The following is a 72089-nucleotide window of genomic DNA, read 5'->3' on the forward strand; positions in this document are numbered from 1 at the left end:
TGGGTGTCTTCATCCTCCAGTGAGCACACTAGCTGGGGGCTACTTTCTGTCCCCCCGCCCCCCGGCCCACACAGCTGAGCCTTGATCCCCTGCATCCGCCGCATGCATGTCAGCGAGAGGGCGCTCCCTCGCTCGCACGGCTGAAGGTTTTCCTGCACCGTTCAGCCACAGCTCCTCATGGCTGAATCTACCAGGAGCTCTGGAAAATAACAACAGAAAAAATGAAGCCATTAACGGCATCCTTGCCCCTCCACCACGTCTGTGCGTGAGGAGCTGCTGGTGACCTGTGGAGGGCAGCGATGAGCCTCGTCTGCATCCAACGTGTCGCAAATGAAAGATTCTGACTTCTCAAATGTCAGCATCTGTTTGAACTGAGCCACCCAAACCGCTCGGCGTAGCCGCAAGTGATACATGTCATTAGTTTTGATTTGGTAATTATAAAGTATGTAATTCATTTGTTTATTTTTTAATCTATAAGAAGCCCTAATTTGATGAGAATAGTCAGGTTTTTAATGTCAACAAATATCAGTTTGATCAAATATCCAGAATTGTTATTTTCTCCGCCCACCGTGCTGCTCCTAGTGGAAGGAGTTCTACTGGTTTGTATTCAATATTCATATTCAAGCCTTCGACGGTCAGCTGGAATCAATAAACTGTAAGATGAAGACAAAACATCTTTTCATGATGTGTCATGATTTATTTCACAAATTCTCAGCTTTACAATTTATTAAGATTGCCCAGGTGACTGTTGTTACTACCGATATATTACCAAGATGATGACACTTGTTAGTGGTCAAGTTCTTCCAGGATTTAGTTTTTTTGACTTCCTGCCCTCAGGCTTTTATTATAATCAAAACACAAAATCCAGACCAAAGTATTTAAATTAAAAACACAAGCAACTTGCAAAACAAAGTCCAAAATCCCGATCCAGCAGAACCTGGGTGGAGGAACCCACGCGGCCGTAACACCGGTGTCATGTGCGATCCTGCTGCTGAGGGTTTTACAGAAGTGTGAATGTGGCACTGAGTGGCTGATAGGAGAGAGTGACTGAGAGAACGCAGGTTCTGGAACCAGGACGGCTTCGTCAGTCCAGCAGCAAAACTGGTTCCTGCTCCAATCTGATGATCCCAAAAGAAACAAGACAATAAATTCAACAATTTCAGTATAAAATGTCCTTTTTTAACAGCTTGAAAGTCAAGACGGAGCCGAAGGACAGAGCCCTCCGCCACGACTGAGGGAGCGTCACGCTGTCCCGGGTGGAACGCTAGAATGTGACAGAGGTCCCCAGGCTGGGGGGACCATGTTGGCTGGTTCTGTAGAATCAAGCAGAGACTGGTACAGACAGGCCCATTCGAACAGAACCACTGCTGGTTAAAGGCCCTCCAACACTGAGCACAGCCTCCCTGTTGGTTGCAGGGATTTAGCAGGAGCTCATGTTCATCTGCGGTGGTGTGCTGGGCTGATCCACTCAGATTCAATACACTGGCACAGACACACAAAACAACACAATCACACAACAGGCGAAGGCTAACCTGGTGAAGGTGATGCAGTGGTTTATGGTACCTGCCCACCGCCGTGAGTAGGCGTGGCCACACAGGAGGAAGTGCTACTGCGTGTCAGTCACCATGTGCAGTAACATGAGGGTTTCTCCATGCTTGTCACAGCTTTAGAAAGATGTCATAATGCAGCTTTAATATTCATGTATTCATCGCCCTGTCGGTCTAACCTGTCTGGACCCGACCCCCGGCGACGCCCTGCTGCCCTCCCCCAGCCTTCCACTCAATATTTGGCCGGGATTACTGGAATTTACATTAAACTTTGAATGATTAATATCTCATTAAATTCAGAGGTGGGGGGCTGCGCGGGCCTGTGTGAGCGCTGTTTGAACACGGCCGAGTGTGACCGCGGAATCGCCATGGCGTCTTAAATGGATTCAGTGCCGGAGCCCCCGGGTTTCCCCCGAGAGAGCCCCGAGTCATACATCATATTGCTCTTAAAATAGCTATTAACCACAGCGAGGAGCGGCAGAGGAGGGAGGGCAAATTAAACAAAGCTCATGGAGTCATTCTCGTACAATAACTCACCATTAACCTGAGCACTGAGAGCTTTGCTGTCTCTCTGCCATGGGAGCCTTTAATTGATTCTCCGGTTCCCCGCGCGGAGCACCAGAACAGAGCTGGGGGGGAGCCTGGAACCGGCCGGGTGGCAGAGACCCGTCCCTCTCAAGATGGCAGGCACGCTTCACGTCCCGCCGGTAAAAAGAGCTGGAGAACTATGAAAGGATCCGGTACACGGTGCCGACGTGAGGCTGGAGAAGGCTGAGGGTGAAGTGCAAAGATCCGAGCAGGACCGGATCCAGCCAGCCTTCCTGCTGCTGCTGAGAGGTGAAACCATGACACGGAATACAAACAAGTCCTGATGAGATCCGCCTCAGACGCGTGATTGAAATCCCATCCCTCAAATTTACATACACATATGCAAATGAGTTCTTAATTAATTGCAAAATGTACTTTTGATTAAATACTCCAAACGTCATGTTTCTAATCTTGACCAGGGAAAGAAAAAAGTTTTTAATTAATTTCACATCATCAAGACTTTGAATGGGGTGTAATTAGGACGCCACCCTCTCGTCTTATTTCTCAGTGTCCAAATCAAAAATCAGCCATTGTTATCACATTTGTAAGATGAAGCCCCGATAAATGAGCAGGGTCCTGATTTTCAAACGCAAACTAAGATAATGTAGCTAATTGGCATATATTCTAATATTGATTAAATTAGATGGAAAACACTCCTTTCATTAGAGCGCCACGATAACAGATAATTCTGATCATCTTCTCTGTGTCTTCGGGATTACAATTAAAGAGGCTTTGGGGAAGTTTTTCAAATTGATGGGCGAGAGAGGCCCAGATAAAACTCTGCCTATAGTTGGAGAGCGTGGGAGCGCGCCGGCGTCTCCCTCCACGCTGTTTACCCAGGACTGTTTGTGTAGGAAATCACAGTTAATGATGTATTCAGCTGCTCTCGCTGTGGAACGGCGAGAGCAGCTCGATGTGTATTGTGCTCAATTAGGTGAAGAGGGAGAGCTGATAATGAAAACTAACATAGAGCCCTGGAGTGGATCAAGATGTGTGCGTGTGTGTGTGTGTGTGTGCGTGCGTGTGCGTGTGCGTGCGTGTGTGTGTTGTAGCTGCAATAGCTGTATCCTTTCTCTTTCATCATGCCTTCAAGCCACAACTCTTTGCACTTCTCAAATGAACCTATCAAAGCCTCCAAAACTTTTGGCCTCCCTCTCTATGCAGCTCCACCAAAGCAGCCGTCCACTTAAGAGTATCAGGAGGCTTAGGAGGGGATAAGGCCCGCGAGGTGCTGGAGGTGAGATAACCAATTACCCATGATCACTTTTGACTCTTCTAATCTCCCTGCTGTATCAGCAGGATTTAGCCGCCGCAGCACCTGAGAAAGCCTGGCCATCTCCAATCTGCCGCCGTCTGCCTTTGTTATTCTAATGTCAGCCACTTGACTCATGCACTTAAGTCAAAGGGGATAAGCACCTGCTGGGAGTGAAGGGTGGGGGTGCAGGGGGGCGACCCCATGTCCTTTCAGCAGACAGACAGCACCGGGGGACACGGAGTTTCATCAGGTTGTTCTCTCAGAAGATCCGGCGATGAAGCTCCTCGGTCTCTGGAGCGACACCCGTGGGCGGTTCTAGCGTCGCTGCAGCAGAAGTTGTTTTCAACGTGCAAGGAGATGATCCCCGTCTCTGATTGGTCCAAGTGACTCTCCATCTTCAGCGTTCGGTAGTGCAGGAACCACAACTACAGCCCCAACCTGCCGTTCCAAACACGTCCTGCTTCCTCTGACAGAAGTCAGCTTCATCCCAAACAAACATGTTCATCCCATCCAGAGTGTCCTCAAAGCGAAGTCACTCATCCCTCAGTTCATCTTTGCTGTTCCCTCCAGCTGTCAATCATGAAGCCTCAGGTCAATGACCTTGAGTTTGTGAGTGGGTGAACATGCTGAGTGACTGTGACACCCTCAGACAAAACGAGTGAGTAGTAATCTTCTTCCTTCCTGTAAGATTTAGCATTCAATATTTTATTGATACCAGCTCTTTACTCACAGTTGCAATGTTAGAAGTTTGTAACCCCAGAACAATCAGGACGAACAACCTCGAGACAAGTTTCTCTCCAGGCAGAAACATCATGACAGTCAATTACGAGTTTGTTTAAGGAGGAAATAAAATCTCCCTCAGCACAAACGAAGCACTGAGGCCGCGAGCAGCGTCTTTCCACATCCCGCCTTCTCAAAATAGTTCCCCAAGTCATTTTTGACCATTTTTTTGGCCTAAAACAACTCCTTCTGATGTTTTGTCTGTTTTCTGAAAAACTTGGAAACAAATATGACTTAGGCAACTATTTAAGATATAAAAATATGTTTATGCTGCATAGTTGCCACTCTGCATGGTATAAAGAAGCTGGCGTGCTGCTCCTCCGACACTGGCGCTGCTTGTCATTTCCTGAGGCTTGATGAGTCGCTTGTGGCCGCACACATGAAGCATGAATAGTTTGGTTGTCTGGGGGACAAAAGCAGGAGTGTTTCTCTGGAATGAAGACCACATTTCCCATCAGCCCCAGCGCTTAGAGTCATAAAGATCCTGACTACAGCAGCATTTGTTTAGAAAGCACTGACGCCTCCGTTAAGGCACCACTGTAGCGACGAGGTGAGCGGTGCGTTTGTGGGAATGTAGCATCTGTAAGCAGTGAATAAGCAGTTATGAGCACCACTGCTACGCAGGCTAACAAAGGTCGTGACACGTGCGCAGCGTCATCACGACCTTCGTCACATGGATGCCTAGACCATCTGCTGAGGCGCCATGCTACTCCTCCAGTACTTCCTCTGGTTGTTGTACTTCACAGGTATTTTTCACACTGTACTTCTGTACTACACTGATCTCTGAACTACAGGAACAGGTTTGAAGTACAAGAAAGAATCGACTCACAGTGTTTCTCTGCTGCATCAGATCATATATTCATGATAGTAACACTTTCAAAGACTCGGTGGTTGTTTTACACTGAGGAGGAACAAACATCAGTGACAGACGAGTGAACGATCAGAAAGCAAGCAAAGGTGTGAGTGTTCAGCAGAAAGCCAGAGTGAGCGGTGGTGGTCAGCCATGGCTGCAGGCTGGCGAGGGTGTGAGCGCTGGTGTCCTGCACACGCTGCCTCTGTGAGGCACCACAGCCGAGCCGCTCCTGCTGATGCAGCTCGTTGCTGGTAGTTGTAGGAAAGAGAAAATGTTATTGCTGCTTTTAAATATGCAAAAGCGTGAGTGAGTTTGAAGAGTTTGGAGCAAGCAGATTCCCCTGAGAGTTCCCAGATCGTGACCCTGGTGCAGAGTCACATGATGGAGGGGCTCTGCGAGAATCACAGCATCTTCCGCAGACCAGTTTGTCTTGCCAGTCGGCTTCTTCACCAACCTTTAGGAAATGTCAAGCAGCTCGTGCAAATGAGGGATACCTCCACATCTGAAAGTCTCTGCTGCACTTCAGGGCATTGAAGAGCTCCACGAGAATACCAGAGGTTCCTGAGAGGCCAGCCGGTGCGAGTGAAGGCTTCATCTACCAGTGACAGCCAGCATTTCCAAGACCTGCCGCTGGATTTATGGAGCCAGCTGTCAGACTTGCTGCTGGAAAGGCCGGCGATGTGACAGACATGATTCTTGAGCTAATGGTCAGTTGTCAAGAGGAAAGGAAGTTAGCAGCTATGAGATGTTGGAGAAATCAGGACGCTCGTACTCACAGGGAAATACTGGATCTAATTAGAAAAGAAAATAGGATGATTCATGGTGCTGGGTGGAAACAGTCGTCAAACTACAACCTCTGGGTTTGTTGGACCCCTGACAGGTACACCCACCCCTCTGAGGCCTGAATGTTGGAGGTTTGTTGAATAACAATAATTAAAGGAAATATTAAGAATCCATCCATCATCCATTTATCATCCATCATCCCTCCCTCCATCCATCCATCCCTCCATCATCCCTCCATGTTCTCCCTCTTCCCCTGTTGAGGGTGGTGGGGGTGGAGCCTATCCCAGCAGCCTTCCCCCTGGACAGGTCACCAGTCCATGGCAGGGCCAACACATAGAGACAGACAACCATTGGCTCTCCCAGTCACGCCTACGGTCAATTTAGAGTCTGGATTAACCTGGTCCCTCTTGATGTCTTTGGACTGTGGAGGAAGCTGGAGTACCAGAGAGAACCCAGCAGGAACAGGGAGAACATGGAGACTCACCCAGAAAGACCCCGTGCTGCAGCCGGGGCTCCACCCACAACCTTCTTGCTGGGGGCCACAGGGAGGACCACTGCTCAACCAGGCTGGCCTGATATTACCAATCATATGACATATTACTGAGGTAACTAGCCCTGTTCTCATGTACAAATACAACAGTACTGCTTTAGACTCATACATAAATGCATTCGTCTAGTTGTCAAGTGCAGATAGACTTTGAATCACACACTCAACTAACTACAAGCCAAGTAAAATTATATTGTGGTGAAATGAAGGGAAAACAAAGAGGATTAGTTTGTTTGCTTCCCTCATGGTGATTCGTCAAACCCCAGAAACGATCACATGACCTTGTCTGCTGACCCCAGGTGGACAACCATCGACCTAATTATAAAAAAGTTCACACAGAAGTTTTCAAACCAGGTGCCTTCAGCTCTCGGAAGATTAAAGTTCTTCAAAGTGTAAGAAGATAGAGTCCCTGTGTACTGGATGTACTTCTACCACGAAGTTTTCACTATGTTTTTCCATGGTGAAATGGAAGGCCACAGGATCAATTTGATCTTGAGTGCGTCTGTGTTGAGTCTCTACTCGACGGCCAAGGCCACAGGGACAATCGTGTGTAATTGAATAAATGGCATTGATTATGTGATTGTCTCTCAGCTTCATTTGCTTCCTCAGAAGGACGCCGCGCCTGTTGAACGCTGATGGATGGTGCCTTTGTCTGGCCAGATGATGTACACACACACAAAGCCAGGTGTGTGTGTGTGTGTGTGTGTGTACATATATATACATATATACATATATGTATACGCATTCAATCAACCAGGAGTGAACATTCTCATCTGGCTTTTTGCATTTTGCCTCACTTTTTAACGATCTTCTGTCAGACAAAGGAAACAGAAAACAGTAAACACAGAGGAGTTGTAACAACTCACTGAGCTGTTCGGACCGAAGCAAACCAACTCTCCTGTCGCCTAAAAAGAGATTGGAAAGGTGTGGCTGTCTGACGGTGTCTTCGTTGTAATGATGGGTGAATCCACAAACATCCAGCCTTTTGTCATCTGCAAATCACTGTGGTTGTTCAGTCCAGAAACACGCTCTCTTACCTTCACAGCAAACTCCCTGTATCTTAGCTCTGACTTTGCCCTGCAGTGACAACAAAATCACTCTCATCTTCTCTTTAAAGCACAGTGTGGATTCAGAGGTCCCTCAGAGATGCTCCCTGCCCGTTTTCCCACCACATACCTTCCACCAAGGAAAATCTGACCTATCTCAGGTTTTCTGAGCCAGACAGGATAATCTGACATGCTCTAAGATGACACTGCTACTCTGCGTCCCCCCCGTCTCCAGGCAGGATGCAGAGTTAACCCAAATGAGAGACATTTTGAAAAATAAGCTGCTCATTTGGGGATGAGTGGATTCAGATGGCTGGCTGGAGCTCAAAGGTACCGCGAAACGGGGGCGGTTTGGTCAGCTTATTATTTCAGTGGATTCAAGACACTAACGCTCTCCTTCATGTCATTTTCCTGAAAAAAAAGCACTGGAATGTAGGCCAGGATCCATGATCTTCACAGCCAACTCTTCATTTGCCCTGGAAAGGGCCCTCTTGTTTTAAGAAACTGTGGTCAAATGGAATTGTTTCTTTGACTGGAGAGGAATCAAAAATTTAACTGAGTTTCATAAGGGAACGGGTCACCGCCGCCAAATATCCCACCAGCGCGTTCACGTCTCAGAGGTGATGGCTGAGAGAAGGAGCTTATCACGTGACAGCTTCAACAGAAAGGATGTCAGCAAACCCGTCTCAGTTTCACTGATGAGTTTTGCAACTCCGGTGAAATGATGTTTCACGGTAAGATGACCAATATGGTCCAACAACATCTGGAAAGTCAGGAGGAGCCGTTTCCTCTGTAGCGCCACTTCCTGGAGAGTGACTCACCTGACCAGCACAGGTTGATCCTGACTACGTTTGAAACACAGGAGCCATAAGATGACGAGGATTGTTCTCATTGGTAGCAGTGCAGAGCAGGAGCAGCCAGCTGGGCGGTTGTGTGTGTGCATGGGGGGCGAACCAGACACCAGTATGAGGAAACAACTCTCATCCCTCAGATGGGTCACTGATGAACATCCTGATCCTGAATTATCGGTTCGCAGGTAAATGACAAGCAGCGCCTGCAGCCTGATGCACCGCACACGCTGTTATCTAACAAAAGTAGCCACAGCGCTAGAACCTGACCCCCAGGCTGCAGGTTCCACCGACCGCGTGCTGATTTTCTGATCATCAAACAGAAGGCTGAAATATCAACGATGGTTATTAAAAATGTAAAAATAGTCATGCAGAAACCTGAATTCTTATTTACCATGGTGACAGCGCATCAGATGTGGAGATGTCAGATAACAGCTGAAGCCTGATGTCCATCTGTGGTCTCTGTCGCACTCGGAACAGCACACAGGGACAGGAAGTACGCAAAGATCCATCGCCATACAGAGCAAGTGAGTATCTACACAGGGAAGAATAAGAACAAGCAGCCAAAACCAAACCCTCCATCAGACGGATCCAAAACTACATGTTGCTCAAGACAAAGCAGAACCAGGGAGACGCTAGGACTTCACGCACAAATCGCTGAACTTCTCTCTTATTTCTTTATATGCTGAAGTGCAAGAATGTGTGTGTGTGCATGGATTATGGCACAAATGAGTAGAGATGCATCAATTTAGGTCCACACACACACAGGGTTTGCACATACAGACGTGTGAGGGTATGTGTGTGTAGCAGCATGTTCAGTTTGGCCTTGTCAGCACCTGGAGGTGTCAGCACGTCCCAGCCTCTGCTGGTCGAGCTCCTGCAGCTCAGTTCCACCAGGATCTGTCCCAGGACAACTGACACAAAGTCTCTCTAAACAAGGTCATGTGAAGCCACAGAAAGAACAAAATCTGACTTCAATGCTCTTTAGCAGAACATCTGTCATTTCATCATTTATCATTCCTTGAGTCACATGTCTTCCTCTCTCTGAAGAGCAACTGGTCCCACCGCAAAAGTGAAGAGAACACAAATGTTTAAACGTTGCAGGCAGACCAGGGGAATAGCTGTGGTTGGTGGCTTGGACAAAGGATCCAGACCAGAGGACCCACTCTTACTTCTAATGACACAGGATTGGATGCCACACGGCAACAACTTTGTTTTTCCACACAGTCCAAACCGTGATTCTCCTCCACTTTTCAAGGAAAGAAACGGGGAGAGAAAAAACCAGCAGAAACCCTCCTCTACCCTCTGAACCAGGTTAGACTGGGACTACGCCGATGATCGTCTCCAGGCCCGGAGGGGCAGCACCCCACTGACCCGCCACTAACTTATTATGGCACATTTCATTTCCAGTAACGATTCACTGGCCTAATGTCCAGAGGCACTTGTTGATGTAGCATCCTGCTAGCAACAGGTAGCACTGTAGCATTTAAATACAGCTTTTGATGATCAAACTAGAGTCAAAGTGAGTGACATGGGTCTGTCAGAACAAAATTAATACACTCTGAAAGGGGGGTGGGTGGTTGGGGGTGTTCTGAGCGTTGTTCCACACAACATCAACATTATTAAAATGACTAAACAGGAACATTTAAGCCTCCAACCGCAGAATGGCAGATCTCCAGAGTTGACGCCTCTGCTGCAGAGGACCCATCAACACAATTACCAACATGGATTACAGATCCAAAGCTCACATTAACCCCACAGCAGAGCAACACGTTAGCTTACGGCAGCAAACTGCCCAGTCTGCCCCCCCCCCCACACACACACACCAGAGGACTACAGAGCCCACCACAGCAGCAGCACCACCAGCAGGTGCCAGCTGATCAGCGCCTGACCGCTGCACGACAGAGCAATTTAGAGTTGGTGGTTATAATTTTCTGCATGTTATCTTGTAAGTTTGTCTTTTCTGCCTCTTGCATCACAGTGCTGGCTGCTGACAGCTGTCAGACACAGAAGCCACGAACTTACGACTTAAAATCAAACGCACACTTGTGTGATGCCTTCCGTCAAATTTCCACGTTATCGACAAAATCCTTCAGGATCAATGGCTGCTGAAACACAGCCATCACTACTGTCTACTGTATATCTACATATCTATTACTGCAGTACCACTACCGCCTCTGAAGCAGAGCCTCGGAGAGCGGCTGCTCTCAGTTATGCCGCCGCAAACAGTCGGACCAATTGTTTTCATATTGCCTCTCTTGTTTTCTTACTGGGAAACCACATCACACGCAGCGTCTTGCCAAATACCAAAGCAGGAGTTACAGGTCTTATAATGCTTTAATTTCTCGCCGGCATCACTGTTCAGGCCGTCCAAATCAGGATCTGATTTAAATGGCTAAACATAGCCAGCACTCTCCGTGTCTGGGAGGCTGTTCAAAGCCTGACTACCTCCCTACTCAGCTCTAAACTACAGTTCAGAGTCACCGATGTTTTACTCTCATCTGGAAACTGGAAAAAACCAACCGGTCCTCTTATCAAATGTGATTTATTTCCAGCCATTTATGGAGAGAATGTGACTCAAGGTTTCACGAGGGAAATAACAGTTTTGCACAGTTATGTTGGCCTTCTCCACAGTTTTGTACGGATGAAATTATGAGATGAGTGTGATGAATTAAAGGCAGATGGGTTATTTAGAGAGAGACGGCTCAGTGGGAGGTGAGTGTGTGACACAGCCATTTGATCACAGCCATATCAAATGTATTTTGAAGTTGGATCATTCATGTTCAATCATCTCTCCACTTATTTGTTTCTTGAAAGTGACACACACGATGCGCACACTTCAACACACACATTCACTTGCTGCAGGTTGACTTCCCGTTTTGGCTCATCTGGCACCGAGCCCCAACTCTGGCTCAGCCATATCTCTTTCCTGGCACTGCCGTCCTCGGTGCTGGCTGCCAGGCCAAGACTGGCAAAACCCTAAAAAGCCCAACGCATCTTTTACAGTTTATAGGAATGTGTCAGCAGTAATCCCTTGGCGGCCATCTTTGAAAATTCAGACTGACACAGTAATGAAAGCATTGTGGCAGAAAGAGCCTGTTCTAATTGCATCCATTTAAAGCAGCTGTTTTCATGGCTCTCTGACTCGGCTGTGGACCGAATTCATCTCTGCTGACTCCATCAGCAGCGCTGGGTGTTGATTTATTTGAAAGTTGCCTTTGTTTTTTTTCAAGTGAACACACTCAGGCCAAGACTGAGCTTTAATCACTGTCTGCGAGCTGCCCAGGGAGGTCGTTTGGTTTCAGTTAGGTCAGCCTAACTTGGCTTTCTCCACTGTCGGATAATCGCTCCCTCATCCCAGAGTCCTTTACAGCCGCTGCCAGCAAGCTTTGCCAGGGCAGAGCATGAAATCAAATTTGAATGCTGACCCTCTGGAAAATTGGAACTGGTGAAAAGGGGACTTAATGGGAGTTCTAAAGGGTGGGTGTCATGTTTTCACCATCAGCGTGCCCCAAAGAGTGGATTTAGAGTGGCGTGCCGGCAGCAGTGTAAACCATGCTGTAGGGAAGGCGTGCATGGCACAGCGAGCTCTGAGCTTACTGCTTGGATCGCTGTAATCCACCTCTATATGGGAGCCAGAGTCTGACTGGCTGTTTATACAAGAGAACATGAGAAGGTCCCTGCTCTCATGAGGCTTCTGCTCGTGTGTGTGAGAAAGTATCGCACAGGAAATTCAGAGTTTTTCCAGTGAAAGTCTCAGCTACAGGCCTGAACTCAGAGGTCCTGTGATTGCGATGATGAAATTATCCTGACGGTCTCTTCTTGCACGTCCTGGTGTAGATGACACCTGACAGGAGCTTCATCAGACTCTTGGCTATGATGTGTGTCCGCCACGATGACCTTCCTCAGGCCTCACATTGGGGTCTCCATCCCTGTTGTTTCCGGGCCACGGGCTTCAGATGGAACCAAGGGCGCATCGATCCTTTTCACTCATGTCAGCTTCACAGATCATAGGAGGCCTGTGGCATTACACAAGGTTCTGGCTGAAATTCATCCCCCGGACCTTTTGTATGTGTGTTTTCTGGGCTGATGCACTTTATCGATACCAAACCTCCCCCAGCCACGACAGTGCTGGCTGGTGCGAGTGTGTCAGTCTCATACTGTTACCACTAACACTGTTTATGTTGCAGAGTGTGAATCAGCATCCCTCCGAGATGTTTAGCTTTGTGCGTAACTGTCCAAAACACTCACTGGTCAGAGACGCAAGCTTGGGAATGGAGGGTTCAATTCCCAGGACTAGCAGGATCAATCTGGCCCGTTGTTCCACTGAGAAGCCTCCAGATATGAATGTGACACTCCTGCAAAAGAGAGCAGCACTCTGGTCCTGCAGGCGCCATCCCCATGTGACCCGGCCACGTGCGTCTCCTGTGATCAGATCTCTCTTCCTCACGCTGAGGTCAAACAAACATACAGTGCAATACTTCTGTTTACCACATTTTTAATCTGTGAATTCACCTGTGAGAGTTTGTGTCTGTTATAAGCAGCACACACGAGTTTGTCACTCTGACCTGCAGAGATGAAACACTTTTATTTGTTGTTGTAGATTATGTTGATCGGCTCATCCACTCAGACGTATTAATATTCAAGCAATTTACACCATCCTGAATTAATATAAGCCTGTTTTGGATGATGTCTGGTGTTTGAACAGAGAGACAGAGGGAGAGATCAGCTGATGGGTGAGAGACAAGTGGCGCAGGTGGCGAAATTTCCACGTCTTTATCAGTTGGAAACTAAAAGCAGAAGAGAGAGAAATCCCACGGATCCCAACCAGGTCCGTTCCTCTGTGTGTTCCTGACAAACCAAACCACCAAAGAAGTCTGACGCAGCACCAGTATTCTCTCGATGAATACAATCTGGATGAAGATACAACGTTACAGAGTCCAATCTTCCGCCTGCACATGTGAAACACGCCACTGGATGATGAGGACACGCCTGAGATCCCTGCAAGTCACAGAAACGTTGTCACGTCTGTCCTGCTGCCTTGGTTGTGTCGTTGTTGTCATTGTTGTTTGTGCTGTTATTTTGGAATGTGTTTATCTTCTTTGTGCTGCTGAACAGGAATCTGCTGTAATGTAGAGTTATATAACTCTTCATCTTCGCTTTAATAACAGTAACTGTAAAAAGGGAAAACATTTGGAATTGTTCTCATGCATACGTACTGCACATCAATTTAAAGGAACTTAGCACATTTTTGGGAAGTGGTCTTATTGTCCATCATCTCCAGAGGCAGAGCCGTCGAGAGAAACTCTTCTCCTCTCTGTGGTGCGTCAGCCAGCTGAGACCCACAGACACCGGCTGTTAGCGTAGCTGCCAGAGACGAGAGCAGCGAGGCTCAGGAGCAACATACCCACAGCCATCAAATACCCTTTTACAGTATATGTGATAATTAGCAGAGCCAGAGTAACAAGTGACAAAAATGTTGGTAATGAGGAGTTATTTTAGCATCACATTCGTTCTCAATGCAGAGATCACGGCAGAGATGAAAAGACCCAGAAGGATTCATGAGACACAAATATCAGACAAATCTCAAGACACAGCCGTTATGGATCAGGTGCTTCACAGTATTTTGTCCAGTAATAAGCAGAAATGTCACAGTCGACCCATTAAAACTTGTTCGGACATGTTTCTGCTTCTCTGATCATGAGCATGAGCACAACGTGGAAATGAACGAATCAAGGTTTAAATTCAAAGCTTGTCCCTGACCGGGGACGCTACTAGAGTCCAGCTTCTTCCTCTCTGACATGCTGGCTGTGCTGCTGCTTCTTAAATAAAGAAGTCTGGATTAGTCGCTCAGTGCAGTAGCAGACCTGCAGGCTAGGAGTCCTGCAGCATCTGCAGAGTTTGAGAGCAGCGCTGCTCCATTCTGACACTGAACGGCGAAGGATCCGTCAGCGATGATGTTGTCATGAATCGATAGCTTGACCCTACTCATGACTCAAACCTGCGTCCTGTCTTTGCTGGCTGTTGCCCGAAGTGAAGATGTGCCACCCTGAAGTTAGCAACAGCTTTGGGCCGGGCTCACTGAGGCTGGCCGGACCCCAGAGATACATCAGCTGTTATGAGCTTAGCGATGGCATCTTCATCTGGCGAGTACATGAGGGTCCCACGTTTACTGAATTTACAGTCACCCAGAATAAATGGGCCTCAGATGTGGGAACATTGTCATACAATAGCCATAAGTTGTTGTACTTTTTGTGTGAGGTGGAGCTATGGTGTGATGGAGTGAGAATCCCCCCAAAACTCTCATAGCTGGGAAACAATCATAAATTAGCATAACTGACACCCAAACATACGAAACAAGGCCAGGCGTCCACTAGAGGCAACGGTCCTGGAAGCAGAATCAAAGAGGAAGAAAAAGATGCACCAGAGCTTTAAAATTGAAGCGTTCAAAGACAGAGGAATGAAATCATGTGTCCTCGCATTTAGTGTAAGTGGTGCAATTGCAGGTCCTGAGAAAGCAAAGAAATGTGTGGAATTTCAAAGCTATGAATGCTGTCACATCCCAGCTTGTCCTGCTGCGTGAGCACTGTCAGAGGAACAAAGCCATGGAAACGGATGCCTCCAACAAGTCTTGTACCTTTGAGACTAAAAGGAGAAATTCAAAACTCCTCTGGTGTGTAAGAACAGGAACATTTCATGGACGAGCTCTTTATCTGAATCCGAATTTATAATAATGTTGAGGTTCAACCTCCTATAGTTAGACTCAAAGTTACTCCAAGCAGTTGTACAGTGCTGACTAAAGCCTGAGACGCAGCAGGTCTGCTGGTCATGGCCAAAACAACCGTTTCTGTCCTTCTTTCTTGGGGCTAACCTGACCCTAACCTGACCCTAACCTGACCCTAACCTGACCCTGACCCTAGAACAAGCACACTAAAAAGACAGTAATCACATTCATTCTTTTAAACTAAAACAGGAGGAAGTAGTGTCTTGCAGTGTTGCCAGTCCCTGGCTGACTGGACCTGAGAGGTCAATAAGGTCACAAGTCAACTGGCCGCTGGACCCCCAGGGCACCATCCACCCGCTGAAGAATATTTAGTATCATCTGCATGTACTATTTTTCCTTTTTTATTAGATTGAGATTTTTGACACTTCTGTCGACTTAAAATGATTCCTTGTTAAATAAAATGAATTTTGTTTCATTGATATCTCGCCATGGTTCCGTATTTGTGGTGGTTTGTGCGAGCTGGCCGGAACCTCCTCACCTGGGTTCTATCAGCATGTTCCATATAACAACCCAAGACTTAAAAACTCTCCTTACAACCTCTCCAGCAACCCTTCAAGAGCAGGGATTGAAGCCCCACGGCCTAAACAATAGCTCCCACTGTGTCATTAGAGGCATGTGGAGAGGACCCCATGAAACCGCTGCCAAAAATTCTCCTTGAAGATTGAGGGAAAGAAAGGCAAGAGGTATTGATCCGTCTGTCCATGGATATGATACTTAAGCCTTGGTACTGAGAGCCAGAGAGCCCCTGGATCCATATCTCAAAGACTTTAATCCTGGCCCCTCTTACAGCTGGATTGGCCTTCACCTTAACCTCTCGACAACTGCTCCTGCAGATCAGCCATGGAAATTTTATTCTCCTCACAATCTGCCCCCCTCCTCCTCTTTCTCTCCTGAGTTTCTCTTTCTCTGGTTTGCGTTTATTAATGGGGCTGCAATACGTTCCCATCCGAATTAAGAGAGAGAGGTGAATTAATACCTGATCCAGGTTTTCATCATTTTCTTAAAAAAGAAGAGTTCTTATCCTTCTTATCTTATGGTAGAAGTCAAAGGGGAAACCTGAATGACAGGTGCTTACATTACAGGTGAGCTGGTGGCTGTAGAGGCCTGCGGCTCCAGCTAGTTAAGGAGCTGTTGCCATGGAAACATTCTGACCCACACAAGAACCATGTGTAGAGGGATGCACTGTACCAAATTGATACCCCTTTTCATGGAATGTATTCACCAACGTCTTCAAGTGGAATGAAAAATAAAACTTACTTTAATTAATTTCAATGAGAAAAAGTATCAATACATTGGAAAAGAAGGTAAATACCGCAAATGTCTGTTTGCAGCAGTGTTGTTTCTAATATAATTAACTAACTGACTAAAGCTTGCGTTCTCCCTGTTCCTGCTGGGTTCTCTCTGGTACTCCAGCTTCCTCCACAGTCCAAAGACATCAAGAGGGACCAGGTTAATCCAGACTCTAAATTGACCGTAGGCGTGGCTGGGAGAGCCAATGGTTGTCTGTCTCTATGTGTTGGCCCTGCCATGGACTGGTGACCTGTCCAGGGGGAAGGCTGCTGGGATAGGCTCCACCCTCACCACCCTCAACAGGAGAAGAGGGAGAACATGGAGGGAGGGATGGATGGAGGGATGGATGGATGGATGATGGAGGGATGGATGGACGGATGATGGATGGATGGAGTAAAGCTTTCGAAGTCAATTATAAGATCTGACTAAGATGCTAACTCAGACTGGCTGTGTAGCTTCACCCCTGCTGACCCGATGTTTATTTATTGATGATAATTAACACTTCAAACCTGGTGTGTTGTGACGTTGACCAGAAGAACTTGAGGAGTCAGTGTCCAAGCGCTTCCGTCAGCTTCTATGGAGGGGGACTCGCCAGTGTCTCTGGAGCTGTGACTGTGTGTATCAGTCCATCACGATCCCTGACACCCCTGACGCTTGAGTCGAGTGTCTGGTTTGTGTGGCTGGAAAATCCTGAGGGTCATTTGAGGTGCTGCAGCTCCAGACTCACAGATCCTGCCTCTCTCAAAAGCCTGAATCATGTCATGAGAAGGCACTTGACAGCTCAATTGTCAAATCAATCTATCAATCAATCACTCAATCAATCAATCAATCACCAGTGAGTCCACCATTTATGCTTAATTGAAGGTGCCTGCAGAAATCAAGGCTTTATTTGTTATTTGCAGATTTACACCAAAATAGATCCAAATTTACATGAAAAGAAACAGGAAGCAGTTGGGTTAGAAATACTCAGTTCCACTAAATGTCAACATAATTAGCAGCGAGTACCTTTGACATGAGCAGGTTACTGCATGTGATCTGGTTTCTACTCTTTTCTGCTGGTCCATGCAGCACATAGAGGTCAGTGGCCTTGATCGGTGCTGACCCAGCTGCTGTCTGTGTGGACCAACAATCCACGAAATGTCACGGGCATGGGAAGCCTTCACTTGTGACGCTAAACAGCCAATCGATTAAAATTGGTGAACAAACATGGCGAGGAATGATGTAAGGAATTCTTACATGTTGACATCTGCGCAGAGAAGAAGAGAAGAGTGGATGGAAAACAGCTTCCCATCATGAGCGTCTTCACACAGGCGGTGAACAACCAGAGCTCTCATGCCGTCAGAGGCAGAGCGATTATGACAAAAAGTAGAAGAGATTTTCCTTTTTTTTCTTAATTGCAGCTTCCAGAATTATGAACCTTAGTGTGTTGTGTATTTCTATTTGGATTCAAGCTTCACAAATAATACACACAAACAGAACAAGTCAAATTTTGGATAATTATGTAAAGTGAATGCTCCACCACAGACAGACATTCTGCAGGGATGAGGCAGCTCTCTCTCTCTCGCTCTCTTTTTCTCTCTATCTCCCTCTAACTCTCTTGCACACACACACACACACACACACACGCATACACACACACACACACTCTCTCTCGCTCTTCTTCCTGCACTGTGCTGTGCACTGGGCCGTCTCAGACAGATGCTGGACTGTGGGCCGCAGCATCGGGAGACATGCCAGGGTCAATGGACTGATGTGGCCAAATAGTGTGTTCACATATGGACAGAATTAATCTCCTCTGTAATGACTGAGAGCGCTTCGGTCCACGCCAGCCTCCCGAACATCCACCAGGAATCATGATACTGGGCTTCATCATCGGAACTATTAAGATTATGAATGAATGAAAGTTAGAATATTTATTTTCTCTCCAGTTGCAAGCAGCAAATTCTCACTTTAACCAACTGAAACAGACATGAGATTAGCAGAGATGGAGTTATACACAACTAGAAACTGATGATATTCATGACGGTGACCCAGGAGGATAAATAATATTGTGACTGGATGTGAATGTGTGTTTCCCTGCGGTGTGCACCTTATCTCCAGTCATTGTAGTGCTCAGACAGGGTGATCAGTCATCCCTTACACAGGGCCAGCGTTGAAATATTCATATGAAAGCACACTGACATGTCTATTGTTGCTTGATAAATACTGCAGCCATGTGAGGTCATCATTAGTGGACTGAGGGTCGTAACCCCGAGCTTTCCTTGTTAGCGCCTCATCTCCATAACAACCGATGCATTCTTCTTGAAACTTGAACATGACCCTGAAGCATTGATGTGAGAGGTTAGAGGTCAAGTAAGCAGCCATTAGAGCCACTTCCTGGTTATCTGTCAGCACGCTTGCTTGGACTGACCTCTTTTTGTCCTGGATTTCCTAATTAAGACAAGCTGCAGATGGTGGAGCAAGCGCAGCTATCTCCTATCACGCCAGGATGTCCGTGGTCATTAAATCAAGACTGCTATTTCAAAGGAAAACCTGACCCATGAATTATGCTAAAAGCCAATAATTAACGTCTTTGTTTGCACATATGTGCCAGCTCCTTGTAATCTGCGCTCTTAATGGAAAATACCGACACGATCAACCTGCCGTCCATCTTTAAGGCGAGCTCTGTGTTCACCTCTGCAATGCTCTGTATTGTTGTGGGACTTTCCTACCTGAATGTGACTGAGCTATTAGCATCAGGTGCTTGTAGAGAGTAACAGTGTAACACTTTCTATAGACTCCCAACATCAGGACGGCAATAACAAGGAGCCTCATTCATGAAATGTTCTTACAAATTTGTTTGTCCACACAACAGGAATTTCTTAACCTTGGATGTAGTCTCAGGAAGCAAAGCCTGAAGGTTGTTTCACATCTTTTGTGCACCTCTTGTATGAGTGAAGTCTTTGCGAGCCCAGGTGATTGACAGTTATAAGAAGAACACAATAGCGTCTCTGAAGCTGCAGAGAAAGACCCTAAACAGAGAAGCCCACATGAATAAAGACCTGTGTGTTCTGGCTGCAGCTAGTGAACAATAATCAGATGATCATGTGATCAGCAGGTGAGACCACATGCAGAAAACAGCAGGGGAAGACAGGAAAAGAAGAAGCTGTCATCCATGAACACGTTTATACCTCCATTCAACATTTAGAATTTTTTACAAATCAAAACATTTCAGTGGCATTTCTTCCTCATCACACGAATGAAGTCATTGGGCACAAATAGTTTGAACCAACTGTGCAGAACTGGAACACAAGAGCGGCATACAAAAGTGCAAGAGCAGGACAACATCCAGACAGAACGAGTAGGCTCAACAGCAGAACTCAGGAGAACCGAGGGCTGCAGAACACAAGCTCTAACCAGGACTAAATGAACAGCAGAACCAGTGACACAACAGGAAAACTCCTCAGTGTGTTTGAACAGGCTGGTGGCTCCGTGTGTGTTCTGGAATGAACCTACAGCGTCACCCATCAAAATGCTAGCATGCTGATTGCTATCGTTTGGTTATGTGGTTGGCTGTAAGTCCAAAACGTTTGTCCACTGCAGGGATTTCCAACCGCAGCCCACCAGGTATTGCAAGTAGCCCACCAAATCATTCCCAAAATAGTATTATTTTTGTGGGGGGAGGAAATGTACTTATATTAAAAACAAAAATATACAGAATAATGCTGTGTTGCACTTGACTTATTTACATTTGATGCTGATGGCTGAAACTGGAGTGTGAGGATGGAGAGCTGGTGAGCAACAGGGAGAAAAGAAATAGAGACAAGACACTGATGGTGGATCGGCAAAGGCTACGTGGTTATGTGGAGGTGCAGCCTTCTGAAGGTGCTGCTAATTTGAACAATGCTGTGTGAGTGACTGGAGCATCCAACATGTTTCTCCTGTGTTCAGTTCAGTCCAGTCCTTTATGTTCAGTCTTCAATAAAACAGTGCTCTGAGAACACTTTAGGTCTCCGTATTTATGGGGTCGGTGGTGGGCCCTGGGTTAGGAAAGGTTGGGAACCACTGGTCTAATATTTACTGTTAGGCTGAACTAAGACATTCTCCAAATAGTTAATTTGATAGGAAAAAAGTGCTACTTGCACTGCCAAAGATGAGCCAAAGGAGTGAATACGACATGGTATTCACATACAGAGCTGCACATCTGGAGGGTCTTCATCTTCAATTTATATGTTTATTTTGACCAAATAAAAAAAGAAATAAACCTAAAGCGTTTTTGGGAAGACTTTGATGTGTTGCGGACGTGGCCCACTGGCTGCATCTGGAGGTCGTGCTACTTCTCCTGGGCTGCCTCCCTCTCCTCCACGAGCAGGTTTTATGGGTTTTGGTCAGAAATCTCCTTCATTATTATGAGGAAATCCCACAGGTGCCTCTACAAAGCACAGACTGGACCCAAACACCTTAACCTGGGACTCTTGTAGTCTGCCGTGGGTCAGGGCTTCCTCTGCTGACAGCACACGGGATTAACAGTATAAATATTGAGTTCTGGGAAGCCCAAAGGGTTTAACAGAGGATCTATTTGAGCTGGTTGGGCGTGAAGGAAATGAAGGCTGGTTGACACTGTGAAATGGCAGCCTGTAGGCAATTGGAGACCTGGACCCTTTGCTCAGGGAGCTCCTCAACGTCCTTGTTGACCGTGTCCAATGAAGTGATCCAGTGGTGTCAGAAATCATGCTGCTTTTGTCCGTGATGTGGACTCCTAGCTTGTTTACAATTATTCCCCTCGCAACTGGGACGTTCCCCTGGTAGTCATCAAGTACCATGTCCAACAGTGGGGGCACAAGGCTCCCTGTCACCATAGGGTCTTTGGAACAGCTGACCCCGATGGAAATAACCCTAGAGTCACAACACATGTAATCGGAGGGTGCTTGGACTCCCTGTTTGTTTGGGTGACGTAGGAGATGTTTTCACTTCCGCACTTGCACATGCTGAGCATATCTGAGAAAAGTTGTGCCACTTTGCAGGCACCAACATTAATTCCTGAAGATGTTGCCCAGCTGATTCACCATCTGCTCCTCCCACTGAATGTCCACGTCCTTGGTGGCCTGCTGGATCATCCTGTCCAGCGCTTGATCAGGCAGCAGTGTTGAGCAATGAAGGGCGTGAACTTCTTTGTGACCTTGATAAAGGCGTCGCAAGCTGTGTCCTGCACACCACTGTGGGTGAAACGCTGAACTCAGACATCTTGAAGATGACAATCTTTAGGAAATTCCAGTTGGCTCTTAGGCTGTGAAGGTGCAGGCCCACAGTGAACATCAGACTGGATGCTATCACTAACTGCTGCTCAGACAAGTCTGGAAGACCCTTCAAAACAATGTCAAGGAACCTCAGCTAATCTTTTTTCGTTGATGGCCCAGCAGAGTGTTCAGATCTCTCTGAGACCACTCAGTCCCGTTCACCTGGCTGTGGGGCTTCTCAACCATGATGTGAGACAGCTTCAGGTTACTGGAAATGGAGAAACTTGTCTGTCTGTTGATCAGAGGAGCTGCTAGGTGGTTCCAGTATTTCAGGCAGATCTGGAGGACCTCCGACTCCTCCGCTGCCTATAAAAGCAGCGGGCCTTCACAAGTGTCTCTGGCCTCTTCTCAATGAGCTGACCACGTACTTTTTTGGAAAGTACAGAGGAACAAGCTGAAGTTCTGAATGAATTTAAGAGTTTCCTCATCCTTTGCTTTGGCCCAGGCCGCTCACGTGATGATCAGAGGTAAGATCCTTGTGTGCTGGCACACTGTGAGGGTAAACAGTTCTTTGCAGGAATTTCTGTGAAACACTTTAGTGCCACTGTAGCCAAACAGGTTCAAGAACCTGACCACATCACGGACGAGCTTGGACTCAAAGATGTCTTGATGTCTGCTTCTGAGTGCTCAGATTCCAGTTGAGGCAGTGGAGGACAGTCTCCAGTGTGTCAGCGTCAACACGAGCAAGCAGAGCTGGAATATTTGGGGGAACTCAGCTTCACTGGCCTGACTCACACCCACAGCGGTGGGCCAGCGCTCCGGCCACGCCTGCTTCAGGAACTCTACCAGGATAAGGTTTAGTTTTGAAAGGTAAACTCTGCCTTTCTCCGTCATTGCTGGTTCAGAGGTCAGATTTACAATCAAACAGACAACTCGGCTCTTGATTTCATCACTGATGTCGTTCAAGACTTCTCCAGTGGGTTTTGATGAATTTTTCAAGAACCTCTTGTGCTTAAAATATCATTTTAAACCCTCCAGAACAACGCCACCCTGGTCCAGGCTTGTGGATGCTGCTCAGGTTAGCCGGCCTTCCTGGGCTGCTTGCTGTTGGAGTCCAACAGTGCTGGGCACTCATGGGCTAACAAGACCATAAAAAAATTCCATAAAAGTGGTGTCCATGACATGGCGTTAGCATTTCAAAACAACAGTGCAGATGATAAAACAGGTTTAATCATAAAATGGAACAGAGCAGAGCAGCCGTGTAGCTGACACCACAGAAACACTTTATTCCTTCCTCGGCCATTTTGATTCGACAGTCTCACCGTCGGATCATTTCACGTTTTGGTTGCAGACACCCTGGAACCCCCATATCTCCCCAAACTGCTTGAATTGCAGCAAATCTATTAACCCACAAAACGTGTGACATCACTTGATTCTAAGTCTACAGTTTTCATTTCTGATGCTGCAAAAATTTGAATACACTGTCCTGCTGAAGAAGTCCAGCGCTGCGAGAGGAGAAGGTTGTGACAGAGTTTGGAAATGGGCCTGATGCTGATGGTGGAGACGACCCAACGCTGGGGACCAGTGTCATGGTGACATCCTCCAACGTGGTGTTATGGCCAGAATGGCGCTCGCCATTTAGCAGCAGTGATGTCATCAATCCTAGATCACGGAGTGTAACAGTGTGGGGAGAGGCTGAGAGGCGGCTTAAACTCACCTCTATGAGGCTGATGATGTAATGGTGCCTTTATTATTGTATTTATTGTGGGCCGGTTGGATTGAACATCAGGACTGAAAGCAGGAAATCACAACACAGGAGAGAAAAACCTATCAGAGTGAAACAGGAAGTAACTACAACAGGGTTCAACAACATAATACACATTAATGCGTCTTGCTGGCAGGCTGGCTCGCCAAAGCGCTGCAACACAACATGACAAACAAACAAAACTTCAACAAAAAAGAGAGACAGTTGTGGTTCAGACTGAGATGTGATCAGGCCAGTCGTTGGAGGGGCGGAGTCAGTCCAGCCCCTTTGACACGGTCATCACGGTCAGCTCAGGGCCGGCTGAGGAACTGCGCGCACTAGCTGCTGTAGCTACATGCTACTAAGTGACTTACAATACTCACCTGCTCACACACACATTCACTGAAGGCGGCTGCACATGTCAGCCTGCTCACCTGTGCCTTGCTCAAGGACACTTCAACAGCTCTGAGCAACGGTGCCAAACTGACCCCCAATAACACTGGACTGATCACAGAGGCAAAGGGATTAGTGGCCGCTTGACGGGACCCGTGGGGGTAAAGTCATGTTCAAAGACACCTTGATCAATGCGTGTTAATAAATCCAGGTTGATGCGGCCTGAGGCCTCCTCCTCCTCCTCCTCCTCCTCCTCCTCCTCATTCTCCTCCTCCTCCTCCTCCTCCTCCTCCTCCTCCTCCTCCTCCTCCTCCTCATTCTCCTCCTCCTCCTCCTCCTCCTCCTCCTCCTCCACACTAATATCACTGATGTCCGCCCACCTCTCTCCTGCACCGGCTCCATTACGCTGTCTCAGGGATGTCCTTGCCTGCCGTCTCTTTCTCACTGCTACACCAATTTGGAGGCTTTGATTGTTCTCATAGGACATTAGGCTTCTGACAAATTAGGGAGATATCAGATCAATACTTGGTGATATGAGGCTGAACGCGTTGTGTCTGTTCCAAGGTGAACAGAGTTTGTAGATTTTCTTAAGCAGTGCAACATGCAACATTTTGCTGTTGAAGTATGCAAACACACACACACACACACACTGCTGTGCACTGTTCTGCGTTTAGCCCTCAGTGTGTTGAAAAGTTCATGTAATGCATGACGGCGAATGTTTGCAGGCTGTCGACGTTTTGTCAGGCGGTGTTAAATAAATTTGAAATTCTCTACTAAATTCTCGCGTCCTCTGCGATCCTGGATCGTCACTCGTTGCCGTTCCTCATTACTCTCACATCACAGTCCCACGCCGTCCTGATGCTGCCAGACAGTGTCAACTGAGCTGATCTGAAAGTTGCATTCAAATCAATGATTTTTAATTTGTCTGTTGAGCCTGCTGCCTCGTGCATGTACCTGCACTCTCACCTCGTACATCATGACGTTACATTTGAGTTCAACTTGCATGCTTGGAATGAAGCAGCTTCTCGAGATCTGATCCTCCGAACACCATTTAGCCTTCATGTGACAAAAAGCTGGTCTAAAAATGATTTTCAAAAATTGTGCAGGTGTGAAGCAGCTCTGAAAATGTTCTGAGAACAAAGTGGGCCGCCGACTTTGTAAGCCTCCCTCCCCAAACCCAGAACGTCAGTGCAGTCACAGCTGGCCATGTGGCTTAGTTATCACGTAGAATCGTATCAGTTACTCGGGTGTGTGGAACCCCTGCCTCAAGCTTTGATAGAGGAGAGTCTCTGCTGCACCATCCTCAGACCGAAGCTCCTGGGAATTCTCACCCCACCTCCCACCTAGGATGACACACTCGTACACACTCCCCACCATATAGGAGACGCAAGTGTGATGTGAGTAGCGTGAGCATTTGTGGAGGGGAAGAGACTGAAGAAGTATATGGAAATGTGTGAAGAAAAGGCGTGAGACTGAGCTGTGGCCCCCCATTGTTTTCTCATTAGTGAGCTGATATGTGACTCTGGATTCAAGCTGTTTCTGTGCAGAGCGGACTGTGCATGCACCATCAGTATGCAAGGCCTATAGAGGAAAGGAGCTTAGTGCTTATTATTTCAATAACACCTAGCAGGTGAGTTTTGAATATGCATGAAATGAATATCACACATTTCCTGTTTTATTATTATCATTTAAAGTACAGTTCAATAGGCAATAGCAATCTGCGAATTTGTGAAATCAAACATAAAGCCCAGCATCCACTGATTTACAAAACCCTGGGAATGAAGGTCAAAGCACAGCAAATGTCTGTCTGCACATATTAGCACCAGGCTAAAGGGAATCTAATGGGTTTTTTAGCTCTGTTCCCCGATGATGTCATGAGTCTGCATGTTTATAGTCATCCTGTCAGTTTTGTGCTGCTTAAGGGAACGGCAGTTTGTTTAAAAAGGCAAAATAGACAAAAAAGTCTTAAACTTGAAGGTTGCATGAGTGAAAGACGGTTGTGTTTGGTGTCAGTCGAGTGTTGTTGAGCCTTTCTGTCACCGTTGGGATGGACAGTAAAGTCTATCCATCCTTCCCAACATCTCAGTGGAGGAGAGGCCAAACCCTCTGAATGTAACTACGATCAGAATCCTGACTACAAGAAAATGCCACGATAAAGCAGCACAATGCTGTCATCCGTCAGAATCTTGACGAGGAGACAAACCCCGTGAAACGAGGACCCTCTGCAGACCTCTCAGGATCCATGTCATCACTGTGAGCTGCTATTGTTGCTATTGTCTGTTGTTGTCTATGTGAGTCTCTGTCCCTTCCTCTCCCTCTCGTTGTTTATTTGCCTCTGTCTGTCAGTTGCCTCTCTTTCACCCCAACCGGTCAAGGCAGACCCCCGCCCCAGAGCCTGGAGCCTGGAGCCTGGAGCCTGGAGCCTGGAGCCTGGAGCCTGGAGCCTGGAGCCTGGAGCCTGGCTCTGCTCTGCCTGTTAAAAAGCCTTTCATTGCTGACTCGCTGGGTTGAAGAGTGACACTAGTCCTGCTTGACTTGGCATACCGATAACTTTTGTTGTGATTTGTCACTACACAAATAAAACTGTCTCTCTCTCTCTCTCTCTCTCTCTCTCTCTCTCTCTCTCGCTCGCTCTCTCTCTCTCTCTCTCTCTCACACACACACATACACACAGACCATCTGAATGTAATGGTGCTTCTCACAGACTGTAGATCATTATTAATGACTAGTGAATTATTAATATGTTGTAGCAAAGTCATATAATGATTAAAAAAAAACATGATAATGTTAACACATCAGTGTGTTTAAAACCGTGATGATGAGGACCCGGATCCTGGTGACCCAGATTTGCCTTTGGCCGCCTGTCAACTGGGTCCGAACATGATTTTTAGAAGTGTGTTTGATTGTCAACATCAGCAGGCGACTAAATAATGCAGGTGAAGTCACAAGAAAGATCCAATAGTTTATCCCTTCCTTCCAAATACTGACACTTTAACCTTAACAGCTACTAACCACCCGCTGAAGGAGACAATTGGACAACCCCCCAACACACGCACACACACGCACGCACACACACACACACACACACACACACACACACACACACACACACACACGCGCACACACACACACACACACACACACACACAACAATGGAAGTTTGGCAATAAAACCCTGCTGCGGAGGCCAGGCAGAGGCCTGCACTGTGTCAGCACTGAGGTGGTAACACGCTAGCATGCTAACATACATGGCTGCAGGCAGGCAGGAGGTGCTAAATGGCCTCAGATGGACTCAGTCAGCGGCTAATAACACTAGCACATGTTTCACACCACCCCAGATCAGAGAGAAGCATGACCAGCGGCTGCGTCCACAATGACCTCTAATGGAGCAAAGGTGTTTGCTGCTCTGAGGCATCGTGGCACAATGAGGGGAAGATTAACACCTGTCTGAGGACAAAGAACTGACTGCAGATCAGCCAGTGTGACTGCCCTGGAGGGGACACCAGGCTGGTGGAGCAGCAACAGGCACACGTTAGACTAGAGTAGCATAAGAGCCAGAAACCGCAGCACAACTTTACAACTGGACCTTTTCTTCTCCCCCGCTTCCCAAGAGCAGGGGAGTGAATTCTCCAATCTTCAAAATCAATCAAGGGTCTGAAAAGACTCTTACAAAGAGTGTTTGTCTTGGTTGGAATTCCAGTGAGCCAATCAGCAGCCTTTGATGCAATGAGTGGAGTAAGAGGGTCCAAACATGCATGGCGGCGCTACAGCGGAGAGGTTAGCACTTGGCTCCTCTACTGTGGAACCAGCATCTCTCCATGGGTCAGAGAGGCAGACACTCTGACTACTTTTAAGTCCAGGCTTAAGACCTTCCTTTATGACAGAGCCTTCAGTCAGGACTGGTTCAGGGAGCTCTGAACCATTGATAGCTATGCTGCTATAGGCTTAGACTGCTGGGGGACACATCAGGTTACATGGAGCCCTCTCCTCCCCTCCCCCCCTCTCCTCCCCTCTCCTCTCCTCTCTCCTCTCCTCTCTCCTCTCCCCCTCTCTCCTCCTCTCCTCTCCTCTCCTCTCCTCTCCTCTCTCCTCTCCTCTCCCCCTTTCTCCTCCTCTCCTCCCTGCACATTTTTGAAACTGTCAGTACCACTACTTGTTGCACTTTGTAGTTTGGCCTTGGTGTCTCGCAGTCTCTCTGTGTTTCCACAGATCCACCAGAGCCCCAACCGCCGCCTGCATCGCCCCCCCCCCTCTTATTCCCTACTGTTACACCGGCCTGCGCTCCCCTTCCATGAACCAGTCTGCCATCCAGTCCCCCATCAAGCTGGCTTGCTCTCCCTGCCTCCCCTTCCATGAACCAGTCTACCATCCAGCCCCCCATCAAGCTGGCTTGCTCTCCCTGCCTCCCCTTCCATGAACCAGTCTACCATCCAGCCCCCCATCAAGCTGGCTTGCTCTCCCTGCCTCCCCTCCCATGAACCAGTCTGCCATCCAGTCCCCCATCAAGCTGGCTTGCTCTCCCTGCCTCCCCTTCCATGAACCACTCTACCATCCAGTCCCCCATCAAGCTGGCTTGCTCTCCCTGCCTCCCCTCCCATGAACCAGTCTACCATCCAGTCCCCCATCAAGCTGGCTTGCTCTCCCTGCCTCCCCTCCCATGAACCAATCTACCATCCAGTCCCCCATCAAGCTGGCTTGCTCTCCCTGCCTCCCCTCCCATGAACCAATCTACCATCCAGTCCCCCATCAAGCTGGCTTGCTCTCCCTGCCTCCCCTTCCATGAACCAGTCTACCATCCAGTCCCCCATCAAGCTGGCTTGCTCTCCCTGCCTCCCCTTCCATGAACCAGTCTACCATCCAGCCCCCCATCAAGCTGGCTTGCTCTCCCTGCCTCCCCTTCCATGAACCAGTCTACCATCCAGTCCCCCATCAAGCTGGCTTGCTCTCCCTGCCTCCCCTCCCATGAACCAGTCTACCATCCAGTCCCCCATCAAGCTGGCTTGCTCTCTCTGCCTCCCCTCCCATGAACCAGTCTACCATCCAGTCCCCCATCAAGCTGGCTTGCTCTCCCTGCCTCCCCTTCCATGAACCAGTCTACCATCCAGCCCCCCATCAAGCTGGCTTGCTCTCCCTGCCTCCCCTTCCATGAACCAGTCTACCATCCAGTCCCCCATCAAGCTGGCTTGCTCTCCCTGCCTCCCCTCCCATGAACCAGTCTACCATCCAGTCCCCCATCAAGCTGGCCTGCTCTCCCTGCCTCCCCTCCCATGAACCAGTCTACCATCCAGTCCCCTATCAAGCTGGCTTGCTCTCCCTGCCTCCCCTTCCTTGAACCAGTCTACCATCCAGCCCCCCATCAAGCTGGCTTGCTCTCCCTGCCTCCCCTTCCATGAACCAGTCTACCATCCAGTCCCCCATCAAGCTGGCTTGCTCTCCCTGCCTCCCCTCCCATGAACCAGTCTACCATCCAGTCCCCCATCAAGCTGGCTTGCTCTCCCTGCCTCCCCTCCCATGAACCAGTCTACCATCCAGTCCCCTATCAAGCTGGCTTGCTCTCCCTGCCTCCCCTTCCATGAACCAGTCTACCATCCAGTCCCCCATCAAGCTGGCTTGCTCTCCCTGCCTCCCCTTCCATGAACCAGTCTACCATCCAGTCCCCCATCAAGCTGGCTTGCTCTCCCTGCCTCCCCTTCCATGAACCAGTCTACCATCCAGTCCCCCATCAAGCTGGCTTGCTCTCCCTGCCTCCCCTTCCATGAACCAGTCTACCATCCAGTCCCCCATCAAGCTGGCTTGCTCTCCCTGCCTCCCCTCCCATGAACCAGTCTACCATCCAGTCCCCCATCAAGCTGGCTTGCTCTCCCTGCCTCCCCTTCCATGAACCAGTCTACCATCCAGTCCCCCATCAAGCTGGCTTGCTCTCCCTGCCTCCCCTTCCAGAAGCTTCCTTCTTCTACTGTTATTAACATTTCCATGTTTCCTCCATTCTGTGTTATAAACTGTTTTCTTGTCTGTACCAACATCTCCTGCACGTCTGTCCCTCCTGGTGAGGGATCCTCCTCCCCTCCTCACCCTGAGGTTTCTCCCATTTTTCCCTGTTAAAGGTTTTCTATGGAGTTTCTCCTCAGTCGATGTGAGGCTCTGAGGGCAGAGGATGTTGTTATGATGCCATGAAGCCTGGAGACAAACTGGTGGGGAAAACAGGCTACAAAGAAAACTGCCTTGCCTTGCCTGGACTTGATGTTGGGACTGGAATGGCTTTGAAAAGACTCCCGCATGACATAACTGCTCTGGAACCACAGTGACCGTTCTCCGCTCTGCATGGTTCTTAAACGCCACTGAACCAACTTTTGCTGCTGAACATTCGTTGACACCCACACACAGAATCCTTGCTAAATCACTGGTACACACGATTGAACAGAATTTGCTGGATCATCAATATTTTAGTATTTGGGTTTTTCTCTTAGGTATGAAGACCCGTCTTACCAGATACACACCACCCAGCCGCCGAGTCCTAAGACGCAAACACAAAGATGTTCTTGCGTGATTGTAGTAGAACCTCCACATTTAATTACATTCCATCTTTCCTGGACTGCAGATGCAGCTGAAGGCGGCACGCTGCCATTTCCAGTGTTTCAGTTTTTCTGGGAAATAAACTGTGTGTGATGGTTACCAAAGGAAATCGTTTGTGTCCACGTGTTAAAAATGTACAGTCGGCGCTCTTTAGCTGAGTGACAGCCGGCCATCTATCATGTCCTCGGGTATCAGGCCATTATTCACTGCTCGGTGTCTCTGCTTCTTGCATCCTTCTAATCCCTCCTCCTTCATCTCCGGCCATCCCGTGAGAGGGCCTGTTGTTTACCATGTAAGAGAGAAATCATATTTGGGTGGCTTATTGCCAAAGCCGAGCACTCCCAGAGGAAGAGCCTATTACAACAGTAAGAGTGGATTAATTAGAGAGCGCCTCAGCAGAGCCAGACTGAGAGCCTGGCTCGGTCAAAGGGGAGGCATTAATCTCCTCTTTTTGCACAGGTAACAGGCTCGGCCCCGGGGCCCCAGTGGCCTCGCCAATTAATAGGGCTGGAGGTACAAGCCCACCTCGCTGCTTTATGGCTGTTTGCCCTCAAGACAGAGTGTGAAGAGAGCGAGTGGAGGGCCGTTTTTATTTCATGTTTACTAAGCTGAGCTGAGCTCAAAGAGCTTTTCAGTATTTTAAATTCAGACTCTGGTGTCTGTGTCCTCCCTGACACGTCTCTGGGCGCTGGACTGGGACTACGCAATACCATAGCTAGGAAACAGAGAAAGGTTTCAGTTCTGGTCCGTCAGCTGACGGCTGGTTCACGGCACACAAGTTGACCTTCTAAGGTTAAACACTGATATAAAGCTGTTATGGGTTTGCTGCTTCACTTTGGTTCTTTAGTTTTTCAGCTGGTGTCTGCAGACCCAGTTGCTTCTGCCCCTCCTGGGATCTGCAGTAGGTCAGGGAGGTGCAGGTGTGTGTGTGTGTGTGTGTGTGTGTGTGTGTGTGTGTGTGTGTGTTGGGGGGGGTAACTGGGCAGCAATTATCAGTGGTTTCCTCTGCTGCAGTACAGCTCTTCTCCATGCAGCCTATAATGGTTTTCCATGCCATCCCAGACTCTGACGAGACCAGACCAGACCGGACTGGAGTGGACCGGACCGGACCGGACCAGATCACACCAGATCAGACCAGACCAGGCAGGACCACACCAGACGAAACCAGGCCAGATCAGACCAGAGCAGGCCAGATCAGACCAGACCAGACCAGACCAGGCCAGGCCAGATCAGACCAGACCAGGCCAGGCCAGATCAGACCAGACCAGACCAGACCAGACCAGGCCAGGCCAGGCCAGATCAGACCAGATCAGACCAGACCAGACCAGACCAGACCAGACATATAGACAGAAAAAGGAAGTTAAACCCAATCAAGACACAGTGAGGTGGGATTTCAAAATGAAATTTTAAAAAAGCAAATAACAAAGCCAGCTGCCTACAGAGAGACAGAACTGAAAGAGTTCCAGTGGAACCGTCCAAAGGACACGAAGTAGAGAATTAATAGAGAGGAAAGAAAGAGCTTCATAATGTGTCCAGAGAAAAGAGAGCAGGAACACCTCCACAAGCTCGTCAGAGCGAGTGGCAGCATAACGGGAGGCCGAGTGACAGCATTTAATTTCTCTTGAAAATAGGAAGCAAATCTTGTCCTTTTTCCTCCGTATTGATCCCCAGGTACGCGCCTGAGACGGGGAAAGAAGAAAATCCATAATGGGAGTGAAATGAACACAAAAAACACGGTCACGCAACAATGAGCGAGAAAAAGCTGAAGTCATCAAGCAGGCTCGACCACCGCAAACCAAAGACAGAGACAGAGGGGTTTCTGGGTAGTGAAGTCCTCCCTCTCCACAGGTCAAACCCTGACGCCTCCGACCGACCACAGCGTTGTATTCACCCGTAACGGATCCCAACCCTCCATCCACAGCATGTTTGTGTAGCGGCGGTGTTTTGCAGCGAAGAGTAACTGCACCCCTCCGACTCCTCTGTCTCTCTTCCTGCGCTCCCCCATGACGTGCAGGCAGGCCTAACAGAGCCGTCACAGGCTACCTACACAGATCTGTCACCACCTCCACCCTCCGTGCCAGTGACCTTGTCGGGGGTGAGGAGGGGGTGTGTGTGTGTGTGTGGGGGGGGCTGCTGGAGTAATAAGGGCATCGTGGGACGGAGCGAATGAAGAAGAGTGTTTCCATATGGCGGTGAAAAGTACAAATACCTGGATGAGCACCAGCAGCCTTGGCTGAGAGGTGCAGCCTTTTCAAACGCAGTAACGGTGACATGAGAGAATAAGAGGCGGACCTGTCACCCCCCCCCCACAGGATGGCTGCTCATGCTGTTAGCTCATACGTCACCTGCAGATGCACCTGGTTTCTGACACCTGCACAGGTGCTGTAGTCCTGCAGGCACCTCGCACCGCGAGACATCGGCCTCACCTGCAGGACTCGTTAGCCTGGAGTATCAGCAGGTTTGAGTCTGTGAGTCCGAGCCAAGGCAGCATGCTTGTTTTAGTAAAGCCAGTTACGCCTCAGTGACGGAGTCCCTGCACAGGTGAGACTCTGTGATGTCATCATCCCACGACCCTTTACGGATAAGCAGGGGAGAAAATGGAGTGATGGAGGGATGAGTTGTTTGACCCCAGCAGGAATGACGACTGTACCTTCCGATGGAAAACAACCACAACGAATCAGATTTGAGTGAGTTTGTCCGGAGCGACGAGTGTTTCTGACACGATGAGGGAGGAGACGACGAGGTAGCCGGTGGAGGAAGAAGTGAAGCCGGCACACCTCCAGCCCTGTGGACCACTTCTGCCCTCCAGCACCACAAATGTCAGCAGGATCCTTCAGCTTGCTGCTCCTCTCTGGGGTCCCAGGGCCCTCCCTCCCCCAGCCTGCCTCCCTCCTTCCCTCCCCCAGCCTGCCTCCCTCCCTTAGCCCACCTCCGTCTCCAGCCCGAGGTCCTGCTGGACTCTGCTGAGCCACCAAATGCCACCATACAGCAGCTCTGCCCTGGAGCCCTGCTGTCATCATCATCATCATCATCATCATCATCATCATCATCATCATCATCATCATCAGAAAATCTTCTTTCAGCTTTCATGTACTTTGTTTATATTTTACATCGTCATTCAGATTCTCTTCTAACGTCTGAACAGAGAATCCAAGTCAAAATCTACCAACACGTCTTCAGTGACAAAGATTGAAACCTTGCTGTCTCTTTGATGAACCACACATCAAAAGATCACATTCAAGTTTCAGGAATATTTAGTTTTCAAAAAAAATTGACCTGGAAATCGCTAATTTTCAATTCCATGAATTTTCCAGGTCCTTCTTGACGCTACAGTCCAAGCCATGAGAATTATGATTTATGCTTCCTCATTACTCTAAAACTGCTAATTAATTAAAGTAATTTCTTTATTTTTTGGAAAGTTTAAGTATCAAATGTCACCATACTGTTAGTGTCCTGTATCTTTTTAAAATTCTTGAATATATGTTCTGAATAAAATATCTAATCTATTTCCAACATTTTTAATTCATAACTACTATATTTAATTACACAGAGTGCCATATTCAAATGCAAGGCATTCTTGTCTTGTTTGTGGTAAAAGGTTGCATTTTGTCAGGATGTTGAATCTATGAACTCCTCCTGATCCTCCTGCGATGAGACGGTGGCCTGGACGCCGGCAGCTGCCAGGCCTGTCAGGGAGCCTCGCCGGCTAATGAACGAGCAGAACGCCGCTCCAATCGATCAGGCGGGATTCCTGCGTGCCCCCCGGCATAGGTGAGGTCTGGTGTGGGGTGACCAGCGCTGTCAGCCCCCCTCGCTGGCCAAGAAACTGTCGCAGCATTTCAATGAGCCAGCTATTAATAGGACAGAGTGGGAGTGTGTGTGTGTGTGTGTGGCTTTTACCAGACCCTCACTAAGAAGGAGAAATGGTGAATTCAGAAACTAAGCGGAAAAAGAGCAACAGAATATTCATCCTGAAACTGCATTTCATTAAAGTGTAAAACACAACATCCCACATTCCTCACTGAGGAGCCACGACCCACTTCTCTCTCTTGAGTTTAATGGACATGTGCACAATCAAGTAGACTTCGTGTGTGTGTGTTTAAAGCTGTGCTCTGTCTCTGGCGAAGCGTTCCATAAATCAGGTCATTGCAAACAGACAGCCAGGAAGTGACATATTTCTTCACGTCCTGCTGGTTGTTTCTGGGGCGGTCCTACCGACCCCTCACCTTCCTCTTGGGGACTCTGAAGCTTCAACGGTAAACTTGACACAGTGGCCCCACGGAGCAGGAATGACCCCCAAGTCTTCTCCTCTACAACTGACCAGCACTACCACCAGCGGGGGTCAAACCAGCGATCCCCGGGATACCACACAGCCACTTGACCTTCTCAGCGTCACCTGTTACTGAGGCGCGGCGGCTGCGGACCAGCCCAACCTTCAAAGTTCAGATCAGGTCGGTCAGGATGTGACAACATTTACTGGCAGAAAGAAAGCTGCTTCTTATTGAACTCCATCCATGAGCAATGTGCTTCCCTCCAACACGTTACTGTCATTCAAGCACCCGAGTGACGGGAGGCGTGTTTGATGACTAACGTTCTTCTGTCCTTTGAAACGGTTCAAAGAACACTTGGAGTTACACTGAAAGATTTTCTTGTGTCTTTTCAAGCTTGACATTTTATAAATGCAGATCTAAGATCCCTCATCTCGGTCCATTTGACAAATCTCTTATTCACGACACATGAAATAAAGGCATTATTTCATATTTTTATGATGCTTTCTTGAGCTGTAGTCAGCAAAATATAGATAAAATGATAGAGAGATGAAAAGAGGATCTTCAATACGAAAAGGACGTATGGAAAAATGTATCCAAGCCTCTCGCTCCCTTCATCTTTGCAGTACTTGTAAGGAGGTACCAGATATATCAGATACTACCCAGACAACACAGCGGAGCGTAAACACAGCATGTGTGCGAGTGTGTGCGAGAGTGTGTGTGTGTGTGTGTGTGTGTGTGTGTGTGTGTGTGTGTGTGTGTGTGTGTTTTTCAGATCTGGCCTGGCCTGTTGGGGGTGAGAGAACTGCGTCGGCTGCAGATGAAGGTCTGCGGTCTTAAGCGGGTCAGTTTGGCATCAAAGGCTGTGAGGCGTGTTGGTCTGGACCCAAACTGGCCCGTCACATCCCACATTAACACATCAACCCCACGGTTGGCCGGCCGCAGCGGTTCTGTCTCCAGGAGTTTCTGTTCTGAGCCAAATGATGCGTTCTAACAGAATTCTTCCCCTTGATCAGCCCGGTCCCGCTGGCCGGACACGTTCTCTCATAGACCGACCCGAGCACGGATTAGGAACACGCTCCTCCTCCAGGTCCTCCTCAGGGGGCTGAATGATGAGAGGGAGCGAGGTCTCGCTATGATCTCAGCAGAGTTGTTAATGGCCAGGAAGATGTGAGTGCTGCACTACAGGGTCACAATAATGTTCTTTTTAAATGTCACAGGCAACACGGGAACATCCAAATCTCTCTTCAGTCAGAACTCTAATCCTTCGTTTGCATTTTGGTGTGTTTAAGGCTCACATGAAAACCTGTTTCATCTCTGGTTTATTCTGATAAAGACGAAGCACTCTGCGGTTCCTCTTGGCTCTCGCTAAGTTCTCCTGTAGTGAAGCCAAACTGCTCTCTTATGCAGTCAGCTCGTCAGGAAACCAGGCCACAATCAATCGGACTCAACTGACGACTTTAGCCCCGAGTTAGCCTGACGTGTCCCCAGACAGAGGGGGCAGCTGTCAGTTTGGCTCCTGGTAACTAGTGACCAGAGCAAAGTCAATCAGCAGGCCGATGGATGGATGGATGGAGGAATAAATGGCTGAAGGAGAGGCTATCTGTTTGGGCGGTGTGGACTCCCCCACGTGTGTAGCTGTTGTTGTTGTTGTCGTTGTTGTGTATCAGGTGGTGCTGCTGCGGCATGGCTGCCAGGACCTGACCGCTGAGCAAAGACGTCAGTCAGTGGACACAGACAGCCGCGAAGAAGAGCTCAGAGGGACAGAACTGCAGATGAGAAGATGGACTTTGACCTTCCCACTCTCCGTTTCACCCCCTCTGCTTTCCCTCACACGCTCCCCCAAAACAAGGCGGCGTGTTGCAATGTGGGTCTGTGCCCAGAGTGCTTTACAGCGAGGAGACAACGGCCTGATGAGGGAGCAAGCTGAGGTCTTTGTCCTTCAGAGAACAAATAGAGTAGCAAGGCAAAGCCACGCATGGAGGCTTAGACAGCAAAACAGAGCGACGCAGAGATGAGGGAGCTGCTGGGTTCCTCCGCAGCGATACTGACGCTGCTGTTGCAGAAGAGAGGAAACCTGGACGTGGCATCAGTCACGCTTTCCTGCCTAAATGCAGTAGATATGCAGTGTTGCAGAGGAGCGAAGCAGGCGTCAGACTGCTGGCTGCAGCAGACAAAACCGTCTTCAAATTGACAATGGGGCGAAGCAAGTGTAAATTCTGCTGCTCAGGAGGGACATCACCGCTAACAGACACGGTCGAAGGTGCCTTTAGTTCCCGTGATGTGTTTACAGAGGGGAACTGAAGGCGCTGTAGCTCAATGGGTCACGATCACTTAGAGCTGGTAACAGGAACACGGTAAATGTCCTTGCCAGCCAGTACTGCTGCAGACCAGTGTCACCTGCTACAGGTAGAACTTCCCACTGACAGGGAAGTGTGCCTGCTCACAAACCTTGTCTTGAAGGGGTCTGTGTGTTCTCACCCACAAGTCAGTGGCTCCAAACCCCAACACGCGTGAGAGGCGGATGATTACCGGTTTGATCCCCAGCTTCTCCAGACACCGCGTGGAAGTGCTCTCGAGCAAAACACGGGACTCCTGAGGACCATCCAGCCATTGTGATCCATTAATTCATGAAAATGAACACGGTGGTCGACAGTGAGCAGCTTCGACTGTCCAATCAGGCTCAGAGAGTCAAGATCAATGAGCAGTCCAAAGCCCTTGAATTCAACAACATTCATGTCTGTGTCACAGAGGGAAAGTGTCAGCACTGCTCAGCCACGTGCGGCGAGTCGAAGCTCTGAACAATTCACTGAACGGATCTTTTATGATGAACCATTTCAAGTGATCCGGGTCCAAGAAAAGAACACATTTCCCATCACTTCTGAGCTTTTTTCATAATGTCCAAATACCTCCTCCATCAATCAAGTTAATTGTGTCGACTGTAACAAGCGCTGCTCTTGTTTCTTGTAGGAAAACGACTGGAATCTGACCAACTCTGACATGGCATCAGATTACTTTTTTAGGATACACTTAGCTAATTACATTCCTTCCATCTTTGAAAGGGAAGATAAGTTGTCTCACAAGCTTGATGATGCTGCAGCGACTAAATTATAGAGAGCTGATTTGATGTCTTCCAGGATTTTTGGCAGTCGTGCAACTGTAATTGTGTTGCACCTGTCAGGAGGTAACAGACGCGGCGGGGACACGTACAAGCAGAGAACATGGCACCCATCTTTGTCTGGGGTGTACAGAAGAGCCCAGCTTGAGAGTGTGTCACCACACAGGAAGGGAACCAGGAGGACTTCCAGTCCTTCACTTGAGAGTACTGGGAGTCTTTGTCAGCCTCCCGTCCCCAAGCAGGGGGAAACACCTGGGGGGGTGGAAGAGCAGTCCGACAGTGAATTGACTACATACATGTCGGCAAAAAATACAGAAAAAAACTGCGTGGTCTAATTTCTTATCCGTAAAATCCCCACAGGATTGGATGGAATCCCTTACAGTGATATTCCAGTGTTCATCAATGACAAAAAAACAAGAATGCAGCAAAAAGATGAATGCAGTTCAGTTGCCTCTTGACCCTGAATCTGAATTTAGCTCATAAATGAAGAGCTGTGAGTAACGAATGGAGGGCAGAAATACAACCTGTCAGGGTTCGGCAAACGATGAGAGCCGCTCTGATGGTAAAGTCATGACATTATTACACATCATACTTGGATTTTAAAGGGACTCTTGCCTATGGACAGTGAAAAATGTTTCAAATTGATAGAAAAAAAAGGTTTTGGCCTCTGAAGTTTATTTATTCACTCATTTATTAAAGTATTTTACGTGTTTGTTACAGCGTGATTATCTTTTAATCTCTTGACAGCGAAAGAAGGAATTTAAACAAAAGGACGTTTACTGTCTGTGAATAACTGTCTGTGTCACCAAGGTCACAGTTTGACAAGTCACAAAATCACCAAATATTGATCAGTAAAGCTCTAAATTAGTTTGTGGTTGCTGCTACTGCATGCTACTACTACCACCACTAATGATATGACTATTATTATTATCATTATTATTATTATTAAGCGTATGTGGGGTCCTGGATATTTTCAAAGTCACGCACTTTGGTTGCAAAAAGTCAGCGCTTTCACTAAAATCCACATGCAGTTGAGCAGCCGTTTTCTAGATGTGAGGTCGTCTCCTTGACCTGCAGTCACGTGACAACAAAGAAGACAGCAAACTAATGTCAGTTACCAGTAAAACAGCTGCAAGTGTTAGCATTAACCAGCTTCCTGATGCCTGCCATGCTGGCCGTGGCTCATCAACACTTTCACTACATAATAACTGTAGTTTTTATGTTTTATGCTCGAAAAGGAAAGAATGTCTTTTACATTTTTGAATATAAAACGAAAATATTCTCCGCTCTATCATCACGGGACACAATAAGTTATCAATCTTTGGGGAGGCTAGTAGTGAGGATGGGGGGTCAATGTATTTTGCTGAAACTTTTAAGAAGTTGTACTGCAAAAAAAAAAGAATTTTTGACCACAACAACCACAAAGACCAGTCCAAACAGCCAGTGACACAAGACGTTAAAGTTCCTGTCATGAGGAGACATAAATCCTGCCGTTGCCGTTTGCGTGACGCGCCTCTCGCCGGTGCAGCTGGTTTGCTGCTCCAGTCACACGGTGGTGCAGCTTCTCCCTCATCCTCCATCCATCTCCTTAATAGTGGAAGCTCCTCGTATTTATGCAGGATTAAGGCATTTAATATGCTAATAGTTAAGAAGACTGATTACAATGAGGTGTGATGATGTATTCATGTAGCACGAGAGCGGGAAAATCCAGGAAACTTCATCGATGACACAGACGCCAGTGTTTGTGTTTACTCATAAACACTGAGACCTGAGGGGAAACACAGTGTACTTTATCCTTTGTAGTGTTTCAAATACTTTCTTTGTCCTGCACTGTTTCATGAATAAAAGACGCATAAATGATTGTGTGTGTGTGTGTGTGTGTGTGTGTGTGTGTGTGCGCGCGCGCTCTGCCAAAGCACCACCTCTCCTACTCACTCCAGAGCCTCTTAATAAAGCATCAGTTTAAAAGTGAATGGATCAATTAAGCAATTTATCCAGCTAATCTTTGGCAGGGCCCACCTTTTTGATGCTGCCAGCAAAGTGACTGAAAACATTGTTAATGCATCCAAAAAATAAAAGGGGTGGCTTCTGCTTCTTGCTCCCAACTGATTTGGAATAATTTGCTTCTCATTCAGGAGATGGAAGGCAGCCGGGGCTCTTGGTTGCTGGCAGTCGGCATGAAAGCACTTCACCACCAACTTTCCCCCAATATCTCCTCTTTGGAATCAGCTAAATGGCTATTAGGCCATTGGCTCCTGCCAACTTGCTCTCCATAATCACAAGGAAGAAGAGGTGCTAGCTTGGATGGGGTCTTTGTGTGACAGCTGTGTGTATTTGGCTTGGCAAGAATGTTGTGTGTGTGTGTGTGTGTGTGTGTGCGTACAAGCAATTAGGATGTAATATGAAGAGTCTTTGGGGAGGAATGCCATGTACGCTTCGACATGTAAAATGAGAAGAAATGTGAGTTATTAGTAAGGTTTTCGCTTCTATTTATGAACGCATCCGCAGTGATTTGGCCGCAGCAGCGTCTTAAAGAGGCGACAGCCTGGATGGGATTAAGGTCACAAATGCATAAACACATTTATGCTTTCTATAAATATTAGCATTACATAAAGAATCCTGGCAAAGGTGGATGTCGGAGCCAAGGCTCCACCGTATATGTCAACATCATGTGTGCTCGTTACAGAGTTGCTGCTCATGCATGTTGAGGTGCTTGTGGTGGCAGAGATACACACAAAGCTGCAGCAACTGGGACATCGCTACTAAACGTAGCACCACACGTTTCTAGAAGGTGCTGCTCAACACGCGTGATCTGGCGATGCTGCATCGGCTGAACATCGCACACTCTCACGCCACCTCCTGTCACAAATGTTGAAAAGAATGAGAAACTCATTTCTGTTTAAATGACAGGGCAACTTCATGCAAAGCAACAACCAGATCAAGGTATTCTTACACTGAAATCCCTTTCTCCCTTCCTGCAGAAACAGTCCAAATGTTTGACGGCTCGCGCGCTGGCACACTGGCGTGGAATCATCACGTGGCCTCCATCTCCTGACATACGCACAATACATGGAACAGAGCAACGGAACGTGGAAGATGGGCGGCGAGGACCGAGGTTCCTTCGCTCTGATCGCGCCTACAGCTGAGTAACGACAGTAAAGCAGCAATGCAGGTTCTTTTCAATGCTAATGGAAGATGTAAGTTAAAGAAATGTTTCTCCCCCCAGTTTGAATATCCCTCCGATAGTTGAGCTGAAGACACGGGATCAGGAGATTTTAACTTGAAACACCTTTCCAGGGATAAATCTACAGTTTGACATGGACTCAATTATCAGTAGAGAACTAATCCCAGGGACCCTTTTGACCTGGAACGTACGGCGGGGCCAGAAATAACCACGTTCTCAGTTGAACAATCACAGACAGGTAATTAAAATCATAATGGTCCTGGTTAAGATGATTATCACCAGGGCTCCTGATAAAAAACCTGCAGCAGATTTTGAAATATTAATGGAATATGATTACTCTGAGGGCCAGACCCCCGTTAAAAGGTTTAAGAATGACTTAAAGATCAAGAGACGGAAAGCAAGCAAGGAAATGAGGGTGTAAATGGTGGAGAGAGAGAGAGAGAGAGAGAGAGAGGGAGAGAGAGAGAGAGAGAGATTCTTGGACTCCTACTCTACACTGGTGTACTACTGTACAAAGTGTACTGCACCTTGACCTTAACAACTGTGACCACAGGAACCACATCAGTGAAGGATCTGGGAATTAGGAAGAGGAATCGGCAACTTGAACGTGTGCGTGCGTGCGTGTGTTCTGTTTTGTATAGCAACATGAAGATGACCAACCCTGTAGCTGTTCTAAGCAGGGCTGCTTTATTCTTTAATCATGTGATCAGGCAGTAAAGTGAAACCCTGGCAGGCCGTGCGTTCGGAGCAGAGACGGCGATACACGACACAAAAACATGTTTGCTGTCGTCCACCGTTCAGTTTGAATCATAAAGGCTCCTGATGCTCCTGATGCTTCAGAAACCCCTGGGTGACATCATGCAGCCTCTGGTCATCTGTGTGTGTGTGTGTGTGTGTGTGTGTGTGCTTACCTTCGCCTGCATCCGCCATGACACATAAGACAACATCTCAGTGTTCTGCCTGCTGGGTGAGTGACTTTTCCATCTCAATCAATGCAAATATGTTTGACTGCGAGCTGCTGACTGACTTCTCTCCTGATCGGTGAATTATTGATGACGTTGTTGAATAGAACGAGCTAAGAAGCTGGAGGCGCCGCCTCCTCGACAGCTCAGCTGCACAAGTTGTTCTTCTTCTTGAAACAACTTGTATGTGATGTGTTTTTTTCTCCAAGAAAAGGAAAAAAGAAATAAAAACCACCCTGGAGGAAATATGATGCTCATCCTTTCACCCGTGGTTGCGTCCCTCCCATCTGTGCTGGACCGCGAGGTGAGCTCACTGACGAGCTGTTGCTAATGTTAGCATCTGATCATATCTGGGCTGCTTTGAGCTGCTGGAGATTCACCCCAACTCAGCAGCAGTGGACGTTTATGCATCTGTAGTTCGTTTGCTCTGGTCTGAATCAGGTGATGAGGAGGTGGAATCGGTGCGTGCCCTTCGGGACTGGCGGTTTCACACTGGCAAAATATCAGGCACATCTAAATATATCAACAAAAGTCACATGACAGCTGTCTCACCTGTTCATGGGTCAGAAGTCACGAGGGATAAACTGCGGCTTGTCTTCGTCCTGGATTTGGCGCCTGTTGTCCAGCAAACTGCTAGCCGACAGCAGTCAGAACTGTTTACGCTCACATGTGGCGCCATCAGCACACATGTGAGCGTGACTCCGAACAGTGCAGCTGGTGACGCTGCTCCTGAGGCCTCCTGATGATTAACAGACACCAAAAATATCAATAATATAAATTTATGAGACCTGAATTGATAAAATAAAAACAGAGGAATTTTTGTTTTATTTTTAAACCTTGAAAATGAGGAGTCTTCATATCCGTTTAATGGTGTAGAGCAGTTTAGAGTTCCAATGTCCCTGCGTGTGTGTGTGTGTGTGTGTGTGTGTGTGTGTGTGTGTGTGTCACTGTTGTCTTCCATTACTGAATCTCACAGCTGCAGCAGACGCCTCTAAAATGTGCTGGTTGTGAGGAGACGGGCAATATGTTGTTGTTGATGGGTTTTTTCCAAAAGAGGTGACACACAAGAGTGAGTAGGAGTGCGTGCCCTGAGAGGAGGGGCCTGTTTTTGGGGTGACGTGTTGGTAACCACCAGGCTGAGGAGCCGCTGGCCATCAGTCATAGAGAAGCAGACTGCAAACTGACGGGTTGGTGTTTGGGACGTGATCGCCACCAAATGAGCCAGGGTGAGTATTTTAACACCTGCCTCTGGCCTGTCTGGGCTCAGCCTCCTTCACCCCCCACATCCGCCCCTCCCTCCACAGAGCTCCTCCGGTCGTTCCTCTCTCCATCTGGGCCTGTTGCCAAAGGCATCCCAGGCTTGCTGAAGTTGGGCCACGGCAGCCCTGCAACCAGTCCGTCCTTATCTGCAGGGAGGTGTGGCTGGAAATAGCAGGAGGAGGGGGAGGCACTAAACCCTAAATGCACACAGAAGACCCTCCGAGGGACAGTTGTCATTGACATAACAGACCACCTTGGCGTTGCATCGGGATGTGTCAATCAAACTCGTGCTCGTTGCACTGGGTCTGGATCAAAGAGAGCTGCAGATCCCTGCGAGGGGGATGATACAGTTTGACTGTGTCACTCCGACTCAGTTTAAAGATCGACACTGTGGCTCGTCCTCCCTGACTCTCCCTGGAACGTGTTCATATTCATTGAGAATGACGCACACCTAAAGGTGGGTTTGCCATGTTGTGTGTCTGTGTAGAACTCTTCACTATTTGTACACTGACTGTGAACCAGATGACGACGAGCTTGAGTCCAACAATCCTGTTTGATGTAGGACAGGTCAGACCTGATGGGCCAGCAGGATCAAAGGGGGTTTACGGGGAACTGTTGGCGTTTTTTTCTTTATGTTTTGTGGGGTTCAGTCACGACTCAGGACATGTGGGTGTAATTATACACAAATTACTTCAATAATAATAATGATTCCATGAAATGTTTCCATCCTCTGAATCTTGAGGCTGTGACATTTGTCCCACACCAGCATCTGCACATCAGAAGGGCAGGAAAGTGAGGACAGCCACGCCTGGCAACACAACCGGAGAACAGAGGAGAGTCAACATGACTGTCAGGATCTCATCCCCAAAAACTTACACCACTGAATAAATCCTGTAATTGTCACTTTTCTAATATTTTTAAAAAACACCCCATAATAAGACAATGTTACCTGGATGGATGGAAGAACAGGTAACGGCTGCGCTGCAGGACTCCTACGAGTAGCGACAGTCATACATCCGTGACAGCGACGCCATTAAAAGATGGTGTGATGACTGATGAGGCCCAGAGACTGAAGGATTGAACCAGGAGGCCGGGCATGTCAACACAGGTGGGTGGAGTCTGTGAGCCCAGGGTCTCTGACGTCTCCTGTACACCATGTGAACTCAGAATATGCATGACAGAGAACACTGCTACAGGGAACAGCCAATCACAGCCTTCGTTAAATAGATGCCTGTTGACCAGAATGAGTGTATGTGAGGAAGGTGGAGGAAGGCATGACAGCCTCACCTCATGCCTCACCTGCTGAGAGGTTTGTTCTCTGACGTGTTGCTGCTTCTCAGGCTCAGAGGCAGTGATGAGCCGGAGGGGGAATGTCAGGAGGCAACTGCTGAACCAAGCTCTGATAACAGCCTCCACAACAGAAAAGACACAATTCCTCAACTCACACACTCTCCCAAAAAACACACTCTCCTAAACAAACACACTCTCCTCAACTCACACACTCTCCTAAACAAACACACTCTCCTCAACTCACACACTCTCCTAAAAAACACACTCTCCTAAAAAAACACACTCTCCTAAAAAACACACTCTCCTAAAAAACACACTCCCAAAAAACACACTCTCCTAAAAAACACACTCTCCTCAACTCACACACTCTCCAAACAAACACACTCTCCTAAAAAACACACTCTCCCAAAAAACACACTCTCCTAAACAAACACACTCTCCTCAACTCACACACTCTCCTAAAAAACACACTCTCCCAAAAAACACTCTCCTAAAAAAACACACTCTCCCAAAAAACACACTCTCCTAAACAAACACACTCTCCTCAACTCACACACTCTCCCAAAAAACACACTCTCCTAAAAAAACACACTCTCCTAAAAAACACACCCTCCTAAACAAACACACTTTCCTCAAGTCACACACTCTCCAAAGAACACACTCGCAAAAAACACACTCTCCTGAACTCACACACTCTCCTAAAAAACATACTCTCCTGAACTCACACACTCTCCTCAACTCACACACACTCTCCTCAACTCACACACTCTCCTAAAAAACACACTCTCCTAAAAAACACACACTCTCCTAAACAAACACACTCTCCTCAACTCACGCACTCTCCTCAACTCACACACTCTCCTAAAGAACACACTCTCCTAAAAAACACACACTCTCCTAAACAAACACACTCTCCTCAACTCACACACTCTCCTCAACTCACGCACTCTCCTCAACTCACACACTCTCCTAAAAACACACACTCCTAAAAAACACACTCTCCTAAACAAACACACTCTCCTCAACTCACACACTCTCCTCAACTCACACACTCTCCTAAACAAACAGACTGTCCTCAACTCACGCACTCTCCTCAACTCACACACTCTCCTAAACAAACAGACTCTCCTCAACCCACACACTCTCCTTAAGAAACACACTCTCCTAAACGAACACACTCTCCTCAACTAACACACTCTCCTCAACTCACATACTCTCCTAAACGAACACACTTTCCTAAACAAACACACTCTCCTAAAAAACACACTCTCCTAAAAAAACACTCTCCGAAAAAAACACACCCTCCTCAACTCACTCAATCTCCTCAACTCACGCAGTCTCCTAAACAGACTCTCCTCAACTCACGCACTCTCCTCAACTCACACTCTCTCCTAAACGAACACACTCTCCTAAAAAACACACTTTCCTAAACAAGCACACTCTCCTAAACAAACACATTCTCCTAAACAAACACACTCTCCTCAACTCACGCACTCTCCTCAACTCACACACTCTCATCAAATAATGTATTCACCTCAACTCACACACTCTCATCAAATAATGCATTCACCTCAACTCACACACTCTCCTCAACTCACGCACTCTCCTCAACTCACACACTCTCCTAAACAAACACACTTTCCTCAACTCACACACTCTCCTAAACAAACACACTCTCCTAAACAAACACACTCTCCTAAACAAACACACTCTCCTCAACTCATGCACTCTCCTCAACTCACGCACTCTCCTAAACGAAGACACTCTCCTCAACTCGTGCACTCTCCTCAACTCACACACTCTCCTAAACAAACACACTTTCCTCAACTCACACACTCTCCTCAACTCACACACTCTCCTAAACAAACACACTTTCCTCAACTCACACACTCTCCTAAACAAACACACTCTCCTAAACAAACACACTCTCCTAAACAAACACACTCTCCTCAACTCATGCACTCTCCTCAACTCACGCACTCTCCTAAACAAACACACTCTCCTCAACTCGTGCACTCTCCTCAACACTCACACGCTCCTCAACTCACACACTCTCCTAAACGAAGACACTCTCCTAAACGAAGACACTCTCCTAAACGAAGACACTCTCCTAAACAAACACACGCTCCTCAACTCACACACTCTCCCAAACGAACACACTCTCCTCAACCCACACACTCTCCTTAACAAACATTCTCCTTAACAAACACACTTCCTAAAAGAACACACTCTCCTCAACACTCACATGCTCCTCAACTCACACAGTCTCCTTAACAAACATTCTCCTTAACAAACACACTCTCCTTAAAGAACACACTCTCCTCAACACTCACACGCTCCTCAACTCACACACTCTCCTAAACGAACACACTCTCCTCAACCCACACACTCTTCTTAACAAACATTCTCCTTAACAAACACACTCTCCTAAAAGAACACACTCTCCTCAACTCACACTCTCGTGAAGACACCTATCGGTGTCCCAGCAGACAAAGACACACTGGAGGAATGACTCCTCAGCTCACAGATTTCTCACACACACCATTGTTCTGAATGACCTCTGTTGATGCATCATCACACAAACATTGATGTGCCAATTTAAAGTTGAAAAATTGTCGCACAAACTTTTTCTGCTACCTGTCGTTGCCTGACTGGACGATGGGTTCATTTGAATCTTGCATCATTTGTATGTCCATCCCAGTCTTGGTAGCTCAGCAGCATCTGGAGGAACTTGCTTCAAATGCAGCTCAGTGTCCACTTTGTTCCCAGGATGCACTGAAACCATTGCTGTCAAATATCAAGACCACAGGTACAGCTGTCCCATTCTTGCTCCGGGATGGAGGGATTTATTCATATTTGGCTCAAACTTCTACTGGGACTCTACTACTGGAATAAAATGTGGTGGTCGGTCACCGTGGCAGACACACGCTCAGTGTGATTTGGTATTTTTGGTTCATGGCATCTTGCAGTACGATGACAAATGTTTTCTTACTCAAACATCTGAAGACTGAGACAAACCTTAACTAGCACTGGTAACTAGCACTGGTACCTAATCATCATCTGGGTTTCAGGACAAATGCTCCTGTGGGTCGTTGCATCAGACTGACTCAGTGCTGGAGGACTTAGTTGCAACTTCTCCTCCTGTTTAGAACAAAAACCAGTCTGCATATCTCCAGTATGAGCTGGTGGAGGTGGAGGTTGCAGATCAGTGCTCTTGTCTTTCTTGGCCGGACTATTTTGACCCAAGAGTTTCTTTGTCTTTGTAGCTGGCCAGAGGTTATCTGAGTCCAGGCTTGGTCTGTCTCCCTGGAGTCCAGATGTGGCCCCCGCTGAATGTGACCATTTATCAGCCCTCGCTGCCTTCATGTGACACTTGCTGCATTGGCACGCCAAGACCCTTGGCTCTCTCATAACACACACACACACACACACACACACACACACACACACACACACACACACACACACACACACACACACACGAGAGTTAGCCTCCTTCCTATGAAAGTCAGGGTGGAGATGGTTGATATTTCCTCTCTCCCCACCGGAGTGGCAACATCTGCCCTATTGATGTTTACAGCATTTTTGCATCAGCACATTAAACCAGATTTATCTGTTTATTCATCTCACAACATCAATGACATCATATTAATTTATTTCTGTGGATTGGGACTCGTCTATTCTTGTCTCACTGACGTCATACATTCTCAAGATTGTTTGGATGGTCTAGAGAGAGCAAGAGCGATCAGCTGACGGGTGAGCTGGCACAGCTGGTGAAACTACATCTGTGTTTATCAGGCAAAACCTTTGGACACACTTGAGCCCAGCATCTTGAGGAGTTGGGCTGCTGGGGAGAGAAAAAGCATCATCGCCTGTTTTCCCACTGCTCAGTGCCCAGGTCAGTTGGTCCTGCAGGTTCAGTCTTGAAACATCTGCTTACAAATGACCTGCTGAGGAACCTTCCTGTTCTGGACCATGTCGCCACCAGTCAGGATGTGAATGACGACATTAACGGCAGCATCAGGTGCAACCAATCCAGGATGATGCGATGCTGCCAGCACTCGATAAATACAAGTCCAAAAATCATCCAATCTTGTGAGTCTTCACCCTCCAGACACCAGCCAGGAGGAGACCGGGACCTCTGGTCCACACTGTACCCATCTAGATCCACTCCAGCTGGTCAGGCCTGCAGAGATCAGCTGAAGGTCTGCTGCACTCAGGTTCTCTCTGATGATGGCTTCATCTCCACAGCACAGGGAAGTTCCAGAAGTATGTACCCTAACAAAGGAGACAAGAAATGCAATTTAAAAAAAGACGAAAAGAAAACAAATCTCACGTTGGCCCAAACCTGCAGCTGTGCCTCTGAACTTGTAAGTCCATGGTTGACTTGCTAAATCTTTGGATCCTCGGCTGGAGGATAAATGCTGGCTGGAGATGAGATGAAAATATTTAATACTTTGTCCAAATGGTTGTTGAACAAGTGAACCAGCGCAGGGCTGGAAGGAAGGGTGGCAAGCCAGTTCTGAAAAATCCTTAGGGGACAATGAAGAAGACAGTTCACAGCCATAGATGTGCCTACTAATGCATCTACTAATGATGCACTAATCAGTGCACTGATAATGAGGACAGAGTGCAGAACTCACCTGTTTCATGTGTGACTAGCGCATCTATTCCACATATTGTCCTTTTCATCAGCCCTCTATTTCTGCAAACACATTATACTCTGCCATTTCTCCACTGTGTGTCCAGATGGCGAGGCGTCTTGCAGTCATAATGCTGTGGTAATCCCTCCTGCACATGGTGCCCTCGCTTCAGTAAACACTCTTTCTATTGTTCCTGGGCTTCCTTGAAACCCCCAGCCCATGTGCTTCCCTTGCCCACCACAGCACTGGGTGTGACGTCCACGCTACAGGTCAGGGGCAGTCGTAGGTTGTCACGATGTGATGATGAACTATGCACTGGCACTTCTTTGGGAATGGCGAGAGGGCATTTTTGAAGGCTGTGGTAAAAAGTAGTAAAATCTGGCCAAAAAGAGTGCAGCCAACTTTCTTTACCATAGAGAGAGAGAGAGAGAAACCAGAGAGGCGATGGTGGGAGGAGCCTGAGAGTTTCATTTTAGTCAAAGTCTTTTTAAATTAACACAATCTGAAAAAAACTGGCCTCCTTTGGCCACTGTCCCTCCTCTGATTACCTCACTGGCTGATATAAAAAAAGGCTGCAGAAAGTATTTAGTAAGCAAATACTTCTGAACAAATGATGCTCGGCATGTCATCAGGATATTTACGATAGCTCAAAGACATGGCTGTGTGGGTCTAATTAAAAATGTGAAAGGGTTAGCAGCCTGCCGCTCCTTGCCAGCTCTTGGCAGCTCTCCTGTCAGGCAGCCAGCTGTTTAGTCCTGCCCTGAATTATTGCCAGACCCACCGCCAGGCATTGTGGGATTGGCAGGGCTGGGTGGAGAGCTATTGTGTAGAGCCACTGAAGGAGAGAGGAAAATAAAAGAGAGGAAGATGAAGCATTTCCCTCCTTCATGCTCCCCGAGTGTCAAGACTTAGGAAATGCTGCTAACGTGGAGAGAACAAATTCACACAAACAGGATGTAAAAATCACCGAATTAGGCCTGTAAGTTGTGGAAAGATTCACAGAGGCATCTGTACGACTGTATTTAAAGGGGAAGACATGCTGCCTCGTGTCAGACAGCCCGCATCCGTAAAAAATCAAACCTAGATTAATTCGTCACTTTCTGATCAATAGATCTTAGTCTGACATGCAGACGCCTTAATTCTGGCATCAATGAACTGCATTTGGTTTCTACTCACTTCTTTGGTTGGTAGAAGGTCAAGATTTGACATCTCACCTAAAAAGGAGAGAGAGAATTACAGTAAGTCAAGGTTTCATTAAAAGAAATAAAAGATGGAGGATGTTGCTGCAAAAAAAAGCAGTGCAATATGGCGTCGTCACCTAAACCACAACTCGAGCTACCGTGGAGTCACAACACCGGCGACGCCCAGATTTACAGGTGATTATAGGGAACGTTTAACTAACAGTGTCGAAGTTCCAGATTCTTCCTCGCAGAATCCCGTGAGAGGACCTGTGGGGTTCCTCATTAACACCACTGAGCCCTCTCTCTCTCTGCTGGATTCATCACAGCTATCAGGGTTATTCTTCCATCTAAAAGTAGAAACTGCATGAATGCTAAATTAACAGCCTGGAGTAATTAATACTTTGTGATATATTTTTTAGGAGAGTGTAACCCTTCATTTACAGGCTCTGTCACGTTCCAGCTGTGATCATGTCCGTCCTCCAAAAAACCGCAGCTTCCACTGGCAGCATTTCGACCATGTAACATTTTGTCTGCTGGTTTGTTGACTTACTGAGATTCTGCTGATTTGGTGAACGTCTCTTGGTTAATGTCGTCATATCGTTGACTTCTCTGTCTGTTTTTGTGATCAGGAGTTTGCATGTTTTCAGGGGAAAAATTGAGGGCATTCACTGCCATTCATGTGGTGACTTCCTGTCTGGCTCAGTCTGGTCTGCTTCTGGGACACTCCTGACACCTGTTGTCGCACGTCTGGTGTGAACCTTATCATTGACTAAAACGACCGTGATTAGTTCTGCAGTGCAGCCCGAATGCAGCAGACATGCATCCTGTTTTCAATAAATTAGCAGTAAGGAACTCTGGACTGGTGGTGAGGACCCAGGCAGGTGGTGAGGGTGGTGGAGAGGTGGAGCAATGTGTCATCAGCATAACACTGGAATCTGAAGCTATGATGGAGGAGGATCCGTCCAAAGGTGAGCATGTAGGCATGAAGAGGAGGGGACCGAGCACGGAACCCTGAGGGACTCCATGGATGACACCGTGTTTCCTGACATATCAGAGAGGTCCGACCAAATGCCAGTGATGCCACTGAGTGGCAAATCATTCATGGAGTCAAAGGCCTAAACTCAATGTAAAATGTGGGATAATATTCCAGGAAATCTGTGTAAAATGAAAGCCACCCATATTTTATTTTGGAGGGAAGGGTTGAACCAGAGCACAAACTCTGCCAATGACACTTTTGTACACTTGATTTGCATGTGAATCCTTTGCCATTGTTAGTAGCAGTAATTTGATATTCATAACATCTTTAGATACTGTAAAACTTGACACTATTTTTAATACCATGCTTATATATACACAAGGATTCAACTTACAAACTGCCTTCAAAATAAGTCAGACAAGTGTACTGAAGGAGAGGAGAAACAAAGGTCTTCAAAAAGCCTAAAATAAGAGCTGCATTTGAATGGATTAAACTCCGAGAGATTAAGTAGATAGTGTTTATGTGTGATGCTGTGAAACTCAGTAATAGTATTGACTGTGACTCGGCTGTCGCCTGAAGTTGAGATCAGCTGGAACATCACTCCACTGTAATCTGCTTTGTTTATCTCAGACACACTCTTGGTTTCAGCCTCCTTCTCTTCACTCTCTGATAGCGACGTCTGGCTCATCCTGTTTGTGTATAATTCATTATTTTTGCTCGGTGTATTGACTACGCAGGCGTCTCGCAGAGCTGAGGACTTCAGATGTTCCCCTCGTCACCACCTTCTGCTGAGCTCAGCCTGCTGTTCAGCTCCGTGTTTAACCCCCAATTTCAAATGGCGTTTGAATCTCAAATTTTGTTTCGGTGAAAAAATAGAATAAAGAGAAATCAAAAAGTGAAGATAGCACAACAGCAGCAAGTGAAAACAAAGATGGCCCTCCTCCTCCTCCTCCCTCTCCACCTCTTCCTCCTGCTGCTTCCCCTATTATACTGTTTTTGTGAAAGAGATGCATTTGTTTGTTCTCCTTTTGTTGTGCTCTGGAGATGTTTTCTCTTCCTCCCTCCCTTCCTCTTCCCCCCTTATGCTCTCTCACTCCCATGCGTTTGTTTTCCACTACACACAGTCTCGCAGGGCCAAAAGCTCATAATCATTTCAAAGGTCCTTTAAATATATAATAAGAGTTCTGCGTTGTGATAAACACACGGGGAGAACATCAGCGTCGTCTGCTGTGCACGTACATGCACCTTCGCAAACATGACATAAGCTGCTGTGTGACCTCACTGGACTTCCTCACCCTTTTGTCCCCTTGGATGTGTGAGTCTGGATAGATTAGCTTCATCAAGTCACAAATCTAATTGCCGGTGTGACGTCATGATATATAAATTGTTTTTTTGTGTTTCCGGCATCTGCAGTCGTGTTTCTGTGGGAAATCGTGATCTGCTTGTTGTGCTCGTCCTGAGATCGAGGGGTCATCGGTTGATCGTGATGAATTCTGTTGTTCAGGCACATCCGACTGTCCTCACAAGCCTCCTGTTTGTCTCTAGGTTTTGGACTTCCATGCCTTCTGCTCTGTTCTGTTGAGGTGAACGCGGTTCTACCAGGATCTAGGGTTGCTGCAGCACTTTTGCTTCCTGCTCGCTTTGGAAGGTACTTCCCTTTTGTGTGTGATTTCTTTTTTTTAATTTCTGAAATCCTACACAGTGTTTTCACAGATTCGATTTTGGAAGGTCACACACCTAAAGGTCACTTTGACCTCACCAAGGCTCGGCCTGTAATATGACAACATTTGATTGGCTAAGGCGTTGAAGGGCTCCACGTCTTTGATTGTGCCTACATGTTGGCTGGACTCTGGACAGACGTGGCTGTGACCTGCTACACGACAGCCAGGCGCTGGTGGTTATGCTCCTCCCTCTCGCTCTCATGCTCGTGACCACAGAAGCAGCGTCGAGCATCTGTCGTAGCAGCAACTTTGTGATGATGAACATTCCAAATGACTCTGTCCCCATTTGATGGTGACTTTTTTTTTTTTGTAAAGATTTAACAGAATAAAAAAACACCATAAAATGTCCACCAAACTGGTGTGATGTGCAGGCGCACCGACGCTGGACCGTGTGGACGCGGCACCACCCAGCTGGTCCTCCCAGTCTCGGCCATTTCTCACTAAAAGCTGAATATTTCCTACTTGTATGAAAATGCAAGAATCTTGTTTTCATGTACTTTGAATGAATACTCGTGAATGTGTCGATTTACATCTTTGCTTTGACATTAAATGCATTTAATGAATGCGCAATTAACAATTGGATAATGAGGAATTGATGTGAACACAACTTGAGAGATAACATGTGAAATCCTTTGATGCTTGTGCAGTCTCTCTCTCTCTCTCTCTCTCACACACACACACACACACACACACACACACAGGAGTGCTCTCCTCTTTCGCCTGACATCCCCTCCCATCCCCGCTCTGATTTCCTGTTACATTGGTTGCATCTAAGGCTGAGACTTTCTTTTTATCATTCCTTTGCTCCTTTTATTGTGTCATTTGTTTCTCGCTGCTTGTCAGAAAAATGAAACAGGTAAAATATATCTACCTTCATTGTTAATCCTGTCTTAAGTACCGAGCAGGCACATCTGCGGTGAGATTTATCCCAGGATTCAAAGAGATACGTGGAAACAAAGGCAGGCGATGGAAACCACACCCTGTCATCTGGAGGAATCTGGAAAAGCAGCGGTTGTTTCTCATGCATGCGGCAGGGCTCTGAGCTTTCGCTCTTATTTTTATGCTTTTAAAATCGATTATCATCCACTGTTACACACCTAGACTTCTATCACAACACGGTTTCACAACTCTGGTTGGTAGATTTCAGCTGTGATGATAAATTATGAAACTGTCATTAAGACAGTCGTGTAAGTTCCTCCTCCTCACACAGAAAGCTGCTCACTCAAGATGTCAGGACCAACACGACCATGTTGGAGTTTGACGTGGGAAACATGGTGGAAATCACTCTTCTACTGGACATCGAGGTGTTTGCTTTTGGCCGGAAACAGCAAGAAAATTGTGATGCTCAGTTTGATGAGAGGCTGCTTGGTGGAGCAGAGGTCCTCCCTGTGGCCTCACAGCAAAAAGGTTCTGGGTTCGAGTCCCGGCTCGGGCGCGGGGTCTTTCTGGGTGAGTCTCCATGTTCTCCCTGTTCCTGCTGGGTTCTCTCCAGTACTCCAGCTTCCTCCACAGTCCAAAGACATCAATTGGGGACGAGGCTGATTGATTCTCTAAATTGACTGTAGGTATGAATGTGAGTGTGAATGGTTGTTCGTCTCTGTGTGTTGCCTTGACTGGCATCCGGCGCAGCCTCAATCTAGATGCTTATTTGTCCTATTTTTTTGGAGTTGCACCTGAACGTAACGCAGCATATCATCCAATGCTGTAAGGTGTTTGGTCTAAAAAGATGATTGGCTGAAAGCGGCATCAAGTTATAATCTGACATACTATTGGTTGAAAAAATAACCAAACGGCCATGTATGACATTGCAGCACGTTAACAGAACGTTAGCACGTGGAAAAGACTGACCTCCTTCAATCCAGAACGGTCTGAAGAAGCCTCGGTTGTTGCTAAAAGCAGCAAGGATGACTTGCATGCGTATTGCATTCTTTGTCAATGTCACCTTTCCCTGCAAAGACCAGAAGTTCTTGGGAAAAAAAAACCTTTCCAATGCAGGCAGGAAAGGTCAGAAGTGTTGCAGGTAGTTGCAGGTGGTCTCATGTTTTATTGTACAATCAGAAATACCACTAAGATGTTGGGTCAGAGGCATCCGCTTGATATGACGTCCGCTCGGTGGGATTTATACTCAAGAAGTCCACTCTGTTTTACAGTAGGACGTTGTCATGCCAGATTGATTCTATGCTTTTTAACATGAACGTGTATTGCGATGGCCGTGGTTTTCCTATGTTTTTGTGAGGCCTGGCCATGATGGCCCTGGAGCTGCTGCGGAGGGTGAAGTGGACTTTGTTGAGGCCAGTGTGAGGACGGTGAGAGTACGGTGGATTGCTGCTCACAAACACAGAGGTGCGTCCCCGAGAGACAGAATCAGAAACAATTACCAGTGTTCTCTCTTTTGTTGTTGTCATAAAACAAGTTCTTTATGCTGGCTAAGAACTGAATGTGGGTTTGTACATTCATTTATTTGTTTATTTACTTTGATTTAAACCCAATTTGCACATTTTAAGAGCATCAATGTTCTACTTTGTGAAACTGTGTGCTTTGTAAGCCACGTTCATCTTAATTGTCAGTGTTTGACACAGACACCAGGGGACTGAATAAGTCCAAACACTGTGGCCAAATACTTTCAGCCTTCTCAGGACTATTTTTCCTCCTCTCCAACACATATATCATTACATACCACAGATCAGATTCTCTTTCAATGAATAGAGCATCTCAGAATTACGGTATCATGTCTGGACAAAATACTACTGTACTGGGGAATACACAAGTGCTAAACGTTGCACTTATTCATGCTTCCTCCTCTCTGGTGCTGTGGAAATGGCCACCCTAGTAAACATGAGGTGCTGTCAGAGACCTTGGCTCTCACCAAGTCGGCTAATCGTGGGTTTAATCCAGACAAAAGAAGCACAGATTTTAATGCAGTTAAACGCGAGCGCCACAACAGCAGCAGTTCTCCTCTCGTCTTCTCTGGAAGAGATCGGAGGGGCGATACACACTATTGACCCTGGGGCCAAACGCAAGCGATGGAGCAGTCACACAAACGCAGCACCTTGTGAGTGAGTGCTGTTCAAGTAACGGCCACAAGTCTGACTGATGTCTGTGTCGCGCCTACAAGCCAATAACTTCTCCAGAATTGAGGCATGAGGGATGATACTACAGTACCCATGAGCCTCAGCTAGCGTTGCCGTAGAGCAGCAGCTCGTCAGAGGTGTAAATCAGACAGACAGGGATTTCAAAGTCATTCCTCAAATGACCCAGAATCATGAATGTATTTAAACTGTTGGTTTATCAACTCAGTTACTGCCTGCCAGCAGTTGCATGTAGAAACTGTAAGGATTTGTGGTTGTTATGGTGCTAGGCCAAATGCAGCCGAGGAGCCAGCGGTGGTGTGTCCCTCTGTAACCAGGAGAGATTCATGCAGATGCAGATCCTGCAGATGGAAACTGTGAGTCACCAACTACGTTGCAGGAGCCAGCTACCTGAGAGAGCAGGGGAAGAGGCTGAATGTGTGAGCGTGCCAACAAATAAGGCAACACAGTCATGACAGGATGGTTGTTGGCGTTAGACACCAAGTCTTGTCTCACAAATTCCAGATGACTGCAGATGTGAGGTTGATCTGAGGAGGCTGGTGAATGGATCGGCCTCCTGCAAACCTCCAGAGCTGCACCTCACCTGCAGTCGCACTGTATGTATACTTTGTAGATAATATCATTGCATTCTTGTAGGTGAAATACTTCACTGTGTCTGGAGACAAAAGTGACTCACTCGCAATGTGTAAAAGTACACTTCAAGTGTTGATTGTAAAAGAAACTTGAGTACAAGATATACTGTAGATACATCCAAAGGTTAATTAGGTTTTACTTGTATTTACTTCACTACATCAACACAAAGTATTCCCTAGTTATAGTTACAGTACCTCCAGGTATACCGCACAGTAGCAGGGAACGGTCACTCTGCTGCTGTCGTCCTCCCAGCACCAGCGTGGGTGAGTGGCGGAGAACCTGAGTCCCTCACACTCAACAGCAACTTACCAGCTGAGACCAGGTGGCTCTGGCTGGCTGCAGGATTCCCACGTCTGGCCAGTGGTGTGGTTTTCCTAATGGCAGTCGTGTGCGCAGACCAGCTTCTGTTGGAGTAGAAGCTGACTTCTGTTAATTATCTGGTTGTTCTGATGGACGATTCATCAATATTGGCCTTTTATTAATTAAACCTGTTTGCCTTCATCTGTTTACCTGCTTAAACACTATTGTTGACCACCCCCCCCCCCACACACACACACACACACACATCCCCTACAACTTTACAAGGACGGACAAGGGTACAGTTTATGTAGTGTGTGTGTAGTAACATGATTATATAAACTAAACTCACACTGTACAGCTGTCATTCATCACCCCAACACACAGTTTCTAATTTGAGACACACAAATCCAAGAAATATTGCATGGATGTATGTCTCTGTGGGGTGACATCACAATGACCTTGACCTTTGACCACCAAAATGTTTCAGTTCATCCTCAAAGCCCTTCAGAGAAATCATGTGGACAAAAAGGACATGTGGACATCTTTGACTCAGCAGCCCCTGGTCTGCTTTGGTACATCGGTCGGTTCCTTGGCAACAAGACCTGAAGCACTGAAAAGGTTCCTCTGAAAAACTGCGAACACTGAATTTCTGTGGTCAACGTAAGAAAAGATGAGAGCCAAGAAAGTAGCAGCTACGGAGAGTCTCCAGGAAGATAAGGTCTCTCTACATTTCCCCAAAACTTAATACAGTGTGTGTGTGCGTGTGTGTGTGTGTGTGTGTGTGTGTGTGTGTGTGTGTGTGTGTGTGTGTGTGTGTGTGTGTGTGTGTGTGTGTGCGTGTGTGTGTACATGCATGCGTTCGGGAGTTTGCATGTGTACATGGGGTGCATGCGTGCGTGTGTGTGTTGGTTTGTGTGAGTGTGCCTGACTGCTGGTGGCTCTGCACCTCACAGGAAAGCCACTGAAAGGTTTTAATCAGCTGCTAATTTGAAATTGGCGCTCGGTGTGGAGGTTATTGACTGAGGCTGAACCAGGACCCAGCAGCCTGCAGACCCTCCAGCCCGCGGAGCCCCCCGGGCCAGACACACAGTGCACCTACTTTCACACTTAGAGAAATACTTAAGTACTTATAAATAATAATCATAATACTTAAAAAGGAGACACAAACGGGGTGAGGTGGAAGATGTGGACACTCTTGCATCTCGCCCAGACTGCGAGAGGGAAGAAAGCTCCAACCAGGAGGACAAGCAGGCAGCACAGGCCTCCGTCCTGGAACGCCTCAGCCTTCCCTGCTCTGAGGAAGGGGGGCTCCTGTAATCCGGCTTAGGACTGACTACCTGTTATCGTGTTGCATGGCTGAGGGCTTCAGACAACAAAAAAACGTCTACAAGATTGATAACCTGGCACTCTCCTACCACGTTAGCCAACAAACCCATTTCTACTGCTTACTAGGAAGTTTCCACAACAAGCGTTGCAGTTACTGACACCCTGGTGGCGTCCTCCTCAGGATATCAACCACAGCGAAACTTTCCCCCGCTATCAAGTTTCTCTGACCAGCCAATCAAAGCTGGTTGGTGCTGAGGACACGAGGAGTTGGTGTGATCAGAAGAGCACCAGAGTGACATCTTGGGCTGGGACTCAGTCCTTGGTAGCTGTGGTAAAAGCAGCATGGAGGACAGTGACGGCTGCAGTTCATCATAGCGAGACAGAGTTAAGGCGAATGATTCTAGTGGTCGAATGGTCACACGTGAATAAGACGCAGCACCTCTCTCTGACGCTGTGGGCCGCAGCCGTGTTAAATCGCATCAACACAGTCTAATAAAACCAGAAAGTGCAGGAATTGTGTGAAGTTCTGCTTTGTAAGCACAAGAAACCACCAAAGACATTATTGATTTATTTTCCTCACAAAACTGTTTGAATAAGTTCTGAAGGTTATCCATCAGTTTCCAATAAAACATGAAATGACAATATGATGATCATCCTGCTTCCATCTGATTCCTGTTGGAACAAGTGCGCCTGTGGTGAACGCTCCGCTGAGAGCAGGCTAACACAGCTTAGCTTCATATGATCAGAATCACAGTTTCCAGACAGATATTTGGCTTTTTGAAGTCACGTACTTGTGAAGTACCTCAACACACAACTGCATGTTTCTGGACTGTCTGTGTTTGTGTCGTGTGTATTTTTATAACCATCTATCACGCGCAGGATGCGCCGGGCCTCAGCAGAGATGACGCTGCACCAGCAGGCCTGTCAGAAGCGACTCACCGTTCTCGTAAAATGACTGTCATGGTCCATGATGCTTTATGGTCAAGACTGACGCACACAGCCACGTCCCTCTAAAGTTTCTCTGTGTTTGTTTTATTAATTTTCTCCCAACGATGGAAATTTACTGTGCATTATACAGCCTTGGATTTCATCCTCCTCCTGCTGAGAAAGGGAGGGAGCTTCATCCGGCAGGGGCGCAGCTCTTAGCATGCTGCTGAACCTGCCCACCGTCTTACAATGAGACACCTGTGCTGCTCTGCTGAGGGGTTTCCCTCCCACCATCTCACTGGTCAGTGGGACGTTGGTCTCCTCCATGTTGGGTTGGAACTGCTCCTCTCAGTGCTTGTGATTTGGTTCTAATGTTTTAAAAATGTTTGACTAGTCATTATTATTGTTCTGTACTTGACCATTCAGAGTGCAGAGAGTCTGGGGGGCCGGGACCTGAACAGGGGTCTCCCTCCTGGTGGTTTCTCTAAGTCAACTTTCAATTTATATTTGATTTCATGATAACTTCAGACCAGAGCCCCTGATGTTAAACCACCTTTGGCCTGAGCATTGCCCCCTGCTGGCCATTCTTTCAAATATATTATACATATAAACTATTTAACCCAGGGGACGGGTGGCTCAGAGGCAGAGAGGCCGTCTCAGTGAATCCTTCTTCTTCACCACCAGTGGCCATCAGCTGATGAGGCTCCTTCTGTGTGGCCCAGGACTCACTTGTGTTCACACTGCTGGGATAATGGCCACATGTGATCCAGACCACCTCTGAATGGGGTTTCAGTGATCAGATCTCAAGATGCCCTCAGGAGAAGGACTCCAGAGGGGTCCAGGATCAGGTACAAAGACCCCAACAGGAGAAGAACTGACCCCGGTAAGACCACGACTCCGTGGCACTGAATGATGACGCTGTCCCCACATGAGGAGGAAATCTCAGCCGTGGAAACTGTTCCAAATCACTGCAAAGAGCTGGTCAACTAGCAGTTGTAGGAGACGCATCCCGTTTCTGGACAGCGCCACCTGCTGTCCACCCCGTGTGTACTCTCTGTGGTGACCAGAAGGTTATTAAATGTTCAAATGTGATCAGCTCATTTCATTTAACCCATCTAGCAACATTATCTTTCCCTCGGAGCTGTGCAGCCACATATGGAATCCCCTGGTTTGTAGATTATTCTCTATGCTAATGCTTCCTCTCTCCGTGGCGGGAAGTCATTACATTTCTCTGCTGTGGACTAGAACCCTGCTAATTAAATAAAAGGTCAGAGAGAGCAGGAGAGACGCCACCGAGACAAGAACTCGGCCTTGGTGCAGTGGGACGACAGGGACGTCGGCGGTGCGTCTCTGCTTCATAGTCGGGGACTTACCCGGGGTCATGTGACAGCTCACGGAGGTGTGTACTACACACTCGACATGACTTTCATAGCAAGCTTTGGCACTACACATTCTTGACTTCCCTTGACTGCACTGTACTGGGAACACTGGTGAATTTAACTGAACCTTCACTTGCTGGTGAGCTACGAGGCGTCGTGAGCTGTGTTTTACGGTGTTGTGATTGCTGATGACATTTTGAATTTTGAGATGTTTGTTTGTTGGTTTGTTCAGTTTATTGAGATCAATCATCCTATTTTGTTCTTGTTGCATTTCAGGAACGTGAGGGTTGCAGGAGAACCCAGCCACTGTTCTAGCACTGATTTATCAGAAGGAACTACTACATGGCAAGTTAGACAGGAGGAGTGTTGTTGGTTAACTTACGACAACAATGAATTGGTTCTTATGCTGTTCCAAATTGGACGAGGCTAATTGGATCCTCTTAATCGACCGTAGGCGTGGCTGTGAGAGCCAATGGTTGTCTGTCTATATGCCACCCTTAACAGGACAAAAATGGTAGAAAATGGACGGACGGACGGATGGACGGATGGTTGTTCCAAGTCCCTCTTTGCACCTGACCTGACAGAGTAACAACTCTCCTGAAACAGAAATTAGATACAAAATAAAAACAAAATGCAGCATTCACACCTGAGACGCTCTACTTTATTTGGTGGACATGTAAAGGAGTGTGAAACGTGTAGCAACAGGCCCCACTCTCCCCTACTGAGGGCCAGCCTGATGTTGCAGGTCCTAGGGGGAAGTGTTGACTCGCTGTGATCAATCAGCAGCGTATCTCTGACCACAGCAGCGGCTCATGGCTCATTCACATCAGGTCACGCCTCCTTTGTTATCGTGAAGTTTTGCAACTACACGGACAAGAAAGCGTGAGTCCCTGAACCACCGTCGCTGGGCCACGGAGCAGCGCAAACACGCCGTGACTCATTTCATAGCGTGGTACATAAGAGAAGTTACACACCCAGAATGTTGTCTGCTCCGCTGGGGATCCAGTCAGACTGTGGAAGAATCCCACACATTTACCTTCAATTCACCTCCAGCCAACTTTTCACACAACACAAATATTGAAACTATAACTGAGTCTTTCCATATTAGTGTCACAGAGAAAGTGGGTCTTCTCCCGCTCTCCCCCAGCCTGCCATTATACCGGCGCCATACTGGAGCTGGTCCTCTCCTTCGCCTTCCCTTCATCTAAAAAGAATGTTTTCATAATATGAAATAATAATGTCTTGTTTGCTGCTCCCTCACAGCTCCGTAATAGGGATGTGGGAGTGGAAGGAAAGAGGCTGAATTAAACTTTAAGGAGACGGCAGCTGAGATGTAGTGGTGTCTATTAAAACTCAGAGTTAAAGGAAGTGAGAGGGAGGGAGTGTAGAGACGAGAGCACAGACAAAGGCGTGAAATAATAGGCCTCTTCCCTCGCCGTGCTCGCTCCTGGTTGGTTGACTGGCTGCCAGTTTGGTGAGGCCTCGTCATTAGGCATGGCATATGCAGCCGACGGTCCCTCAGAGTAATGCTTATTCCTGCAGTCTGTCTCCCCAGACTCCCTATGCCCCCCCCCACACACACACTCCTCCACCCCCCCCCTACCTGCCTTCTTCTCACTGATGTTAAAAGAAATCTTTATTGTCATTCACATATCCTATTCACTTTGTTCACCTGCGCTGACAATCCTGAGCCATGTGTGAGAGAGAAAGTGTGTACAGGTGAGCACATGACATCCATGTGAGTGTGTGTGTGTGTGTGTGTGTGTGTGTGTGTGTGTGTGTGTGTGTGTGCGTGTGTGTGTTTGGGGGTGGAGGTTCACATGCACTAAAAAGGTTTAGAGGGATTCGTTGGAGTTTGTGTGTACTGTATTTGAATGCGTGCCCACTGCTGTACAGTAGCCTACATTCCACCTGCTCTCACCCCCCCCCACCCCCTCCCCCTTCATCTCCCTCCCCTCCTAGATGTCGACGTCCCTGAGTTTCTAAATGCTCCCTCATTAGCTGAAAGCTGTTTGAAACCTCCAAGTGAGAGCCTGGTAACGAAGTGGAGCCGGATCCATCCCTCTATCTCCCGACGTATGACAGGTGGGGAGAGCGAGTGGGTGGGGGGCTGTTTCATTTGAGGATGAGGAGGTGACAAAGGGGAGGAGGAGAAGGAGGAAGTGAAGGAAGAAAGGATGTGGGAGGTGGACCTTGTTGATGTGGAGGTTTGAGAGGGTGGGCAGGGGGGCTGGGGGGTGTCACCAGCTTTGCGGAGTCTCTCCACCCCGGAAAGCCTTCATGTGTCTTGCTGCTCCTGTGTGACTGCAGCACCTCGGAGGGAGAAGGATGACAAGTCCCAGTAAATAATTCATCCGGCTCAGCCACCGAGGCTGCTTCATTATACCTGATTGGCTCTGTAATTGGAGCATCGTTTAGAGGTGCTGGGCCAGAAGCTAAGATGGCCTCCGGAAGAACAGCCAGCTTCTGATCTGTCTGGATGTAACGGAAGGACGAGAGCAGAGTGGAGATAAGCGTCAGTGGGACGGCGGCCTGCTGAGTTTTTAATGATGGCACTGTTTTAGTAAAGTCTCTATTCTGCAAATCTGTTGGTGACCAAAACCAAAAGATGGAAGCTTGTTAATTCAATAACTGCACCCGTTATGTAAATGACTTACTTGAGCTGAGTTGCTCTACTGTCAACAGTTTAAGGAAATTTCCTTCTGAATAAATTTGCTTTGAAGAACAGCTTGATATTTAACTACTGTGCTCTTAAAATGTAGAATAAAAGGCAAGTGTCAACAAAATAGCAGCAAAATAATTACTGTAAACGTGTGTATTTCAACTCTGAGGAATTGTGATTGGCAGCCTGACACGGGGAGAGCTTGATGGGAGCTGCAGGTGGAGCTCAGGAAGGCGGATGTTTGTTTATGGAGCTGGAAGTTTAAATCCTCTGTGTGAGGAGCTCACAATGGCTGGCTTCTATCTGCCTGTGTCTGGTGACCCCAGACTCCAGAGCTGATAAGAGCCGGTCACGTACGCCTGAGGAGCTACCTGGGACTGATAGGGAACCATTTTAGACTTCGCATCACGCACGCCATTTGAAACTTTTGCATCTTTCTCTTATCTGCAGCTGTTTTCCTCCCCCTGGGGGAGAGATAAGAGTTCATACTTAAAAGGACTCATTATCTCCTGAAATAAACAAATATGGACAGCAACGTCTATCAAGCCCTGATGAAACTCTTCCTCCACCTCTCTCTTCCCTCTCCGATGGTGCAGACTCCGCCCCCTCTGGTCAGCGTGGCACCAGCTCACCTGTGTAGTTGAGTACAGGCTAGCAGCTGAATTCAAAACCTCCAGATTCAGCTGATTCTCATGTGCTTAAGATTCATAAACCCAAGAACTGCAAGTAGGAAATAATCACATCACACAATGGAATTATTTCAAAAATAATTTATACCACACGGAAAAGCAAGTTTGTTTCCAGGTAGAAATAAAGGTGGTATTGTTTGGTTTCGTTGGTGACGAAGCACGAGCTGTCTGGGCTTCAGTGAAGCGGCTCAGCTGACGTGCAGGGGTGGGACTGTGACCTGGGCAGCCGGCGAGAGCGCAGGCCTCAGGTCAGCAGTGTGCTCCTGAATCCCAGCACGATTGGATGCAGGTATGAACAGCAGATCAGGTGAAACTGTCCTCTGGTTGGAGGGCCTGGAGCTCTGGGTGATGGTGCACGCCTCCGCGCACAAGAAGATGTGAGTATGAGACGAAGTACTCGTGTCCAAATTCACTATTTGTTACCAAGTACCACAGTTCCACCAGGGAGGGTAATGATGACAAATCAGAACAAATGACAAAGTTGTGTTTTTTGTATGTAATTAATGCAGGGGTCTCAAAATACCTGGGGGGTGCAGATCATCTGGTCTTGTTGCGGCGGGGGGGGGGGGCACTTCAAGTTTTCACGTGTTCTGGCTTTGGAAAGAGACACTGAACCCCCACATTCCAGCTTGTATCGATATATGAGCCTCGTTTCAGCACCTGGTGGCCCGCCAGCATGTCGGACTCTCAATCCAGCATCAGTACTTTGATCCAGAATAATCCGCATCGTGAGTTTTATTGAATATTCAATATTATTTATGCATCATGTTGCTGTAGTATGCAGTGTGTCCTCCCTTTCAAAAGGATTCACAGTCGTTTATTGACTGACATCAGCCGCTATCTTCAGAGATGGAACGCAGCAGCAAACCAGGCAGAAGGTGAGACATCCACATCTTTAAATGTTGCACGCAGTCAAACATGGACTTCCTGGACATCTCTAATACCATATTAAAATAAAATGAACGTTTTAAAAATGTCAAAACAAGCTTCTGAGGATTTCTTTCAAATTGATTCAACAAACAAAAGGCGTTAAAATTAGAAGGAGCAAAGCACGACTGCAGTAGAAAGAAAACGAACTGCCAATGTAAAGATTAAAAAAAATCATTCGTCACTTTTCAGGGATTTCAACGTCTGAAGGTGATGCTGCCGGACGCCAGGTGAGGATGTTCCAGCGGGTTCAGACCTCGTCCTGATGCTGGCGTTGCTGCAGATCGTCTGTGGCAGCGCCGTCCTCGCTGGGACTGTCAAAGTAGCCTCTTTGATTGTCTCCTCTTTCTTCCTGTTTTTCTTCTTGCTTCTCTTCCCTCTCCTCCTCTTCACCTTCAAGCACAGTGTCATCCCTCCCTCTTGTCCCTCATCAGCAGAACACAGTTCCCCACCTCACCCCACCACCCTTCTCCCATGACAAGGAGGGAAGAGAAGGTGGTGGTGCTGTGTGTGTGTGTGTGTGTGTGTGTGTGTGTGTGTGTGTGGAGGTAGTTGCATTGCGGTCGCCCTGTTTATGCAATTCCCCCTTGTTTTGAAGTGACAGGCCAGGGATAGATATGCAATATTAAAGAGAGGCCTTATGAATTTTTGACATCTAATTAGTTGCTTCCCCGTTAACATATCGTGGCTCGCGGGGCGTGGAGTGCTCCGCCGGGGCCCCTCTGAAGTGCAGGCCAGGAAAAAAGGGGCCCGCTGCCACCTCTAATGTATTCCCCTCTAATGTAAGTAGTAATCATAGCACTAAGGTTAATTAATGGCTCTCAGAAGCTGTGCTTTCCACAGAATATCAGACCTGTAGTATCACCAGAGCACCAATTAGAGGCTTTTTTCTGTTCCTGCCTCAAATGTTAATGGCCACTGTTTCAGGGCCCCACAGCGACAGCGAAGAGGTAAAATGCTAAGGATTTCTGATGCTGCACATGCTAGCAGGCTCACTGCTCGTCATCCACAGCAGAGAGATGACCAGGTGTGCTGCTCAAGCCTTGAAAGTGCAAGAAGGGTATTTCACAGCCTTCATGTCCAAAATGATTGGATGTATCTTAATGTGACAGGGCTGATGATCAGTACCACTGACCCAGCTGCAGCTCTGTGGGACCACAACCATGTATTTGGGTCCCATCAAGTTTGACTGACAGGCCAAACATAATGGGGCAGAAACTGTCACAAAGAGTCACATATCCAGACGAATACTTCACTGTTGCTCAAGTTGTCTTTAATGGATTCCGCAAGTCTGCCAAAGCCTCAAGCCTGTGTTGGTCCACAGCACGCTTGTTTTATGTGAAGTGGGGGGGCATGACGCCCCAGGGCCTGGAGAACAAAGGCCGTCCTGAGCACTGCAATCGCAGGTGGTCAACTCCAGCACCAGGCGTGACAATAAAACGTAGTCACTGAAACCACATTCAGAGGCTGTCACATCTTTGCTGGTTCGGTTTGTCAGGAACACGCTGAGGAACAGACCCGGCCGGGATTCTGGGTGTTTCTCTGCTTCTGCTCTTAATTTCTGACTGATAATGTTGTCCCCCCCCCCCCCCCCCCCCAAGAAATGCATCTGAAGGTGATGCTGCTGGCAAAAAGGCAGACATTTCCAGAGCAAACACAAAGACCAGACAGCCAGCAGCGGCTGCACAGTCGACACATGGAAACTGCAAGTATTTCTGAAAAAACGTCCTGCAATCTGCCTGCTTTGTGGGTGAAGCAAGGTTAAAAGATGAGTGTGCATGCACACAAGCAGGCAAATACACAGACAGTCCCACACTGCGCTCACTGCTCTGCTCACATAGTGACAAATTGACCAAAGGAAAGAGTGCGTCGTGTGTGTGGAGCCTCAGCAAGACTTTGAACTGAAGATGTCAGGGCCTCTCTGGCTCGCTGCTCCTGCTCCTTCCTCTGATGCTGTTGCTCTTTCTCTCTCTTCTATATGCCAATAAATCTCTGGACCGATTTCCTTTGTTCATATTTGATCCTCAGAGGTGCTGATAGAGACCAGGGAGGGTCTCTGCCCTGACAGAGGTGTGTGTGTGTGTGTGTGTGTGTGTGTGTGTGTGTGTGTGTGTGTGTGTGTGTCACAGTACACAAACACAAGTAAAGGGACTGTATTTTGCACAGTAAACCTTTTTCCCTGTTCATGAATTGGGGTTCATTACCAGCTCTTAAAATCAATCAGATCAATCGGACATTTTAGAGACCTTCCTTCAGCCTGACATGTTCCACTGTGAGATACGTGGTCGTGTGTGGGGGTGTTTCAAGTTTACATGATGACTCTTTCTACCTTTTGTAAAGACCTTCTGTTTGATTAATATTGTGTGGAGCAGCTTGAACGGCAGCAGAGTTCAACGCGAGTCGTATCTGCTTCGGCTGAGTGGTTGCAGTTCTGTTGAGAAGTTTCCAGCCACTTTGATCTTCTCAGTGTTTTTCCTCCAGGTGTTGCACAACAGCATTTCATTGAGTTAAGGAATCCTTTTTGGAATTTGACCTAGACGAGCATCGTTGAAGCAATTTCATTTGTATGAAAAATTAAAGGACTAGAAAATGTAAGGAATATTCACATTCTGGGCGGCCCGGTGGAGCAGTGGTCCTCACTGTGGCCCCCAGCAAGAAGGTTGTGGGTGGAGCCCCGGCTGCAGCACGGGGTCTTTCTGGGTGAGTCTCCATGTTCTCCCTGTTCCTGCTGGGTTCTCTCTGGTACTCCAGCTTCCTCCACAGTCCAAAGACATCAAGAGGGACCAGGTTAATCCAGACTCTAAATTGACCGTAGGCGTGGCTGGGAGAGCCAATGGTTGTCTGTCTCTATGTGTTGGCCCTGCCATGGACTGGTGACCTGTCCAGGGGGAAGGCTGCTGGGATAGGCTCCACCCCCCCACCCTCAACAGGAGAAGAGGGGGAACATGGAGGGAGGGATGATGGATGGATGGATGATGGATGGATGATGGATGGAGGGATGGATGGATGATGGATGGATGATGGATGGATGAGGGATGATGGAGGGATGGAGGGATGGATGGATGAGGGATGGATGAGGGATGGATGGATGATTGATGATGGAAGGATGGAGGATGGATGGAGGGGTGGATGATTGATGATGGATGGATGATGGCTGGATATTCACATTCTGGGAAATTAAAATAAATTCACAAATACATGACGTTTCATGAAAATATCTGTTTTATATATATTTATATACTATTGAAGTAAAAACGTACATATTGTCAGCCCCTACATTTTTTGGAGCGTTATGATTGCAGTTAGACCTGTTCGGGCCTGGTATTTATGTCCTGATGGATCCGAGCAGGAGTGGGCGGCTCCAAGTGTGAATGCACCACATCAGACTCATCCGGAGGAGGTTGGAACCTCGTGTGGTCACATTTTCAGCAGTGTAAGGATGGACTCGATCACGTGGAACCTCCCTCCCTTGATTATTGTTATGGTGTCAACAATATTTATTCAAAGTCCAGTTTGTACTGGTATTTGGTATCGAGGTCTCACTTTCCTCAGAAGCTACTCACATTGTTTATTTTGCCGTCTCTCCCATTTTTGTCTAATTTGAGTGGCAGGAAGTGCAGCCATGTCTCCTCTGGTTCACATGGCCTCTTCAGCAACACATCACAAGCTCCATCTTCATCAGCTGTGTCTATGTTGACATGATGATTCATTCCACAGGATTTTTTCCCTGGAAACTATGTGTCATGAGGACCTTGTGATGCGCTACATCCCTGCAGGGAAGCTCGGATCCTCCAACATATCACACCAGACCCACTGACTCTTTTATCTTATTGATCCCTTAGTCGCAACAAACAGAGGTATCCCATATGTCAGCTATACATCCACACATCACACCTAGCCATGATCAATTAACTGATTAGTTCATGTGTTGGCTGGTGATTGGTTAATCAGTGAGGCAGTCATTCACCGTCTGTCAGCTCTGATCAGTGGATTCCTCCCCTGCACTCTCAGGCAGGTCACCACACATCACACAGCTGTTTTCACCATGTAGGACGTGAATGGCCACAACATTTATATCTATATTGGTTTTAATTGCATGACTTCACTTTATTGTAATTGTTTGTCATGTTAAAAGTGATTTTATCTGAATAGCGGAGGATGAGAGGAATGAGACATCTACTTGGGGCCTGAACCTTGTAGTGGCGATGTTTTATTTTGGAATACGCCGACAACTGTAGCTACAAGGCAGACGGTTTCCTGAATCTTTGTTAGACGTGGCAACAGAATGAAAAATCACTTTTACCTTGATTTAATTAACGTAAAAAGGCCCATCCAAAAGAGGAATCCTAATGCGTTTATTCAGTATGGGCCCATCTCCTGGGATGCAGTTCTAAATCTGTCTCACCTGAACAATCAGTGTCCATAAACTCAGCTGGTATTCTGTCCTGATACGCACGCCATCTACGCGCCACTGACAGACGGCCAACAGACAGGATTCAGAGAGAGTCAAGCTCACGTTCTCTTCTTTCCATTTTTCATGTAAAATGAAATAAACATGAAATTACACAACTTCAGTTCAAAATATACAGCATGAATGAATTCACATTGCTTACATGCTACAATAAAAAGCTACCTTAGCTTGGCTTATTTTACCCTTCGTAAACTTAGCAAATGTAACAATCACAATGTACTTCAATTTTATTGAATCAAACACGAATCTGGCATTTACATGTTTGAACATTTGCATGAACCACAGAAAAAATCAACTCACAAGCAAAGAGTCTCCAAGACACAAAGCTGAAGAGAAGTGGAGAGGAGCTCTGTCTGATAATATGGAAAAGCCCCGTTTTCCTTCCTGACTGACTTTTACCTAAGTAAGGTGACCTGGAGTCATGTGATCTGAACTAACCCCTGAGAAAACGCTTAACAGTCACAATGTTATCCCACAAACTGCCTCTAGGTGGGGCAAAAAGAATAAACTTGAGGTCACAGATTGTGTGCCATGACAGTTGGTTAAAGCCTGTAGATATTACACAAAAAGTCTTCCCAGAACAGAGCCTTGAGGAACACCTCAGACACATTAGGTCAGAGGAAAATGTCTGCGCATACTGAGAGACACAAAGGACGAAAGCAGGAAAGAGGAGTCTTCATTGTTCGTTATGTTTTTCATTTTCTGCTTCTGTACAGCGTCGTTGCTGGAGCGCATGACTGACATCCATCGATTGCATGTGAGCGCATCGTGTATGCGGTTTCCACTTGGAGACCCTGAGGTTTTGCTGTAACCTAACTAGCTGCTAACCTGGCACTCTTGTGTTGAGATTTGCCTCTGTCTGACTGGTCGTGGGGCTGCACGGTGGAACAGTGGTCAGCACTGTGGCCTCACAGCAAGAAGGTTCCGGGTTTGAGTCCCGGCTCGGGCGCGGGATCTTTCTGGGTGAGTCTCCATGTTCTCCCTGTTCCTGCTGGGTTCTCTCTGGTACTCCAGCTTCCTCCACAGTCCAAAGACATCAAGAGGGACCAGGTTAATCCAGACTCTAAATTGACCGTAGGTGTGAATGTGAGTGTGAATGGTTGTTCGTCTCTGTATGTTGGCCCTGCCATGGACTGGTGACCTGTCCATGGTGAACCCCGCCTCTCGCCAGTAGACGCTGGGATAGGCTCCACCCCCCACGACCCTTACTAGTAAGGAATAAGCGGAAGACGATGAATGAATGATTGGTCGTGACTGGTCTTCGAGGTAAACGTGTGTGGAATCAATCTTAACATCCTGTAGGGAAATACGAAAAAATGTTGAAAGAGAATTTGAGGTTAAGAAACTAACCCAGTTCTCTGAAGCACGAGCAGGGAACCTCAGCCCCCCCCCCCCCCCGAGTCAGGGAGAGGTGAGGAAATGTGGGAAATGTAAATCTTAAATGGACTCATTTTTATATCAAGCCTTCCTACCTCAGCCGCACTCAAAGCACTTTACAGTGTCTCATGCTGGCATTCACACACTCACACACACTGATGGTGGAGCTGCTTTACGGTGCCACCCGCCTCATCAGGAGCAATCAGGGGTTCAGGATCTTGCACAAGGACACTTCAACAAGGTCACGGGGGGAAGCCCCCGGCTCGGCCCTGACAGTACTTCAAGGCACTGATTAGGTATTTGGTCTTCATTGGTGTGTCCAACCTTGAAAGACAATAATATTCTGTAAGTAATAGTATTTGTAGCTGATGAAGACTCCTCTGGGGTGAGGTGTTCTTTCTCCCATCAACCTCACCTGCATTCAGCACCACCACTGAGTGCCATTTGAAGATGGGGGTCAAATGTAAGGCTAGTGACGGTTTGCTAAACTAGTTGAGTAAGGTAACTAGTTCACTGAGGCCGCTCACCTTGTCTGGCCTGTAAGGTGGAAATGTGAAGGTGTTGAGAGAACATCAGCGTTCCCAGCACTGTGGTACTGTTCCATCATGTCAGCTTCAGAGCTGCAGTTTGTTCTGTGGCAGCTGCCGTCCTACTTCATCTGATGCACTCTCTCTCTCTCTCTCTCTCTCTCTCTCTCTCTCTCTCTCTCTCTCTCTCTCTCTCTCTGTCGTAGTATTTTTTTTTGTAACTCCTTTTCTTTTTTCAATTAGAGTCAATTGACCTGACAGAATTGCTGGCAATTAAGTGATTTTTGTAATGGTCCTGTGCTAATTTGCTGGGGCTTGTCAGCTGTATTTTATGTCGTCAACCCCCCACCTCGCTTACTCTCTCTGGCACATAATAGCTTATAATTTCAAAATCTTTACACTAAGCTTCCTTCTCAATAAATCGCAATTACAGGAAGTTGTTAGAGATGCCTAAACCCGGCACCCTCCACCGCTGCTGCTCCACTTGTGTCGTCACAGATATGTCTTTATTTCTCCTGCAACTGGGGAGCAGAAGAGAACAGCCGAGGAAATCTAGCGGTTTGCAGAGTCTTAATATAATGGCGCGTGTACACCTGGGTTCCATATACAAAGGACTTAACTCTCTCTCTCCTCTCGTGCTCATTAAGGACATGATTTTCCATCAGTTGGACAGAATATCCTTATTTCATCCCAGAGGAGGAATTGAAAGGTGCTTCACTTCCTCCTGAGCAGAGGTGATGCCTCATCCTGATGGCTGAAGGAAGCCCGGCCACCTGGGGGTCGGAGCTTCTTCGGATGTCGGGTCAGCTGATTACCTCAGTTCCTCTTCGGGTCACACTGGAGCATCGGAGTCTTGGCATCAGGGTTCAGAGGGGGAGTTGCCCCCCATCCACCTCGCTCCTGCTTCCTCTCATCCGTCAAGCTCAAACCTGC

At 47.4% G+C, this 72089-nt stretch overlaps 1 pseudogene; it reads right to left on the reverse strand.

The window, feature by feature from the left end:
* Positions 1-4435: 4435 nt before the first annotated feature.
* Positions 4436-22431, reverse strand: LOC147245931 (exportin-1-like; annotated as a pseudogene).
* Between the last annotated feature and the right edge of the window lie 49658 nt (positions 22432-72089).

This window comes from Aulostomus chinensis, chromosome 17 (assembly GCF_037954235.1).
Source record: "Aulostomus chinensis isolate RoL2024-O1b breed Wild chromosome 17, RoL_Achi_v1.0, whole genome shotgun sequence".
Lineage (NCBI taxonomy): Eukaryota > Metazoa > Chordata > Actinopteri > Syngnathiformes > Aulostomidae > Aulostomus > Aulostomus chinensis.